This window comes from Camellia sinensis, chromosome 5, assembly GCF_055761805.1.
Source record: "Camellia sinensis isolate YWXY chromosome 5, ASM5576180v1, whole genome shotgun sequence".
NCBI classification, from domain to species: Eukaryota; Viridiplantae; Streptophyta; class Magnoliopsida; order Ericales; family Theaceae; genus Camellia; species Camellia sinensis.
Window position 1 is genome coordinate 47,343,374 of NC_138965.1, and position 72,089 is coordinate 47,415,462.

Genomic DNA, 72,089 nt, shown 5'->3' on the forward strand with positions numbered 1-72,089 from the left:
GGGGGGGCAAAATGCAAATGATATGCAAGAAGCCGAAGGTAGCCCAATGATCGTGCAAATGCAGCTAGCTGTAATGAGGCAAGTATTCGCAAATAGATGCAACAATTTTAAGCAAGAATGCAAAGTGACAACTACATTTCATGCAGTTAAGAACGCGGAGGATTATTCAATCCCCGCCACGTCTCACACGGAGAAGATACGATACCTGCGCGATTCGCCTGGTCGCACCAGCCTCAATTGAACCGTACATACAATATCGTGCCTGCAAGAGAGAGAGATTGCAACAAGCACAATATGCTAACAACATATATTCGATGTGATTTCGAAAGTTTGGCACACGCAGTGCTGGTGAGTGGATGCATCGTAATGCAAGAATGAGATATGTGTGACGACGCATGCTCAAACACAGAGGTATACAAATATCGAGAAATGTACATGACAATGCGAGTATGTCTATGAGAATGCAAGATAGTACAAAACGAGCATGAAACAGGGTGTTCATTTGTCATGAAACAACGAGTACGGAACGCGTGTTTCGGCGAAGGTAACTTAATCACGACCTCTGATTCACTTCTCTGAAAGGTTATAACCCATTCAAAAAGGATACACGTTGATTTCGATGGATGATGATGAGACACACATCAGAATTTGAAACCGAAGTCCCGACGGAGCAATTTTGCGACCGGAAGTGTACGTTTCTTGAACTTTTTCAGGTCCCGGGAACTCCGATCTTCCTCAAAATTTGCAGAGAGCTAGGTGAGCATGTGGGGAGCATGGCCGGCCATTTATCTTCCCAAGGGGGGGTGTCCAACCGTTTTCTAAAAAAGCTAATGGCTGGCCGGCCATTTCTGCAAAAAGCAGATGGCTGGCCAGCTATTTTTAGAGGCCGGCCGGCCGTGCCCTTTTCCCAGGGGCATTTTCGTCTTTTTGCCTCCTTTTTGTATGCATTTCATCCAAGGCTTGAAGCCTATAAATAGCAGCCGAACCCCATTTCATTCCTTGCCTCTTTCAACACTTTTCTCTCCAGTTTTGAGTTTTACGCGCGTTTTCCAACGCCTCGCGCAAATTGTTTTCGTAAAAACACTTAGTTTTAAACACTTTGGAGCGATTAAATTCCGGCTTCGGAGCTTCTTTTTGCATTTTCAACACTTGAGGTAAGTTCATCTTAAAATTTAGAATATTTTCCCGGGAGTTGACTTTTGTTGACTTTTTCCAATTTCTGCTCATTTTGCTCATTTTTGCTCCCCTTTTGCAGATTTCTGAAAATGGCGGGTACTTCTTCCCATGGTGGCGGTTTCTCAGGTGCTGGGGGGGATTTCGATCCCACGACTCTACCTCCGAGGACCCGACCTTTTATGCCCGAGAGGTACCGTCCAGCAGTGCACGTCCTCCCTCGTGCCGTTTTCCGTCATTTTACCAGTTTCGACGAGAGAGCACCCGCAGATTTGCTTCTTAGAGAGCCAGAGCAGCATCTCTCTCATGAGGCTCGAGAGGTATTTACCTCATCTTCTGTATTTTACATTTTGCGCCCTTGCCATGTTTAAACAATTAGCTTGTGACATAGTACTTTCCTTACATCTTTGAACATGTAGTTTCAACACTAGAAATTTTTGAACACTCGGCTCGTTAATTAATTGCGAACACACAGCCCATATTGAAACACACGGTTCAAACACTGATTTGTCGAACACACAGCCCGAATTCGAAAGTGAACACACAGCCCACATTTTAAATGGAAGTTGAACACGCAGCCCGAACTTCAAAAGTGAACACACAGCCCACACTTTAAATGAAAGTTGAACACGCAGCCCAAAATTCAAATTCTCTGAACACGCAGCCCAGGTAGATAGTGAACACGCAGCCCACAAATTAACTGAAAACTGAACACGCACCCCAAAAATTCAAATTCTCTGAACACGCAGCCCAGGTAGATAGTGAACATGCAGCCCACAATTTAACTGAAAGTTGAACACGCAGCCCAAAATTCAAATTCTCTGAACACGCAGCCCAGGTAGATAGTGAACACGCAGCCCACAATTTAACTGAAAGTTGAACACGCAGCCCAAAATTCAAATTCTCTGAACACGCGGCCCAGGTAGATAGTGAACACGCAGCCCACAAATTAACTGAAAGTTGAACACGCAGCCCAAAATTCAAATTCTCTGAACACGCAGCCCAGGTAGATAGTGAACACGCAGCCCACAAATTAACTGAAAGTTGAACACGCAGCCCAAAATTCAAATTCTCTGAACACGCAGCCCAGGTAGATAGTGAACACGCAGCCCACAAATTAACTGAAAGTTGAACACGCAGCCCAAAATTCAAATTCTCTGAACACGCGGCCCAGGTAGATAGTGAACACGCAGCCCACAAATTAACTGAAAGTTGAACACGCAGCCCAAAATTCAAATTCTCTGAACACGCAGCCCAGGTAGATAGTGAACACGCAGCCCACAAATTAACTGAAAGTTGAACACGCAGCCCAAAATTCAAATTCTCTGAACACGCAGCCCAGGTAGATAGTGAACACGCAGCCCACAAATTAACTGAAAGTTGAACACGCAGCCCAAAATTCAAATTCTCTGAACACGCAGCCCAGGTAGATAGTGAACACGCAGCCCACAATTTAACTGAAAACTGAACACGCAGCCCAAAAATTCAAATTCTCTGAACACGCAGCCCAGGTAGATAGTGAACACGCAGCTTATACATCACACCTTGAACATACAACTCACGCATTCTGCTGGCACGCAGCCTATTTGTTTTATTGGCACATAGCCCAAATTTCTGTTGGCATACAACTCATTCATTTCATTGGCACACAGCCCATTCACTTTATACTGACGTATGTATTCATTCTGAATGCAGGGTGGTTCCCGCAGTGTGCGAGGATATGGTTCTACCATGGCACGAGATTGGTATGCAGAGCTCCCGGAAGGCGTCAGGGATTTGGTAGACTTGGCAGGGTTTGGGCCTTTCTGCACCGGGTTGTCACGCTGTCCTGCCCGGAGGACCTTGATGGCAGCTTTGGTAGAGAGATGGTGGGACACCACCAATTCCTTTCATTTCTCTGCCACCGGGGACATGACCATGACCCCTTTTGATTTTGCTGTGTTGACCGGCCTTGATGTCGGAGGTTGGGCCATCCCATACGATGAGGATATGGGCGAGTGGGAGGCCGCCTGGATGTATTTGTTGGGGGCTCGCCCACCCGTTGACAGGGTCTCTGGGAGAGTCCGCTATACTTGGTTTTCCTCCCATTTCCGGCGGGCTGAGATGATGCCCGAGACTCCTGAGGAGACAGAGCAGTATACTCGTGGCTTCCTGATGTTCCTCTTCGGGACTACCCTGTTTGCCGACAGAGGGAACACCATTGGGCTATATTTGTTGAGCGCTCTGGTTGACCTATCACAGGTCAGTAGATATGATTGGGGTGGCGCTGGCCTGGCTACCCTCTACTTTTACATGAGCGCGACCTCCCGCGGGCGGGGCGATTTGCTTGGCGGCTACTGGAGAGCTTGGGAGGTACTTTCTGTCTCCTTGATTTACATTTCTGCTCTTTATTACTTGTACATTGCACATACAGCACACTTTTACAGTCTGCATTTTGCTCTCATCATTTCGTACTTACATTCTGCACCGCTTTTCTCAGCTATGGGCTTATGTATACTTTCCATCATTAGCCCCAGTGCTGGAGGTGGTGGGGATCCCTGTGACCCCATATTCATTGATATTTGAGGGCCCGCACCGGGCGAGGCCTCGAGAGACCCTGGTTCGCCTGCGACAGTACTTCGACACTGTGCGACACTCAGAGGTACTTCAGAAGTTTCAGTCCTTTTCATTTTCATCTTTGATTTGCTCTGTATATTCTTGTTCTCTGATTGGTTTATACATTTATCATCCGCAGATTACTTGGCAGCCTTGGGCACCTCTGGGTGATGATCTCTTACTTCAGTATACCGGAGCATCAGGCATCTCCCGGTATAGGGTCCTGCTTGAAGGGCCAGTCGGCAGAGTCTGGTTCCTGGGGGAGCGCTTTCTGTGCCAGGTACGGGGGTATCTTTCCCAGGATGTTCCCGCGGTACCTCCGGCTAGTATGCGGACCGCTGACAGGCTCTCTTACTCAGAGGTAGTCGGCGCCATGCTAGGCAGCGATGCTTTGTTATATGTTGCGGAGGGGGACTACGCCACCTACCGTCACATATATTTGATGCCCCCATTGACAGAAGCTCGTATTCCGATGATGAGACCTGCCGGTATGTCATCCTCGGATCAGGCTCGGGCTCGAGCTACAGACATCCCTTCTTCTAGCAGGGCTGGCACATCTAGGGGTGGGAGTAGACCGTTTCCTCCGAACCCGTCGATTCATCCTCATCTAGGATGGCCAGATATGCCTACTGAGTTGATGGCGTGGCAGTATGGGACTAGCTCTCCGATTCCAGTTCCACTAGAGCCTCGGATGCCCAGTGATCGATATGCCATTGATCCGGACTCGCCGCCGGTACGCTCCACTTTCGTCATTCATCATTTCAGATGTTTAGATACTCATTTGTTCACTGATGATTATGAACTCATTTTTGCAGCCATCGCGAGGGTACATGGAGGAGATGGTTGAGCTGGTGGCCACACTCGAGGGCATGGTCCTACGCAGGGAGGCACAGTTGTCTGTTGCGGGCATTCAGGTACCCTTCAGTTTTTCCTGGCATTTATCATACTTCTGATGACATGCTGATTTCTACTGCATTGATAGACTACTTGTATAGAGCACATCTGACACACATATCACTTGTACACTGTATTTACACGCACCCACTTCATGTAGCTTTTGCTCGTATCTGTATCCGATGTACATATTTGGATTGATGTATTTGATTTGAACTCCTTGTTTTCAGATGCCTACATGGTCCGGTCAGCCGCAGGCCAGGCCACCTGGGCCTCATTGGGGAGCTGGGCCATCCGGGCCTTATCAGGGAGCTGGGCCATCCGGGCCTTATCAGGGGGAGGGGCCATCTCGGCCTTCCCGAGGAGCCGGGCCATCTAGGCCTTATCGAGGAGCTCGAGGAGGACCGGTCCGCAGGCGCAGGGCTCATGTCGTGGAGGTGGAGCCTGATGAGGAGGAGGAGGAGGAGGAGGAGGCTACCGACCGCCAGTTCGAGACATCTGTCGAGGAGGGAGGCTCCGGTTTTGGCTCGGGGAACAGAGGCGAGGCTGAGGAGGATCCTGAGGATGACAGCTCCGACTCTGACGATGGTGTGGAGGTTGTCCCGCAAAAGAGGACTAGGCGTGCTTCTCGTTCCCGCTCCCGAGGATTTTGATGCTGCTATTTCCATGCTTTATTTTTCTTTTTACTAGTAGTTTGTAGCACTTTGCACATTGTTAGGCAGTTTTATTTTTGTAAAACCTGTACCTTTATTTGTTGTAAAGCATGATGAAATGAAATAGCTTTTGGAAAAGTGTTTGTATTTTTAGCATCGTATCGCATCAATTGTTTTGCACAAGAAATGAAATTGAATGGTAATGCGCATTGTAATCACCAAATCAGGTAGTGAACCGACGCAACAAACTAAACAACCCAACTTACTAAGATATAACAGGATCTTTAGCAAGTTTACAACTCGATAAGCAAAAGGCAACAATGCAAACAAACAAGACTTTAACAAAACTTGCTTAAACAGAGAGCAAGGACACAAAACACAAAACACGTCCGCTCGACAAACAACTCGATAAGCAGAGTACAACAACTCGATAAGCAAAACTCAACAACAAAAGGTGTACTTCTGACGATCTGGGCATCGGCACGCGTCTGAAATGAAGGCCTTCGGCTCTCCTGTTGTATGGTAATGTTTGGAGTTCTCCTTCGAAGAGCAAAACAGGGCCGAGAAGACACACTGCAATATTGCCAGCCATCCTTGGGAGCTGGCTGGCCAGAGATATGCCACGGCATGGAGGATTAGAGAGTTTCTGGCCCCTGCTTCAACCTTCAGTTGCACTTTGTCAGATGAATGTGTGGATTGGCTCAAAGAGGAGGCACAAGTTGGGCCTAGCTTGGCATCAGATGCTTCGTCCAGCTCCGGGAGGGGACACATAGATACTTGATTCAACTATGCCCCAAATTTATTGCTTATTCAGCATTTTCAAGTTTTCTTTATGACTGTACTAAAATAAGCAACCTCGATTGTAATGCAAGAGCAGGAGAACTCTATTTTGAAATCAATGAAATTGAAAGTTATGGTACTGAAAATTTTCCACTTTTGGTCCAAAAATGGTCTTAGTCGTAAAAAGATTGATTTGAACAAAGTCAACTTTTATTAAAACTTTTCAAAACTATTTTCGATGTGGATCAGAATTGGACACGCCGAAAATCTGTCACTGAAATGCACAACCCCAGATCCCTGCAACTGGAAAGTTGCCCCTAGTTTGAAGAACAATGCGGCATTCTAGAGCAACGGAAAGTTGCCCCTAGTTTGAGTAACTTTGCACCGTCATGGCAACGGAAAGTTGCCCCTAGTTTGAACAGCACTGTACCGGAGATCATGATAAATGCTGATGGATAAAGATGACTGAGATGATTAATATGGACAGAGTTGATCGGGGAAAAGTTTATGACTGAACTTCAGGGCGAAGCTGCCTACGTATCCCAAAGATGGGAATCAAGTCTTACGTAGTTCAGGCTTAGGTTCGCTCGAGTATTTTCACTCTCCTTTTGCGCTCTAACTTTTGCCAAGGCCGCCCTTTGCGGGTTTTCAACCTTGCGAGCTCTGTTTTTATATCTTCTAATTTTTTGTGCCCTGAATCTTGCCTAGGTCGCCCTTTCGGGTTTTCGGCCTAGCGAGCCTCTCAAGGATAGTATTTCTTCAACTTGTCCATATTGATCGGTTGTGAGAACTCCAAGCCATCTAGATCCATCAGAACCACAGCCCCACCTGACCAGATAGCTTTGATGATATAAGGACCAGTCCAATTGGGTTTGAACTTGCCCCTTGGGTCGTGGATGGGAGCTCGGTTGTCTTTGAGCACCAAATCTCCTTCTTTCAGATTCCTGGACTTAACCTTCTTGTTGAAAGCCCGGGCAATTCTGCGTTGATAGCCTTGGATGTGGTACAGTGCTTTCAGTCTTCTTTCATCAAAAAGCATGAGTTCTTCGAATCTGCTTTGCTGCCAATCTGCCTCGGCTATCTGGCATTCAGCCAATACTCGTAACGATGGGACCTCAATCTCAATGGGTAGAACAGCCTCCATTCCATAGACCAATGAATATGGAGTTGCTCCAGTAGAAGTTCGGATTGAAGTCCTGTAGCCCCACAGAGCAAATGGCAGCTTGTCTGGCCAATCCCGATAGGTTTCGACCATCTTCTGTAGTATATGCTTGATATTCTTGTTGGCGGCCTCAACCGCTCCGTTGGTCTGCGGCCTGTATGTAGATGACTTATGAAAAGCCACATTGTATTTCTCCAACAAATCTATCACTTCTTTCTTGAAATGGGAACCATTATCCGAAATTACCTCGTTTGGCACCCCGTAGCGACAGATGATATTGTTCCTGATGAACTTTGCGACATGCGACGCCTTCAACACTGCGTATGATTGGGCCTCGACCCACTTTGTAAAGTAATCTATCGCTACCAGGATAAACTCATGCCCGTTTGACCCCTTCGGGGTAACAGCTCCGATCACATCAATTCCCCAGACTGAAAAAGGCCACGGCGAAGTCATGTTGTATAGTTTTGACGGTGGGATGTTCATGCGATTTGCATGAATTTGACATTTGTGGCATCGCCGAACAAAACCAATGCAATCCTCCTCCATGGTTGACCAGTAGTAGCCCTGTCTGAGGATCTTTCTGGCCTGCATTACTCCATTCATGTGTGCACCGCACTCCCCCCCATGGATGGCTTCCATCAGGCGTTTTGACTCTTCAGCTTCTACACAGAGCTTATGCATTCCCAGATGGCCCCTTTTGTACAAATTTCCCCCGCAGATAATGAACTGAGCAGCCATTCTTCGGACAGCTCTCTTATCCTTGGCATTTGCCCCCGGTGGATATGCCTCCTTTTCCAAGAAGTTCCAGATGTCGTAATACCAGGGGTTGCCGTCTTGAACCTCATCTATGGCGGAAATCGACTCATATGCCGGCGCAAACTTCTGATCGATAATAACTGGACGCATCCGGACTCCGGACGGGATGTCTATCATAGAAGATAGAGTTGCTAATGAATCTGCAAACCTGTTGTTCTCTCTTACGAGGTGGGTGAAATTTAGCTTCTCGAACCGAGGAATTAACAAATCCAAGGTTTGGTGGTAGATTATCATCCTTTCCTCTTTGACCTTCCAATCTCCTTTTGCTTGAGACACAACAAGGTTCGAGTCCCCAATGACGTCCACTCGTCTTGCCCCTAGTTCCAGGGCTGCTTCCAGGCCAGCAATACATGCCTCATACTCTGCTTCATTGTTGGAAACTTTGAACCGGAGCTTGAATGCTAAAGGAATACGGGAATCATCAGGCGCTATCAGCAACACCCCTATCCCATACCCATACTGGTTTGACGCTCCGTCAAAGTACATTGTCCAGGTTTCATCTTTAACGTGCAGAATTGCTTCATCCGGGAATAGATACTCAACCGCTTCATCCCCCTCAACCGGGTGGTCGGCAAGGAACTCCGCTACCGCTCTACCTTTTACTGACTTGCGCGTTACATAATTCAAATCAAATTCGGAGAGCAACAGCAGCCATCGAGCTAGCCTACCCGTAAGTGCTGGTTTCTCGAAAAGATATTTGATGGGATCCAATCGCGAAACCAACATTACAGAGTGAGCTAACAGGTAGTGCCGCAGCTTCCTGGTTGCCCATACCAAGGCCAAACAAGCCTTTTCCAGCGGTGTATAGCGGGTTTCGTAATCTAGCATCTTTTTGCTCAGATAGTATATGGCCCTTTCCATTTTGTCTTCTGACTCCTGCGCGAGCATGCAGCCCATGGTAGTCTCAGTTACCGAAAGGTACAGTATCAACGGTCTCCCCGGCTCTGGCGGTGACAACACGGGTGGGTTCTGTAGATATTCTTTGATCTGCTCAAAAGCTGTTTGACATCGGCCGTCCCATTGGAATTTCTTTCCTTTCTTCAGGAGACCAAAAAGTGGTTCACAAGTCAAGGTTAATTTAGAGATAAACCGTCTTATGAATTGCACTTTACCCAGAAAGCCTCGCACCTCCTTTTCAGTCCTTGGTGGTGGCATTTCTAAGATGGCCTTGATTTTGGAAGGGTCGACCTCGATGCCCCTTTGTGTGATCAGAAACCCTAACATCTTCCCTGCTGTAACACCAAACGTGCATTTCTGGGGGTTCAGTCGCAGCCGAAACTCTTTGATCCTCTGAAAGAATTTTTGTAAGGCGGTGTAGTGGCCCTCTCTATATTTGGATTTGACAATCATGTCGTCCACGTACACTTCGACCTCCTTATGGATCATATCATGTAATATTGTAGTTGCTGCCCGTTGATACGTAGCTCCAGCGTTTTTCAACCCGAATGGCATCACTCGATAACAATATGTCCCCCACGGGGTAGTGAACGCAGTCTTCTCCCGGTCTTCGGGTGCCATCACTATCTGATTATAGCCTGAGAAACCATCCATAAACGAAAGCAAGGCGTGTCCTGCCGTGAAATCCACCAATTCATCGATGTGCGGCAAGGGGAAGTCGTCCTTCGGACTGGCCTTGTTCAAATCCCTGAAGTCTACACAGACCCGAATTCTGCCGTCCTTCTTTGGCACTGGAACTATGTTGGCCAACCAAGTTGGATATTCAGATACCAACAGGAACCCTGCGTCAATTTGTTTGGTGACCTCTTCCTTAATCTTGAGGGCCCAGTCCGGGCGAATCCTTCTGAGTTTCTGTTTGACAGGGCGGGCCTCTGGATCAAGAGGGATCCGGTGCTGTACAATCTCAGGATCGATTCCAGGCATGTCTTCATAGGACCACGCGAAAACATCTTTGAAATCTTTTAATAAAGCGACTAAGCGCTCGCGCTCCTGTGAAGACAACGTGGACCCGATCTGGACCAGCCGCGGGTCCTTCTCAGTACCAATATTCACAGAAGTGATTTCATCGATTAAAGGTTTAACAAATCTTTCCTGCTCTTGATCAATTAATCGTTGCAAAACTGGAGGAATTTCTTCCTCACTATTTTCATCAAAATTTTGAAAATCCTGATTTAAGCAATAAATTAAAGGCACAGAAAAATACTCGGAAACCACATCCACATCATTCTCATTAAATACTTCCAAGCCGTCAGATTCCTCTGTTACAACAGACTCAAAAGAAAATGAAAAAGACGACCTAGACAGGACTGTGGTATCCGGGTTATCACCCCCAGGAATACCGGACTCAGACTCAGTCGAGCTGGAATCTGATTCTGACGCAGAAGATTCGGTAGAATCAGATTCCGGCTCACTACCTGACCCGGAACTGCTAGATAAAAAGCCTTCTTCATACTGCCAAATGAGAGAAGGTGCGATAGATGCATCCAAGATCGGCGCTGGGAAGCCCGCGGCTATTTCATCTCCAATCACAGAAACCGAAGAGTTATCCCCCAAGCACTCTTGGCTGATCGGAGGATCTGATAGTAGACTCGCCAGTGCTACCCCCATTTCCAGCTCTGTACTCTCGGGATCCACTGCTTTACATTGCTCAACCTCGGTTGGTGGGTCTGTCTGCGCCTCGGCAACGTCATCCCCAGATAATTGTATGTCGAAGAAGATTTCAAAACCAGGCACGCGCTCCCCCTTCGCGTTTAGCCATGGCTCCGGGAAGCCGCAGAATGGAAAATCTTCCCCCTCCCGGACGAAACGTCCGTTCAGGGTACCCCAGATGGGCTTGTGCATTAAATCAAATGGCTTCCCGGCCTTCTTTGCTCTGGCCCTTCCCGCCATTTCTTTTCCTTTCCTTACCCAATCCTCCTTGGTGGGCAGATAACCCAGTCCAAAGGCATGGGGGTTGTGTGGCACTTCGGCCAATACTGAGACGCCCTTCCGGCCGCTTCTCCCTAATCCCATCCCAGGGGTATGCTTTAGCTTGTTCATGAGGTATATGGATTGTGCACTAACATACATGCCCTCATTCGCAGCCATGACATTCTGCACTACTTGAGCTTCGGCCAAAGTGAACCCCGACAAAAACACATCCTCCGTGCCGTGTTCGATCTCCAAGACGGGTGTAGACACCTCTGGCGGGGGATGGATCGATGAATTTCCAAAAACGATTGCTACCCCTTTCCCGTGAGGGTATTTCAGTATTTGATGAAGGGTGGAAGAGACTGCTTTGACCTGGTGCAACCACGGTCGCCCCAAAAGTAAGTTAAAGGTTGCGGGAACGTCCAAAATATGAAATTCGATACTGTGTTGTCCTGGACCAACCTTAGTTTGAATTTTAACAGTCCCCATCACCTCTCTGCTGGTATTGTCATATGCCCTGATCACTTGGGTGGTTGGGACGAAATCTACGGGCTTCAACCCGATTGCATATGCCGTTCTGGTCGGGCAGACGTTAATCGCAGACCCGGTATCAACAAGTACCACCGGTATCCACTTATCTCTACATTCTACAGAGATGTAGAGAGGCTTGTTATGACTTATGCCCTCAGGCGGTAGCTCCTTGTCCGAAAAAGTTAATGCCGGGGAACCTCCTCCCGGAAAAACCAGCCCAACCAGCTGTTCAGGCGTGGTGTTTATAGAAAGTTTCGACTTGTCCATGGCAGATAGGACAGCTTCCCTGTGCACTCGTGATGCCATTAGCAGTCCCCAGATGGAGATGTCTGCTTGTATTTTCTTTAATTGTTTCAACACAGCCTCGTCTTCAATTTGCTTCTCCTTCTGTCTCTCTACTTCTCTGTCTTTCCCGGATGCTTCGGGTTGGTCTAGGTGTGGGGGCTTGAAGTACCGCCCACTTCTTGTCATATGGTCCACTTCATCCAGATACCAAGTATCATCCGGTTGGTTATTCCCCCAATCCTCATCGGTGTGGGCAAGACACAAATCGTCATCTTCCCACCACATTCCACTGGCAGCCAACAGGCACCTGTCTGGCTCCGGTCCACTCGCACTTTCAGTGCTCTCTGTCCATATGCTCGCAGCATTGCTTGTCTTTGTGCGCACAGAACTTTCGGTCCCCTCAGGGCCTTTTGCCTTTCTGGCTCTCTCAGCTTCCTCAAACTTTCCCTGTTCCAATTGCGTCAGTACAGCTGTTTGTTCAATAGTTCCTACATCCGTAATGCCCATGTTCTGAGCGGAATTCTTAACACCGGCGCTCTCCGGCGGTACAACTTGATTTTCGGCCGTTCCGGCCACAACTGATATTTCTGCCCCTGCCGGGCTCTGTTTTGGTTGAGCTTCCCCCACTGCATCCGGTTGATCTTCGAGCCATCCCGTGGCCTCCTCTGATCCCTCATAATCATTCCAGTTAATGGACGCATCTTCCTGTTCCTGATCATCGAGAAATTGCAAGTTAGCAAAGTCCTCTTCTACGGTTGTCGGCTCATCTGCCCATAGCCCAGATCCACCCCCTCGGATCATGCACATTTCTCCTGTCTCGGGAAATTCTACACTTAGCCCATTTCGGCTCGTTGATAGGATGTACTTGCTCGGATCATAAGCTCCTTCAGCAAAATTCTGTCCAGTCCCAAATTTAACAGACTCAGTCTCCCCCAAAATCTGCCCTGCCCTGCCTTCGACGGTCACCACCATCGGTTCTGGTTGGGTTTTGGAGGTGTCTACCATGCACAAGAAGTCAGTGCAATCAGGGAGGAACACCTCCGGCTTGGGTAGGTGGGTGGGAGTAATGTAGATGCTAGGATCGTAAGATGCGACCCCAGTCTGGATAAAGTTAATTCTTTTGGGAGGAGGAGCTTGGTTATGTGATGGGAGAGGGTTGGTCGTAACATTGGGTTGGTCGGGAGGTGCAATCACCTGTTTGTCAATAAGATCTTGGATCTCATGACGCAGTCTGTAACAACGATCGGTGTCATGACCGTGTTGTTGGTGGTATGCGCAGTATTTTGACGAGTCATATGAGGGGGGAAGTGGATTTGGTAATGGCTTTGGTTCCAAGGGTTTCAAATGATTCTTTCTGATCAGTATTCCTAGGACTTTAGTCAGAGGCATATATAGTGGAGTAAAGGTTCTTTGGCCTCGGGGTTGGAATCGGCTGTTTTGTGAGTTGCTTCCGGACGCGCCGGAGAATGGTGTGGCAGTCGTGGGTCTTGGAGGGGGAGGGGGAGTGGTGGTGACCATACCAACTTCCGAGGCTCTCGTATTTGCAGCGCCGCTCGGGCCTGCGTTGTTGTTGCGATTGAAGGTCCTCCTCGGTTGTTCTCTGTCCTGGTCAAGCAGTCCTTGCCTCATAGCATCTTCTATTTGCACCCCCATATCATGTAAATCTGCGAAAGTAGGGAAGGGGACCACAATCATTCTTTGCATTAACTTGGGGTGGAGATTGCGCACAATCATCCGAATTTGATCTCTGTCAGTGGGCCTTAGAGTCATCGTCGACGCCTTTGCCCTCCATCGGATCACAAAGTCCGAAAAAGATTCCTTGGGCTCTTGCCTCGTCGTTTCAAGATCGCGGGTTGTGATCTCGATCTGTGTGTTATATGAATATTGTGTGACAAAGGCTTCAGCCATCTCGTCCCAATTCTTCTTCACCTCATCCGATAATCTTGCGTACCAATGGGAGGCCACACCCGACAGGGTTCGGCCGAATAATGAGAGCTTCTGTTGTCGTGTAAGGCCCATTGGCCGCAAGACATCCGCAAACAGTCGGATATGAACCATGGGGTCACCAGTCCCGTCAAAACGGTCTATTTGTGGCATTTTGAACCTATCGGGGAGTGTCACGGCCTCCTCGGTATATCCATCTCCGATATCCGGCATAGCCTTAGCCCCTTGGGATTTCTTAAAGAGTTTCTCCAATTTGCTCAATTTCAGAGCCGTAGGATCAACCTCGTCCTCGGATGGAGAGTCCGGGTGATTGGATGTATGAGCCTTGGACAGTTGTGGTGGAATTGGGGGCGGGACAGGCCCCGTTGGAAGACTTGTGTCCTCTTGCAAAATTTGGACAGCCGGTACAGTATTCGGGGTGTTGGGAGGGACGTCCTGAGTAACAGGAGCCTTCTCGGGTAATGGGGCTCCTGCTGGAGGAGGGATTTGGTGTGAAGCAGATGCCGTACTCTGTTGTTGCAGTCTAGTAATCAACTCAGCCTGTTGGGCCATGACTGTGGCCTGTTGTTTGGAGAATTCCGCTTGACGGGCGGCATCATCGTGCATCTGTTTCATGCTTTCCTGCATTTGGTGCATTAGAGCCTCTATCCCTGATGTATTCTGTTGCTCCATCTGTCTAACTGGTATGTCTATTTCTGCAGCAGTAATTGAGACCTCAGTCCTATAGTCCTCTGATGGAGTAACCCACTGCCTTGACAACCTCTGTTCCGACACACTACGCCTTTTCGGCTTCCTTCTGATAACAGGGGGTAGAGAATAGAACACTGGCTGTCCGTCTATCAGATCCTCAGATCGGTGGAGTCGACGACCTCGTGTCCAAGGTGCTTGGGGAATGCCTGTTGGTTCGGAAGCAATCGTGCTAAAACTGACCCTAGCAAAAGATAAATAAAGCGAAAAGGAAATAAATAAACAGATAAACGGGCAGCATAACAGCTTAAAACAAAAATGCAAGACACATAGTCGGGCATAATCAACACACGGTCAATAAGCTGAAATATACACTGTCCTCAAACACTGATTATCATCCCTGTATCACTGTTCCCCAAAACAGAATCTGATATCCGCAGATAAATAGTCCTCAAACACTGGCTGATGCCCACAGGCTTGATACCCGTAATACAAAACTGATGCCCGCAGGCCTGATGTCGACGATACTGAACTGATGCCCGTAGGCCTGATACTGCCAATACCTGAACCATAGCCCGCAGGCTTGATATTCAATACTCATATACTGATCTGATGCCCGCAGGCTTGATGCTGACAATTCTGAACCGATGCCCGCAGGCCTGATGCCCAAACTCATATACTGATACATGCATTCCTGTAGAGACGCACTCTAAAGCACATAACAGATAAGTGAGAGCCAAAACACCCCTATGTTGGGGTAAGGTTTCCCTGTCCTATTTTGTCAGGAGCTAGGGTTTCACTATGCACACAGCGGTTTCAAACAACTTATAAACGGGTAAGCAGCCTGTCCTAATTTGGAATGGTCACTATGGATCCGAATATGCACTAGGTCGAATGGTCACAAAGGGTGCCCCGGTAAAACCGGGGTTTGTGTTCCCATACTGGCAGAGCCCACAACCGGTCAGCCTTATGGTCATGCCTTGACAAGACAAGCCTCCGGCAAACCGTTCAGGAATAGCAGATGGCAAACACGGTATCCTAGGCGCACCAATGCAAATGCAATGCAAAGAAACACACAAGTGTAGTCAAAAACAGATATCATGAGTTCGAGTCAAGTTCTCTAAATCCCCAGCAGAGTCGCCAGAAACTGTAACAAGCCCGCGGGGGACCTCGCTACAGCTCGGACTCGATTTGTGTAGTCACGGTTCTAAGTCTGAACCAAAGAGTCCAAATCCGGCAAATCGTTTTGTGAAAAAAACTGATTTTTGAAAGAAGTGCCAAACATGGACTGCTTTGCCAGATACAGAGTCGCCACCTAAATATTTTATTTGGGAAATTTAGGAAACCCTGACTCGGTGCCAAAAGGCCATGTGTCCGTCATCACCAAAGTTGCCTCGGCTCGGGAACTTGGGTACGATTGGGGAAGGTCACTTCGTGAGCACCCCCGCTCGCCCGGTCATAGACCGGCCTCTACTAACCATGATATCAATTTTTGAAAACATTGTGTGCTCTTATTCCGGTTATTAGCCTAGGTTACTATGTGATGCGCACAGCATACAAGTATAGACCGGGTCGCCTGAATTGGAACAAAACATTTCGTGCTTGTTTTTGAAAATGGTTTGCTACCCGCAGGTAGGCTTGAAACATTTGATGTTTTACTCCAATTCAGATAACACAGCCTCCACCCACAGGCATTCAGGCAGTTAAATCATGTAAGCACGTAGCCTCATGGTAAGCATGCTATCATGGCATTCACTCACACGCATGCAAGGATGCTAAAGCATAAAACTCACCGAGTACTCCAAGCCAAAAACAGAAACTACATTAGAAATCATGCATGATCCTAAGTATACAAAAATGCTTAATGCAACACATGCAAAATGCAACTATAGTAGGCTCGGCTATTCTAAGATGGCATATGAAATGCTACAACTAACATGTATTCAACTTTGAAATTGAAAGTACAATGCAGTTAGTATGATGCGCCGAGCCCGGTGCATGCAATACAGATGAATGAATGCAAACATGCTGTCATACTGTATGCCAATTTAAATATGCCCTAATCTAACCATCGTAAGCGGATAAATAGAAGGGAGAAAGACGTGGGGTTGGAAGACATACATCACACTCACGCACACTTATTACAGTTGTGCCCTCACTCGGAGGGTCCGAATAAATAATACAGTCCAAATATTACAGTCCCCAAAATAAAAGAATATTACAGTCCAAAATATTACAAAATTCTAATTAATTAATGAATTAACTAGAAAACAAGTAAAGCTGGCGTGCAAGCCAGGGACTGTCTTGTTCCTGATGGATGATGCATGTCCGGATTGTCTTGCGCGGAAATCCACCGGAATGCCCCAATTAGCCTCTGTTTACACCTGTTCTTGAAATGCGTGCCAAGTCCTGAAAAATTGCTGATTCTTCGTCTTGCTGCAACAGAGAGCAGGAAAGGGGCATAGCAATGTATTTGCACATATATATGCATGTCTCGATCCTCGTGCCACCAATCACGCATACCGAGGCATGATGGCCGAAGAGTCGAAATGCACAACTCAATATAGGATGAATGCACATGAAGCTACAGCTAAAACCTAACTCCATCATGGATAATCCGGAGTGTTGGTGACTGGGGAATTGAGACACATTCCGTCACTCGGAGTACGAAATGTACCTCGTTTCCCGTGCCCGGGCTAACTCCTATTCCGGACACGATGCAATATGCATGATATGCATGAAATGCAACTAAGATATAATCCTAACATACACAATGCTATGGAATGACATGCCTCGAAATGCGTGTACACGGGCACGCGAATCGAGAAAATGACAGAATGCTGAAAATGAAGTGCCTCGAAGTGCGTGCACACGGGCACGTAAACCGAGGCGATGACAGATACAATGAAAATGAGATGCCTCGAAGTACGTGCACACGGGCATGCAAACCGAGGTGATGATAAATATGATGAAAATGAGATGCCTCGGAATGCGTGCACACGGGCACGCAAACCGAGGCGATGGCAGATACTATGAAAATGAGATGCCTCGAAATGCGTGCACACGGGCACGCAAACCGAGGCGATGACAGATATGATGAAAATGAGATGCCTCGAAATGCGTGCACACGGGCACGCAAACCGAGGCGATGACAGATATGATGAAAATGAGATGCCTCAAAATGCGTGCACACGGGCACGCAAACCGAGGCGATGACAGATATGATGAAAATGAGATGCCTCGAAATGCGTGCACACGGGCACGCAAACCGAGGCGATGACAGATATGATGAAAATGAGATGCCTCGAAATGCGTGCACACGGGCACGCAAACCGAGGCGATGACAGATATGATGAAAATGAGATGCCTCGAAATGCGTGCACACGGGCACGCAAACCGAGGCGATGACTGATACGATGAAAATGAGATGCCTCGGAATGCGTGCACACGGGCACGCAAACCGAGGCGATGCTAAAATGACACGGAAATGACAAATGGACTTATACCAACATGAGTGAGCCTCGGCCACACTCACATCGGATGCCGATGGCAGAAAATGAAGTGCCTCGAAATGCGTGCACACGGGCACGCAAACCGAGGCAATGCATACGCAATGCAAATGGCATGGAAAATGACAAATGGGCTTATACCAACACGAGTGAGCCTCAGCCACACTCACATCGGATGCCGATGGCAGAAAATGAAGTGCCTCGAAATGCGTGCACACGGGCACGCAAACCGAGGCGATGCTAAAATGACATGCAACATGGCAAAAATGATATGCAAGCATACTAACAGAATTTCAGCAACAAAATGTGGGGAAAAACAGTCCCGAAATGTAGCGAAATGATATCGAATGCACGAAATTGTCCCGAAATGCAACATTAAGCACCCGAAATGGCCTATAGCTATGCCAAACATGCACAATATGGACATGCAATGCAAAGACAGAAGCTAGACAGTCCCAAAAGACGCACTTTCACAGTTATAAACATGGCCAAACAGCAAGCGTAGATAAGGGAAACATAGCATGCAAGAATAGGGGCCAAAAGAGAGGTAATGAAGCAAGTGGTATAAGCAAAACTCAAACTGAAAAATTTCCTTCTATAACATTGAAGATGGACCAAAAATATGAACATTTACAGTATATGGCAGCCTCAAAATCAGTATACAAACATGCTAAAAATATGATGCAAAATAAGACTCAAAAGGTGCTAAAACATGAAGTGTATAAAATAATCACCAAACAGAAAAAAAGTGTGAATGGAACATGAAGTATAGGCCAAAATAAGACCACTTTCAGTTCGGACCAAGGTCCAAAAACAGAAGCAAAGAGGGCTATCAATTTATACAAAAAATGGGGGCCAAATAAGAGATTGAACTACAAGTGCCACATGGAAACACCAAACAATGTTGAGCCCTTCTCCAATGTTGAAGAGGGGCTCAAAATATGCCTCATATCAGTTTACAACATGCTCGAAAATAAATTGCTCATAGGTCAAAAAAAGCATACAAAATCATGACATACAACATGGTCAATGAAGCAAGTATATTATGGAGGGCTCAAACAAGGTTGAGCCCTCAATGAGAAGTGAAGATGAGCTCAAAATATGGCCCTTTTCAGTTAGGACCGAAGCTTGAAACCAAAAAGAAATGAGGCTTAGAAATAGATCAAAGGAAAGGGTCAAAAGGACCAAAGTGTAACTTACCCTTGAAGATCTAGACTTTGGTTGCTTTTTGGATGGATTTGCTGCTCCTTTGGCCTTCAAGAACCCTTCCTAGCTGCTGGAAATGAGATAGTGGTGGTAGAGCTTGGTGGTATAGAAGGAATGGAGGTTAATGGACTTAGGGTTTTTGAAGAATTGAAGAAGATGGAGATGGAATTGGCTATGGAGTTCTTAAGATCAATTTTTCTAACCCCCTAGAAGAAGGCCCTCAGCTGGTTATAAGGTCAAGAAAGGGGGTGTAAAAGGGGGGTCAAATGGAGAGGAAAACTCCCTCCCAAAATATCCCCCGGATACAGAAAATATCTGGGGGATATTGCCTCACAGCTGGAAGGGACACAGTGAGGGGAGCACGGCCGGCCGCTTACTTTTGCTGGAGGTGGCCGGCCGGCCACACCCCCTAGCCGGCCGGCTAGGGGTCAAAAGGGTCAACCATCTTTTTTGGCCGGCCAGGTATTGGGGAGGTAGGCCTTTGTGTGTACAACACAACCATGTAATTGAAATTCCAAGAAAGTGGGCCCAAGGGGTTCAACAGTGGCTCGGAAAGAGGGGTTCAAAAGGGTCAAGTGACCTTAATGGCCGGCCATGAACTTTTAGTGGCCTCTCAGGTGTGTACATCACAGATATGTGGTTGAAAGTTGGAGAAAAAGGGTCCAAGGGGTTCAACATTAGCCCGGAAGAAAGGGGTCAAAAGGGTCAGGTGACCTTAATGGCCGGCCATGAACTTTTAGGGGCCTCTCAGATGTGTAGATCACAGATATGTGGTTGAAAGTTGGCAACGCTAGCTCTAAGGTATTCAACATTAGCCCGGAAGTTGGAAAAACGGGCGCCGGGAGGCTCGGGAGGAGAGATAACTGGCTGTCGCAACAATTGCTGGCCTCCCACCCTTCAGTGACCTTCCCTGTGATAAAACAGAGGTACCTGCCAAAAATGAGCGAAAACCGTTGCAAAACGAATGTTCCGGAGCCAAAACACGTAGTTCGGGGTCCCGGAAATGGGCTGTTAAGCACCGAAAATTGTATTTGACCTCGAAGTGGGTTTCTCAGCCCCCAGTGTCCCTCAAAATGGATGAAATAGGATGTATGCCAAAAATCAGAGCAATAGGAGATGGTTAAGCGGTCCCGAACCGAGGCACACGGCCTGACGGCTTCGAAAACCGGGAACCGGACTCCGAAATGGGAAAAATGGCCTACGGCCACCAAATGTAGCCTACGAACATTGAGAGATGGTCTACGGGACCTCTCTCTCCCCTCAGGAAAAGAAACAGAGAAAACCGAGTCTGGTTCGCAAACCGAGACAAGGCACAGAAAAGGGTTCGGGAGTCCGGAGGCAGGGCTCACGGCCGCGACTCTGAAACTTCTGAACAAGCACATTATGCAACATCACCAAGCGCTCAATCGGTGACGCCTGAGTCTTAAGGTCGGTCAAAAATGGGGTGTCTACACCGGTCGGTGAGCTCCAGTTGCGGTCAGTGGGCGAGCCGAAGTGCTATGTCGGACACATATAAGAAGCCCAGTTAGAGGTATCCCGGCGAGAGGATTCAAAGCAATTAGTGATCGTGCTGCCCGGTCAGGGTATTTGCCCCAGGTAGCTCGGCTAGGCGTAACGAGCCAAGCAAGGTGATAACCATCTCACTTAGTTGGCAGTGAGTAGGGTGTTATCAGAATATGCATTATCCTTGGGAGTGTAATTCCTAGGAGGACTCCGCTAAAGAGAGTAGAGTCCTACTAGGATTGTGCAAACCATCTCACTTGGTTGGTAGTGAGTAGAGTGTTATCAGGATAGACACTCTTCATTGGGAGTGTGATTCCTAGGAGGACTCTTATAAGGAGAGTTGGAATCCTACTAGGATTGTGCCAGGCATAATTTATAAAAGCTCATAGCAGGACCTATGTACAAGTATCCCAATTCTAACTCTACAATACACAGAGCTTATTGTCTATTATTTAGTTGCTGACTTAGGCATCGGAGGGGTTTTCGGCACACACCTGCCGGTTAGCTCACGTTTATGTTTTCAGGTGGCAAAGCAACGTTGTTTGGAGGAGTGCAAACTTGATCAACAGGATTATACGAGAAGATTATTTCGCGCTCGTACAATTACCATGTCTTATTTTGTAATTCTACTTATTGATGTCTTTGTTATAGATTTATTTGCAACCTAGTCATCCAGTACCTCCAATAGCAAATAATTGGATTCATTTTCATCATCTGTGTGCTAGTGGATGAGCGAAAGCATATACTACTTGTATTCATCAATTTCGTACGCTTGTCAACCCTAATGTAGTAACTATCGAAACTATCGATATAGATAAATTGTGATAACATGTTTGATTGATGGATGCAAACAATGACAAATTTTATGGATGCTTTTATAGATGTTCGTACACTTGATTTTTTATGAATATTTTTATGGATACTTTTCATGTATGATTTTATGGATGCGTGTTTGATTTATAGATTTTTTTTAAAATTTTTTTTAGTATTATTATTAATTTTTTTTTTTTTTATGGATGCTTGAAGGAGAAAGTAAATATTTCAACGTATAGCGATAAGTGGCTAGACAAATCTATTATAGTTTGGCAACATGATACCAGAGTAATCTAATTTGTATAGCAATGTATCACCAAATAAACACTTCACAAGTGGCCTCGAATTAATTTCTTGTTATCATCTAATCGAAAGGCAACATATTGTTGGAAAAGAAGAGTTTGTCTGGTAACATGGCACTAGATTAATTCAAATTCATTAGCATTGTATTACCGAACAGACCCAACATAAATTTAAAAATCATTTTTTGGAAGAAAGTGGCTCTGTAAATGTATAGCAACAAAACGCTGAAGAAATATATTTTTTTCGGCAACACAACACCAGAGGAATGTAAATTGTTTAGTATTGTGTAACCGAACATGCACTGCGCTGTGGGCTTCACTCACTATCTTCCCTTCGCCTTTCTCTTCCCTTTGCTGTGTCTCTCTTTGTTCCCTTATTTTCCCTCCAAAAATATTGGTGTAAAGAAATGAAAGGGTTTTGAAGAGTTGTACTTTAGGATTAGTTTTGGTAATATAATAGGTGTAATGAGAATCACATTTTTTTTAGTGGTGTAATGAGATGGAAGGTGTAAAGAGGTGAAGTAGTGGTGTAAGTAGAATCACTCTTTTTAAATTATGTAAATTTCACTTTGACCCCTTTATATTTGGCTACTTTTCCACTTTGACCCTTAGAGTTTATTTTTCTCATTTTGGCCCTTCTTATGTTTTTTTCGAGTTTACTCATAAAGCTAATTTTTGTTCAATGTTGGATAGAAAATGTCGCAATAATTGTTACATAACATAAAAATATATTATTATATTGAAATTTGAGTTTGTGTTAGAGGTGTAAGTTATAGGATAAATTACAAATACATCCCTAGAGGTTTGATTAAAATACGAATCGCCCCCTATGGTTCTGGAAATTACATTCCACCTCATGAGGTTTCTAATTTCATAATAAATTGCCCTTTTTATTAATGAATCATCAAATCAATTAACAGTTTTTAAATGTTAGAAATATGTTTCAATTAATAATTTAGGTAATTTTATTATTGTATAGGAGATCAATTATGAATTTCATTTTTTAGTTAATTCTGTTAAATAAAAAATTCTAACAAGGTGGTATTTGTAATTTTTCAAATCACATGGGGCAATCTATATCTTAAGCAAACCTCAGTGATGTATTTGTAATTTACCCTATCATAAATTATTTTTATGTCACGTGACTTTCAATGTGTCATTTTGTGCCTAATTTTTAACAAAAATTAACTTTAAAAGTAATTGAAAAAAACTTGAAACATGAAAAGCCAAAGAAAGGGGGAAAAAAAAAATTAAGAGCCAAAGTGAGAAAGTGACTAAACATAAAAAGGGCAAAGTGTAATGAGCAATGATACATGTACTTAAAATCTTACTAAAAGCATTTATGTCCAAATTGTGATGCCCCAAATAACCAGGAACATCAATGACATATTAACAAATAATTACAGTTTATTTTATTTTTATATTTAAGTTATAAGCGTAGGAAATGTCACTAACGAGTCATTTGGTCAATAACCAAGTAAGATCCCAGGAAGTCGGATGAGTCAATATAGCTTCATGTTTAAGTCCAACAACCTTAGATTGCAAGTTATTTTTCTGACAGAACTTAAGAGATATTAACACAAGGTCTCATGAGTAACGCGAGATAGGTATAGGATGACAAAAATATTCATATGCATATAAGCAAATAATATTACAGAATTACAAATTTTTATTACAAAACAAGGTTATATCATTATTACAATCCCAACAGAAAATGAAAATACAAATGGACTTATAACAAAGCAAATTCTAACTTTTTTATAACAGCCATAAATCTTCAAATGTCTCTGGTTGCTCGTTGGCTACGAAAGTTTTTTCAATACCTGACATGAAATGCCATGAGTTTGGAATGCCCAGTAAACACACACATCCCATCCCCTTTTCCCAGTCCAATACACTTACAAAAATACAATTGAATAATTAAACATGATGAACAATAAGTAGGTAATTAATTAGAGTCATAAGGTTAGATGTTAGAATCTAGAAATCCCCCAAAGTGATTTCATCCTCCCAACCACATGAATTGGATTCGGATTATTTGGTATGCCCCTTCTTTTGCTGATTTGTAGACCTTACCTCGGATGCCTACAACGGTTATGTACCGCGTAGTGCAAACCTAGGACTCAAAAGAGATGGTAAAACTAAGGGCCTTGTCCATAACCTTCTCCAACCTTATCTATCATAATCACCTAGGGTCTAAATACAACCGATCCATTAAGGGTTTTGAAACAACCACTTGCGCAAGATTATCCTTCAAATTTTCGGAGCACGTCCCGCCAACCATTTCAATTCAAACACATCAGTTTCTCATAATATTATCCAAGTGATTGAAACCCGATTATCACCCCAATTAAGTTTCCCATCTATTAAGTCCATTATGTTCTCGGTTAGAGCATAGCATGGTTAAAAAAAAAAAAAATACAAATCTCAACTAAATATGCATGGTAAGACAAATCCACAATTTTTCATAGACTACATATTAAAACTTAAACATTCAGGAAACATAGCATATAAGAGTTGCAACCAAATACGAGCGCACTTAACACAAATTTCCAGATTTGAATTGGTTTGAAAATAATTATCAAAAAAATACTTTTATTGATCCTAAATACTTGGTCTCATGTGAGTTTGAAGGTAAATGAGTCTAGTTTCAAAACCAAATTAGCAAAGTAGGATAGGTATTTTAGATTTTAAGATAATTTAGAATTACCAAAATCTGTCCAGATTTGTTGGCTGTTACAAAAATTGGTGTTTCTCTCAAACCACTCACTCAATCGAGTTCAAACAAATTTTAATCGGTAATTAACTTCCAAATTAAGTTTTTGACATAAAAGCGGACTCAAGATTATTTTTAAATAATTTTCTAAAAATAGAGAAAGTTGACTATTTTTTTGGTGCTGTGAGCAACAAACTTAGAAAAATTATTTAGGTCACAAAAATACATCCTTAGGTCCTACCAGAATTATTACATACTCTAGACATACCAACTAGTGTGCCATAGAAACTGATTTTCATTTTATGGAGTTTTGACAAGAAAATAAATTCAAGAAGGGAAATGAAATGGCTGCTGAAAATTTAGGAATGAAAAAGAAGCACGCTATTTCTTGATTAATACACTTTTATATAAGAGTGTAGGCGAGTACATTATATATATATATATATAGATAATATATACTGGGAGGGGAAAAACAAGTTCTGAAAGAACTTGACAGAAGAGGTGATGTAGGTTTACCTCGCTAGCTTCCAATTTCTTTTTCTTTGACTCACTCTTCTACTTCTCTTCTTTTGTAAAAAAATTAAAAAAAAAAAAAAAAAAAAAAACTAACTTTCACTGTAAACACTCTCAAACTAGACTCAAAGTTATGTTACAATAATCAACTAGAGGGAAAGAGTGACAAAACAAAGAATGAAGGAATAAATGCATGAATGGGAGAGGAGTCCTTCATTCTGCTGATTTATAGGAGAAAAGATAAAATAAAATATGTATAGTATCATATGAAATTATTGGGGATTGTGGAGTCAAAAGTGAAAAGAGGGAAAGCAAAGATAGGAATTGGTGAGAACGTGCGTTTGTATAGAGGGATAAGGTAAATAAATAGATGAAATAACTAAATAATTAAAGAGCGATAAGGTAAATAAATAGATAAAATAACTAAATAATTAAAGGGAAAGGAGGAGTGGTTGGTAGCCTCATTGGCTTGTCGGCCATTTTTTTTTTATTATTTAAATTGAAGATATGAAAAAAGATGAGGTAAAAGTAAAATAAATAAATAAATAAAAGAATTGAAAAGATGGTGCAGTACCACAGCGGCCACGTCTTTCATGCATATATATTTTTCTTTCGGACAAATTACATATATTCCCTCAAGGTTTGGCTAAATTACAAATACCCCCCTAAGGTTTGAGAAATTACAAATTTCTCCCTGAATGCTATATTTGCATAACAAATTAGGGGGTAATTTGTTATGAAATTTAAACCTCAGGGGATAAATTGTTATGAAAATACAAACCTCAGGGGGCGGGATGTAATTTTCGAAACCTCAGGGGGGATATCTATAATTTAGCCAAACCTCAAGGGAGGTATATGTAATTTGCCATTTTCTTTTCTTTTCTTTCTCTTTTTATTTCCACCGAAAGAATGATTGGAAAGGATGAGAAATGTAAGCAATTTATTTCCAAAAGAGATGAATAGTAATGAGGTAGATATGAAGGAGATACAAACAAATAAATTAGGTTCTCCTCTAAAAATTTCACCACCATATTATTATAATAAATCCTCAATATCTCTCACTAAAATATTAATACCTCTTACAATCTATCCCCTTAAATAAATTTCATCCTCAAATTTTAAACTATATATTGTTTTCAAACAACTGCTGGTAGTTTACCCTTATCAAGTCCTCGTTCTCCTAGGTAAATTCTTCGATCCCTCGATGTCACCAAAGTACCTTTTATTAAATAGACCGTCTTACCTTTAAGGTTTTTCTGTCATTTGTCTTGAATCACTACAGGCCCTTCTTCAAAAGTAACATTCTTATCAAGACTAATTTCCTCTCAATTGATGACATGTGACGGATCCGCGAGGTACTTTCGTAGCATAGACATGTGAAAGATATCGTGTATTCCAGCCAATTGTGGGGGTAAGGCTAGTCAGTATGCAACTTCTTCAACTAGCTGTAATACTTCGAAGGGTTCGATATATCGAGGCGAGAGCTTCCCTCTTTTCCCAAAATGTATAACCCTTCGTTGAGGTTGAATATTCAAAAACACATGGTCACCGATCTCGAACATTAGAGGTCTTTTTCTTATATCCATATAACTCTTTTGGCGATCCTGACATGTCTTTATTCGTTATCGGATAAGTTTGATTTTCTTGGTAGTCTCTAGAACAAGTTCTGGTTCCACTAAATCGGCTTCATCGACTTCAGTCCAACAGATCAGTGATCGGCAAGGTCATCCATACAATGCTTCAAAAGGTGCCAAACCAATACTGGCTTGCAAGTTGTTATTGTAAGAGAATTCAATCAATGGAAGGTGTCTTTCCCAACTTCCTTGAAAATCCGTTGCACAAGCTCTTAACATGTCTTCAAGTGATTGGATGGTTCGTTCAAATTGCCTATCTTTCTGTGAATGAAAGGTAGTGTTGAAACACAACTTGGTGCCCAGGGCTTCTTGTAGACTTCTTCAAAATCAGGAGGTAAAATGTGGGTCGCGGTCTAACACAATAGTTATCGGGATTCCGTGTAATCGAATGGTCTCTTGAATATAGAGGTTGCATAAGGACTCCAAGGTGTGGGTTATCTTATAGGCTAAAAAATGCGTGATTTTTGTCAGAGGGTCCACTATAACCCAGATAGCATCACTGCCCCTTGTGTTTTGGTAACCTGGTCACAAAATCTATCGTCACATGTTTCCACTTCTATTCAGCTATTGAAAGAGGTTGCAACATTCCTCCTGGTTTCTGATGTTTCGCTTTTAATTGTTGGCATGTAGGCATCTTGCCGCAAATTAAGCCATATCCTTCTTCATACCACTCCACCAATACTGCCGCTTCAAGTCTTGGAACATTTTAGTCCCTTATAGATGTACCGTAAATGTAGAGTGATGAAATTCTAAAATAGTTTTGGTCAAAATGGGGTGTAAGGCTAGGATTAGAAGCTCAAAAATTGAAGCCTTTTGCTAAAGAACTTGAGCGGTTGTATAGCGTAGCATTTCATCATCGAGTGTTCAACCTGAGGTGCTTAAGTCTTAAGGGCAGTCAAAAATGGGGTGTCTACAGTAAGCTAAAACCCAATAGAGATACTTGAACACAACGTATGAAGCTTAACAAAGTCATAAGGTGAATGCATATACATGTCATTTGCCAAACATTATACTTTTCCATCCCAAAACCATGCAATACCAATATTATATATCAATTCATAAAATATATATATATATATATACTTTTATATTAGAAAACAAGGCAGTAGATGTAAAACACTGGAAATCTCTAGGCATATGTTTGCCAGTAGGCTATACAAGCATTACCAAAACCATTTTACCGGTACTAATTGGAAGGATCGGCACCTAACCACATGGGTTTCTAGACTTTCACCAAGGACACATAGACCAATATAATAAACCACAACCACACCCCCTCACCAGATTCACCAAGATATACATCAATTTTTCTCAAAACAATATATTTTTAATGTTTAAGTATGAACAATGCTCAATGCAAGATATATGAGTAATTAGTTTCAATTAACCAAATTCTCATGCAATTTCTACAACAATCAAAACTATCCTCCACCGATAGCCCAAAAAAGGTATCTCTACTCAACAGATAATTTTCCAACAACAGATATAATCTCATAAATTTCGAAATGAAAGTGATAATATATATGAACTCTACTCTCATCATCAACAGATACATTCATCTTATATTTTCAAATCCAATATCTTTTCTTTTCTTTTTCTTTTCTTTTTTTCATAAATCAAACATCAATGAATTTCTAATAAAACATTCTTTACTTTCAAAATCACGTTTAAGGAATGAATTCCCAACTCTTTAACATAATTCAACAATATTTACACTCCCACAACCTTTCCCAAGAATCCATTTGAAAAACCCTTTTTCTACATTTCAAAATCTCCAAATCACTAAACATTTTTAAAGGACAAATAACCAAGTTAAGAATCATACTAAATGTTGAAGAAATCCATACCTCAAGAGTAGAAGAAGAAGAGAGCAAGAGTAAAAGTTTGACGAAGCTGAAAACAAGATTTTCTCCAATTAAAACAAAGTTTTCCACGAGCTCTACCTTTTTCTCCAAGGACAAAACATCGCTCCCTTTCAGTGACAAAACATCGCTCGAGCGCACAATGAACCCCTCCTAGAAGTTCAAACCTGCAAAAGCTCGAGCGAAGATCACCCTATTCCCATAAGTTTTACAGACTTGCAAAAATACTAAGAGATCTCAAAGACCACTCGAGCGACCAAAGCATCACTTGAGCAAACAAGAAATGAAACAGACAGCAACACTTTTGAAAAGGGAACTCCCAACTTGTTTCAAACACAACCAATAAGTCTAAACAGCCAAACTCAACTAACAACAAGAGGATAAGGGTATAAACAACAATTAAAGGTACGAAATCTCGGGTCTAAGAGCATGAAAAGGGTCGGGTCTAAACCGGAACCGTTATACTATACAAATTTACTTCTATTGCACCATATTTTAGAGCATGTAGCATATTATGTTCCCATTATCCATGCTCTAGGTAACATAAGATTTGACTAAATTGGAGCGGTTTTAGTAACAATCACTACAAGAAAAGTGGCCTATAACGGCGCTTGAATAAAAGACGTTTTAAAAAATGTTGTGGTATACTGAATAGTCAACACATTTTTCAAGGCGTCATGCTCGCTGTATTTAACTCAATAGACATTAAATCCCATTCCAATTACAAAAGTAACACAAAATCTCTCTCATACACGGCTCTTCTTCATCGAACTCGATCTCTCTCTCTCTCACTCACAAATCGCAGATCCGAACTCGATCTGATCTCTCTTGCATTTTGTTAGATCTATTCTTACTCTAGCTTTTCTTCATCGAACTCAAACTCGATCTCTCTCGCAAATTGCAGATTCGAAATCGAACAAGAAAGTCTATCAATTTAATCGGTGTTTGATTTCTTTGTAGGTGGCGATGAAATGTAGAGATCAGTTACATGAACTTGTAAAGGAAGAGATTGAGAAGAGGGATTCGAGTACGGAGGAGTGGAAGATCGCGATGGAGAGAAGCTTCAATCGCATGGACAATGAGGTGATTGCAAGGAACGACAGCGTTTTGCGCACCGAGAAATATCGATCCGTTGTTGAAGGATCTGAGTGAGAAGAAGCAGAGCTTCCAGCAGAACGTGGTGTCGGCGGTGGAGCACGAGGAGGTCCGAAGCCGTCTCGCTCACAGGTGCAATCATTGGCTCTTCAAACCCTAACAAGACAGGCATGTGAATTTGTATATTTGTTTATATGTTTCTATGTATATTTGTTTGCATCTGTGTGTACTTTGGAAATAAAATAATTTCATTTCACCTTTTTGTTCTTCTCTGTAAAGTGATGTTCTTTGTGGGACCTTCTCTAATTTTGTGTATTTTTGGGTTTTTTATTATTATTTTTTTCCCTAGGCAGAGGCCAAAGCTAAGAAGATGGAGGATGAGATGTATAGAGAGGAGAGAAATGGCAGCTTCAAGCATCAGCATCTACTACTGGGAAGGTATGATTTTGCTCTGTTTTCTTTTTATGCACTTGATTGCATAGCTTTCTCTTGATTTCTCTTAATTCCATGATTTGGTTATACAATTGTACTGTCTATTGTGTCAATTTCGTTATTATAATTTTAATTGCATCAATTCAGTGTATCAATTTACACACCATATCCTTCATCGTGATGTCAAGGTTAGTTGCCTCTCTATGTGATTTGTAAAGTTTTAAGTGAAGTGTTATATCTCTGAAATCTCAATGGTTGTTCTGTACTGCTAATGTTTCACACTTGCTTCAATGTTCGAATAAATTTCTGACAAAAGATCAGGACATAAGCCTAGGTAAATGAAGTCTTACCTTATTCCTGCCATTCCCGACTGCACCTTTATAATTTTGTTAATGATAATTTTGTGTTATTTTATTAGAGGTATTAAAATATATTTGGTTGCAGGTGATTTTGGTCTTGCTCAGATGTTGACTTCCGATGATCTTGCTTCCTCTGTGAGTATCTAAAATCATTGTTTTAGCTTCATGTTTGTTCTTCTGTATAGTCTAATTGCTCTGATGCATCGGCTTCAATTGCAGGTGGTGGGAACTCCTAGCTATATGTGTCCTGAACTTCTCACTGATATACCTTATGGTTCAAAGTCAGATATCTGGTCTTTAGGTAAACTCCAAATCATTTTTGAACTTTTCAGCTCATCTGTTCTAAATGTGTTCATTTCTTTGCCGGTCATCTATTACATTCCTAATTTGTGTTATTCAGGATGCTGCATATATGAAATGGCTGCCCACAAGGCTGCTTTTAACCCTTTTGTAAGTCATGGATTTGTCATTTGAATAGTTAAGGATTGATTCATTATGTAATAGGATTCAAACTATGGTATTGAATTTTAGATATTGCCAAGGATGAATAATAAGCAAAACAAATCAAGTCCTGTTTCCTGATTTTGTTATTACTAGTGTTAGAATCAAATATATGTTTGCACTTTACTTGACAACATTTGCAATGTACTATAATTGTGTTTTGGGAAATGTGGATCATCTAAAATAGGAGACTTTTATTCTTTTTCTTTTCAACCTACGTCTGACTAAGTCACAACTTTTGGGTTTTGTCTTCTGTAGGAAGTTCCAATTTGGAATCCTGTATATCTCATGTTAGGTGCATCTTTTGGTTCAGCAGCAAAAGGAACTGGGCTCAAGGCTCTTGAGTTTGCTCTCTCCATTTATATTATATTTTCAATTCTCAGAAATTGTAGGATGGAAAAAGGAATTTAAAAATTTTTGAATCTTGAAAGTTTGATGAAAAAATTAGGGGGGAAAAAAAAAAAACAAAACAAAGCAAATTGAAATTTTGAATATTGAAAGTTTGACAATGACTTTGTTTAGGCATGCCTGATAGCCTTGATCAGCCAATAGTGCTCTAATTTATGAAAATAAAATCTAATTATGTTTACAAATTATCTTTGCATTCAAACAGGAAAAAAAAATAAAAAAAAATGACGGAGTACATTGTAATTCATATTTTGACTGATTCTTGGAACTCTCACAAAATTTACATGATCACATAGAAGTAACCTATAAGAAAATTTTCAATTATAGATTTCAATAGAAATATGCCTTCACCATTTACTTATTTTACTCTTTCTTTCATTTATAAATTTATTTATTCTATATAATTGCACTCATGTGCTTCAGAGAACATTGCATTCAACAGATAGTTGATGTCTTACCTACCATACTTTGGCGATGGTTTCTGTTTTATCTTGGATTCTTCTATAAGTATGAATCAAAGCAAAATATTTGTGAATGCTTTTGTATCTTGTATAAGTTAATGTGTGCAGTCTTTATGATAGTAATTTCTAGTAGTAGCATTTATAAACTCTGGTGGGCATTTTTATTTGTTACCATAAATTGATAGTACTATTTTTGAACATATGCAGTAACAGGACATAAATTAGCCCATGGCAACATTGTGTACAAAAGGAACTGGAGTGTTTAGGAGTAAGTTTATGGCTTCTGTATTCTTTTATGCTGAATTTTGTATCTTGCTTGAACAAATTTAACAAATTCAATGTAGTTGTGAGAATTGAAAATATAATATAATAAAATAAAAATGTTGATGACAGAAATAAAGAATGTGAACCACAACCATTATGGATACCAGATGGGAGTGGAACATTCAAATTAAAGGATTATCACAACTCTTTTAATCATTATTTGTTTCCTGCTTTAGCTCAAAGCATCCAAATTATAGTCATCCATGTGAATTGTTTTTTCCTTATTGCTGCAAGTACAAAAATGCTCTCACCATTTCACCACCTCATGAGTCCTTTGTGGTACGCATAGAATTGTATTCCTTACAATTATTCGGTTCCTACAGTAGTTTCTCATATTTATCCCTGCTTCCCCATCTCTTTTTTTTTTTTCCATGGTAATTTTTTAGTGTTTGATTATCTAAACGTTGATTGATGAAACTGACCTTAAAGATCTTACTATACATGTTCTTATTATGAAGGGGATTTATGTATTAGCTTTTTATCTCTTTATGATTTTGATGGTATTTATTGCTTTGTTCTAGATTTTCTCCAAAAATATTATAATTTGCAACTGTTATTTATTTATGTGTAGGTCAAAAGGATAATTTTGCGGAGGGAAAGATCTGATTCTAGATGTAAGGAATTTAACAGGGCCAAAATTGAAATCTTGCTGAAATTTTTTTTATTTTTTATTTTTTGTAAGAGCATTTAAATATCCGAGTGTGCTGAGTGGTGAATTTCAGATTTTTTTGTTTTTTGTGATTTTTTTAAAGATTGGGTGAATCTTGTAACTTAAATATGCTTTTATGAACATGTACAGGTTAATTGTTCTTTGATATTGAATTTGATGGTTTTATCCACTTTTATTTTTATTTTTTTGTTAGGATGTGTTTTGTGAATGGAATGTAAATAATCAGCTCAGAGCATATTTTATATTAATTAAATTATGAAATAAAGTAAAAAGGTGGCATTTTTGTTCAAAACGTCACTATATCCTGTGACGTCATCAGTTATATTTGGCAGAATTATTTAAGCAGATTTAATAATATACCGGCGTTTATGAAAACGTCACTATAAATATCAGCGACGTTTATTAAACGCCTCATACCTATAGCGATGGCCGTCTCCTCGACGTAATGTAAAAACGCCGGTATAGTCCTTTGGTGGCGCTTCTACCACTTATAGCGGCGTTTTTGAAACGCCAGTAAAAACAGTTTTTCCTGCAGTGAATAGGTCTACTGCTGCATGTGCTCTTTCTTTTTTCTTTTCCTGTAATGCTAGTTTGTGACGCATTTCAAAAGTGATTAATGCAAGACAATTTTGCAATGTCAATCATTTGGACTAATTATCAGCTTTATTTTGCTTTGGTACATCCTTGCATGCTCTAGGTTGTCTTGCTTGTGGAGAGTGTATGCTGACTGTCACTTTGCACGATTGATAGTTTGAAGAAGCCAAGGATCTGAACCAAGTTTTATCTAACTCCAATTTGGGAAGCTTCTGCAACAAATGAAACTTTATTATCTAATCTTCTAAGTAGCAAGATAATAAAGCGCAATCGTAGTGGTAGGAAACTCAAACCAAAAATGACCCCAATGGTGGGTGCAAAGGAGGGATTTCTAAATACAGTCACTCTAAATACTCATGATGTCTCTTTTCTGGATGATTATAACAATGCTAAATTGTACTCAATAATGGAGACTGACGCACCAGAATGGCAGCAAGGAGAGGCAGCAAACAGGTTTACAAAAATTAGTTGTAGTCGATGTGACAATGGTAGATAGTGTGAACTCATTTCCTGAAAAGAATATTGTTGTTTCAGCTAATCTGTCCAAGAATGGTAGGAGCAAAATGACTAAATCGTCAAGGGGCCTTGCTGCTTCAAGTATAAAGCCAAGTAGTAATACAAGAATGGAGACTGAAGCACCACAGAACCGCAACAATGAGAGCAGGCAGCCCACAGGTTACCAAAAATTAGTAGTCAATGTGACAATGGTAGATAGCTAAGAAACACGGACACGGACACGGACACGGACACGGACACGGGACATGACACAGACATGTGGACACGTAAATTTTCAAAAAATGTAGGATACGACACGTTGGGGACATGTTCAAAACATATATTTTTATATTTTTAGTATATGTATATTTTTAAATATTTAATATATATTTTATTTAATTTTATCAAATTTATCAACTTTAGATATGCTATTTTAGTATAAAAAAAAATTAAAAATTAAATTTTTTTTTTTTTGAAAAAAATAGTACTCAATCCCTAGCATGTCCTCAACATGTCCCTCGTGTGTCCTCAACATGTCCTGTGCGTGTCCTTAGCGTGTCCCAACGTGTCCAAAGTGTTCTAGTGTGTCTAGCTCTTTCTAGCGTGTCCATGTCCATATGCGACACGTGTCAGACACCTATATGCGACCACCGGAGAGGTGTCTGTGCTTCATAGGTAGATAGTAAGTATGAACTTATTTCCTGAAATGAACATTGTTGTTTCAGCTAATCTGATAAAAAATGCTAGGAGCAAAATGACTAAGTTGTCAAGGGGCCTTGCTGCTTCAAGTATAAAGCCAAGTAATGATAAAGAAGTAGTGCATGGTGGGAGGACACACCAAAAGGATCCAAAATTACCTAAGTCGTCAAGGGGCTTTGTTGCTTCAAGTATAAAGGCAAATGGTAAAACAAAACTGGTGTAGGGTGGGAGGAAGACACATCAAAAGGATCCAAAATCACCTCTTCAAGATCCTCTATACAAAGAGCAAGAATTAAAAGTTGCACTTGCGGTAACTTGTTGATATGGAACTAATGTCCATGTATATAATGTAGATTTGACAACACTGGTCAAGTAAGCACAAGATTCAATTTCCCTTCATGAGATATATTTGAACCATGCTTACTGCATTTTTACTTAATTATTAATGAATGATTTGATCCCCTCATAGGTGATTAGGAAAGTTATGAAAATGGATGCAGCTCGGCCCTTCAATCTTCCAGTGGAACCAATCGCACTGGGAATACCTATAAGTATTTTCCTTTCTTCATAGGTGTATTCATCTAGGAGCGGTCTGCTTAACTTTATGTTCATGGCTATTGAAATACTAAGTATTTGAATGCAAATGTTTGGGAGGAGAGAAATTTTCTAATTTTAGGTTTCTAGGGTCGATGATTCTTGTAAAGAGCTCTTAGGGTAGGTAAGTTGTTAAAAAGAGTTGGAGTTTATTGCTTGGAAGAACAATTCATGTATTGTTTATATATAACTAGAAGTCTAGTTTCCCTTCTTTTCATTTTGTAATGCTCCAAATTTTATAACACGGATACATTACGAAAAGCCTTTTTTAAGTCCAAGTACATAGCACCAATATGAAAATAATAAGTGCAAAAGGGTGACTAGAAAGTGTTATCTCCTGAATAAAGAAACATTCCAATATCGTAAGTGCAACAAATGCCCTAAGGCCATCTCCAATCCTTCATCTTTTGTTTCATCAAATTTAAATTTGATGAAAAATCATACAAAACTGGTGCTCCAATGCTTCATCTTTTGTCTCATCAAATTGAGGATGCTAGAACCTTTCACCAAATTACTATAGAGAGCCGTTAGCTCTTAAGCACCAGACAACCGGCCGGATGTTCCTCCGGTTGTCCCCCCGGTCGACCACTTCCTCGCAAATTTTTTGAAAAATTTACACTGGCCGAGCAACCAGCCGGTTGCTTCCCCAATCATCTGTTGGTTTGATGAAATCCCAACTTACTTTGTTGGAACGCGCGATAACATATCAAGATTTTTTTTTATCAAATTTAAATGAAATTTGATGAAATTTTGAGTAAAGCATTGGAGATGCTCTAAGGCTTACATTGAAAACTTCCACAATTTTAAATAATTACATTAAAAAAAAAAATCAATACATTATTAGCATTCCATCAATAAGAAGCAAAGCTTAAATCAACAACGGTCTAACTTCTTGAACTCTCTAATGAGGTAATAACTCCACACCCGAAAAATGGTTCAACAATTAGGATGAACACAAGATCCAGTAGGGATGTAGCACTTCATACGTGTGTAGAATTGAGAGATAAATATTGGAAATAAACTATTGAGATGTCATTGTTACGTCACGATTCTTGTGAATTTTTTATACTAACATTCTGGATATTTAGGGATATACATAACAAAAAGAACAGTTGTTGTAACTTGCCAGGGCTGTCCCTGTGTTAAATTAGTCAACATTTGCACTTAAAAACCACAATATATGGATGTTGATTGTCTCTTTTATTTGTTTGTCTTATTTTCTTTTGCAGGTTTCGCCAAAAAGAATTGATGCTGCGGTTAATTCCTCTTCTTATTTGTGAACGTGACATTTGTCAAATGCATTATCATGCGAGTACTGATCTTTGGTGCCTTTCTTAGATGTATAAAATTCCATTTCACTATGGTTAATTGCTATTGAAAAAATATAAATTCTGGTCTTTTTTTTGTTCCAATTTAAATTTCTGGTTGTGGACGCCAGCTGTGAACATAAGACAGTATGCATTAACTTCTTTTACCTATGAATTTGATTGTTGTTTGACTGTCTTGGAATTTTGTCCCTTTGATTCATCGCTTTTTTTTTTCAAGCAAGGGAAAGAAAAGAAAAATAAAAATGATTTTCTTTTTATGTACATTTGTTCAGTATTTGCAAAAATATATTACACTATAACCAATGGCAGAGCCAAGAAATTAAAACAGAGGGGGCACTTATTAATTACAATATTAAATTTTTTTATAAAAATATTTAACATAAATTTTTACCATTAACTTCAAGAAAGATTAAAAAAAAAATTAATAAGTGTGTTTGGTTTTAGTTTTCTGAATTTAGTTTTTTATTTTTATTTTTCGTATTTTTTTGGTTTTAGTGAATATTTTTTAAATTTTAAACATTTTTTTTTTTTTACTTTTTTAGATGCACATTACTTAGATATGTATCGAAATAATAAAATATTTGTGAAAAAATATTTTAAAAAATTAATAAATACACAAAAATGTATTGAATTTTTATATTATTTATATATTTTTTGGTATTTAGTGTATTTTTTAAAGATTCTTTTTCACAAATATTATACTTTTTAGGTATATTTATGTTAGGTGTGTCTAAAAATTAAAAAAAAAATTGCTTAAAATGTTAAAAAAAATTATTGAAAACATTAAAATACGAAAAATAAAAATATAAAATTTTTTGAAAAGTGTTTTCTGAAAACTAAAACCAAATAAGCTAAATATTATTTGTAATTAGTGTATCATGGACAATATTAAAAAAAGTCATGGATATAAAGTTTTAAAATAAATTATATAATGATAAAGTAATTTTTTTATACAAAATATGCGTAAAAATTCAATATAATAGTTATAATACCACGTTATCATTAACATGTGATATCACCAACCAATAATAAAGAAGCGCATAGAGAATGAACGCTACATGTCAAATGTAACTAATAATTCAATAAATTCTATATTTTCATTCAGATTAATTATGTTTGCATTACATTGAAATTTTCATAGATAATAATATCGTAATCACTTTATTTTCAATCAAAATAACTATTATTATTTTTATTATTTTAAAAATGTCATTGACATTTAAAATAATATTTTTATAAATTTTTTTATTTAAAATATTTTTTTATGTTTGCTTTAAAAAAAAAAAAAAAAAATTGCAAAACCCGGGCGGGGGCGGGGGATGTGACCCCCTGCCCCTTGATAGCTCCGCCCCTGACTATAACTATTTTCTTAAAGAAAAATGTTTGAGGGCCACAAAAAGTGTGGCTCAAATAGCTCAAAACTGTCAAAACGACGTCGTTTTGCGTCGTTTTACGCCCAAAACGACGTCGTTTTGACAGTTTTGAACCATTTGAGCCACATTTTTTGTGGCCCTCTACCATTGCTCTTTCTTAAAAGAAACTCTTTCAATCATATCATTTTTTTTTTATTTATAGCAAGTACATGATTGTGTTGCAGAAAAGCTTAAATTATTTTTTTGGACAAATATTTCTTGTATACAGAACAATTAATGGCAAAATAAATTATTATTATTATTAGGAAGCTTTTTTGATAAATCTATTTTTTAAGAGCTTTATTCCATCTAACCTATATTCTTTTTGACTATTTCATTAGGTCCTATTTGAGATAAGAAGACCAAAATACCCTTTTCATTTTCATTTAGTTTATATTATTTTCTTATGTTTTAATAAGTCCTATAAAACACTTCTAAATGGGATTTATCAATAAAAATCCCTTATTATTATTATTATTTTCTTTCCTTCCTTAAGAATTCATTTTTTTCCCGAAATTTTTATATTCTTGACAACTGAACCTACTTAAAGCATATAACTTTTGACATAGATTTTTAAGCTAGATCAATACATAATGCCTCTGATTATAAATGCATGTATATATATATATATACATATGAACATATTCGTACTTATGGCGCAAATTTGTCTTTCTTCTATAATGGTGTAGTAAGAAACTCCATTGTCTCTAAATTTTAATCTTCAAGGCACTCTCTATCAACTTTCAAGGGCATTTTCAATTTAACTCAAATCTATGTATTAAAAGTTAAATTTGCATAAAAATTACTCCAAGCACTCTCTTTTCTATACTTAAATTTGAGTTTGTCTAGTGACGAGAGTGATTTTCAGATCAAATAAAGCTTTTACTGTAATTTTTTACAGAAATTTTGAGTCAAAATTTTGAGAAAGGGCAGCAAGGTCCTCTCTTCTTCAATTGTAAGGGTTTTACAAAATGTTAAACAATGAATGCTTTTTTGCTCTCTACATTTGCTAATAAAGTGGTGATTGAGACCCCTACCCTCACAAAACTCTTACAAATTTGGATCACTTATGATATGGACTCTATACATGCATGATTGGACCCTATATATACATGGAGAGTCATGATCACCGCATTCACCCTCTATTGGTGTGAGTCTGTACGGGTGTAAAAAAAAATTGATGGAATCGGTAAACGATCCATTTGAGTTTCAGTAAATCGATGGAACCGGTAAATTGATCCATTTGAGTTTTAGTCCAAATCATTATTCAATTCTTAGTTCTTGTTCTGAAATTGGTAGAACTATTAAAATCGGTCTAATTCTCAATTTCAATACTTTGGGTATGATTCTGAACCAAACGAGATCATGACATATTTATTTATTTATTTTTATATGTAAAAATTAAAATATAAAAAATTTCTTATAAAATTTGAACAATAGCCTTTATTATGAAATTAATAAACTCTAATCAATTTAACCAAATTAATTATTATTACTAAATTAATTATTGTTAGTTTGTTTTTACTACATATAAAGGTGTGCGTTAAAGGTGTGCGTCTAAGTGTCGGTGTAGTATTTTGTAGAAAGGATAATTTTGGTACAAAGCCGGGGTCCTAAAAATTTTCTCAATTTTAAATTAGATAAATTACATTTTTCCCCATTTATATTTGGTTACTTTTCCATTTTGATCTTTAAATTTTATTTCTCTCATTTTGGCCTTTTATGCTTCAAGTTTTTCTTAATTTTCTCATAAAACTAATTTTTGATTAATATTAGACAAAAAAATGTCACGAAGTGTCACATAACATAAAAATCTATCATTATTTTAAAATTTAAGTTTGTGTCGGAGGTGTGAGTTATATATAATATATTATTTTTACATCATGTGACTTTCAATGTGTCATTTTGTGCCTAATTTTTAATAAAAATTAACTTTAAAAGTAAATTAAAAAAAACTTGAAACATGAAAAGCCGAAGTAAAAAAAATAAAATAATGAGTCGTCAAAGTGAAAAAGTGACTAAACATAAAAAGATAGAGTGTAATGATCAATGATACATCTTAAAATCTTACTAAAAAAAAATCAATGTCCAAATATCATTGAAGAATTTGTATTTTTAGTAAAAAAATTTATAAAATTGTTAGTAGTATATGTAGAATTATAGTGTATTTTACCCTTTTAATTTTGTATGTGAGAATTGAAAGAAATGGAAAGTCTCAATTAATAAAGGCTATTTAGTCCACACAATTCTCTCCCAATCACCATTAACTGAATAACACTTTAAAGTTGGCATTTTTTTTTCTTCTAATTTAATTATTTAGCATATCAATTTGAAAAATATAATTATAAATATCATACATTTAAGGGCAGTCAATCCATAAGTCAAATTTTAGATTTCTTCGATCTAAAAACCTACGTGCTAAATTACTATGTCCATAAGAACATGCTTCTGCGAAAAGACTAAACTACTCATATTTTTCATTTTTTTATCTAAGAGAGACACCTACGTATTTCTAGAATCTAGAAATCGTTCTCTCTACCTATTCAACTTCTCTTTCACCTCTTTCTTCTCTCTCAACCACCACAACTCTCCTCTTCTCCATTCTTTCTCCTCTTTAAAATTTGCCGTCAATAACGGTGCCATTGCCTTGACGACTCTTCTTCTCTCAACCACCACAACTCTCCTCTTCTTCGTCCTGTTTCCTTCAATGGCCTCTCTCTAAAATCCACCATCAATGGTAGCACCACCGCTTTACCAATTGGAACGATAACAACACCACCCCCTATCACTGGATTGGAATCTCCTGCACTAACATCTCCAGCGATTCTCGAGTCGTCGGGATTACCATCACCGACCTCAATTTCTACTTCCGGGGTTACATTCCGACAAAGAGCTCGAATCTAGAAAGCGAACGAGCACCAGAACCACCCCTTGAGCCACCGCGATCAACACGCTCTTGTCGTCTTCCTGAAGAAGCCCTAGCATCGAATCCATTGAAGAGTTTTTCAACTTCGTCGTCCCAATCTACAACAAAGTAATCAAATTCCTCGCCTCTACTCTCAAACACTCCCTCTTTGAGCTCGAGACAATGACGGCAGAAACAACAGCGACAGCGTGCAAGATGTCACTCTTGATGACAACGTCAACGTCTGAGATGAGGCGAGCAAAGATGGAGTCAACGTTACTTTGGGTCTTGAGCTTGTCATAAGGAAGAGAGGGATTTTGGCAAGTGGAAGAGAGAGAGAGAGAGAGAGAGAGAGAGAGAGAGAGAGGCGAAGAGGGTGGAAGAGGCAAAGAAGAGGAGGTTAAGAGAGAAAAAGAAGAAAGAGAGGTCCGAGAGTTGGGATTTGAGATTGACGAGTTTGGTTCTAATGAAAGATAGACATATAGAGAGTAAAGAGACGTGCGTTCGTAAGAGAGACACAAATTTAAAGAGAGAAAGACAAAGTTGTTTCAACAGATAAAACAAAACAATGAAATTGTTTCAACAAATCATACCTTGTTTCAACAAATAAAAGAATAAAAAACAGACTTCAACAAATACGGAAAATATGCCCAGTCAATTCGGCAAATAGATTAAAATATTAAAATAATTTGAACAAATAACAAAAATTAAGACATATTTCAACGGATGGATTTTTTAACAGATAAGTTATATATTAAAAAAAAAAATTAACAGATAGGTGTTAATTTGGACAAATAAGAAAACTTTTAAGACATTTCAACAAATAGGTTGAAAAAATTAAATAGACAAAAAATATTTGAACAGAAAGGTTAAAATAAAGGGCTCCAAAACAATAAAATGTATTTCGCACCACAATATGTCACAAAACATATACTTCTCACCAAAAGAAAAAAATTACCCATTAAACCTACCACCACAAACAATGCTCAAATTGAATTTATCACCAATTTTCTCTACATTTAATTAATTTATGAACGAATTTTGAAAGAAAACAAAATAACAAATTTTTTGTTTCAAAATCTATTTTGTATTTTTAACCCGCCCAACTAGATGGTTTAAAACTGCAAAAATGATCACAGATTTCAAGGATGAGTGGGTTGGCAAAACGTTGAAAAAACCCCTATATAACAAAGTAATTTGGTAGATAAATTCCCCCAGCAAAACCATCCCAAACTAACCACAGTTCAGAACACTAAGGGTCTGTTTGGTAACGTTTACGTTTTCAATTTATATTTACAAAAATTTTATAAACTGGTTTTTGTTTATTTTTTGTTTATTTTTAGAAAAACATAAACTACAAACGCGTTTGGTAATTGACAAAATGTTTAAAAAAATTTAAAAATATAAAAAAGAATGAGAAATGACAAGTAGCAGCAAGTAGCGGCGGAAGACGGTGGTGGAAAGTGGTGACGGTGGGTGGTGGGTAGCGGAAGGTGGTGGTGGGTGGGTGGGTGGGTGGGTGGGTGACGGTAGCGGGTGGTGGGTGGTAGCGAGTGGGTGGTGGCGGTGGCGGCGGCGGGTGGTGGGTAGTGGTGACAGGTGGGTAGCGGATGACGAGTGGTGGTGGGTAGGTGGCGGGTGGTAGTGGTGGGTGGGTGGGTGACGGTGGCAGGTGGTAGCGAGTGGGTGGTGGTGGCAGGTGGGTGGTCGTGGTGGCAGGTGGGTGGCGGTGGTGGCAGGTGGGTGGCGGATGACGGGTGGTGGTGGGTAGGTGGTGGGTAGGTGGTGGTGGGTGGGTGGGTGACAGTGGTGGGTGGTGGGTGGTAGCGAGTGGGTGGTGGTGGTGGTGGTGGTGGCAGGTGGGTGGCGGATGACGGGTGGTGGTGGGTAGGTGGCGGGTGGTGGTGGTGGTGGTGGTGGTGAGTGGGTGGGTGACGGTGGCGGGTGGTGGGTGGTAGCGAGTGAGTGGTGGATGACGGGTGGCAGGTGGGTGGCGGATGACGGGTGGTGGCGGGTGGATGGTGGTGGCGGGTAGGTGGCGGGTGGCGGGTGGTGATGGTGATGGTGATGGTGGGTGGGTGGGTGACGGTGACGGTGGCGGGTGGTGGGTGGTAGCGAGTGGGCAGTGGCGGGGGGTGGTGGGTGGCGGATAGTGAGTGGTGGTGGCAGGCGGATGGCGGGTAGGTGGCGGGTGGTGGTAGTGGTGGGTGGGTGGTTGACCATGGCGGATGGTGGCAGGTGGATGGCGGGTGGGTAGTGGGTGGTGGTGGTGGTGGTGGCGGCGGTAGCGGGTGGTAGCGAGTGGGTGGTGGTGGGTGGTGGTGGTGGCGGTGGTGGCGGGTAGTGGGTGGTGGTGGCAGATGGGTGGCGGATGGCGGGTAGGTGGCGGGTGGTGGTAGTGGTGGGTGGGTGGGTGACCATGGCAGGTGGTGGGTGGTGGCAGGTGGATGGCAGGTGGGTAGTGGGTGGTGGTGGCGGGTGGGTGGCAAGTGGCTGGTGGTGACAAGTGGCTGGTGGTGGCGAGTGGTGGATGGTGGTGGCAAGTGAGTGGTGAGTGGTGGTGGCAAGTAGGTGGTGAGTGGTGGTGGTGGCGGGCAGTGGATGGTAGTGGCGGGTGGTGGGTGGATGACAGGTGGGTGGTGGTGGTGGTGGCGGCGGCGGCGAGGGGTGGGTGGTGGTGGTGGCAGGTGGTGGTAGGGGGTGGGTGATGGGTGGTGGTGGCGGAAGACAGTGGTGGAAAATGGTGGCGGGTGATGGCTAATGTTGGGTGGTAAAGAAAAAAAAACTCAAAACTCAAAACAGAAACACATTTTTTGTGTTTTCATTTTTTAGCCAAATTTATAAACTGAGACCACTGATTTATAAATCCAAAATTTTACCAAACAAGTTTTTATTTGAGTTTTTAAAATTTTTGTAAATATAAACAGAAAACTGAAAACGTAAGTGTTACCAAACGGCACCTAACTACTTCCTACCATTTCAATGCAGGCAAAGAAACTCTTTTCAGCACGGCAGTTTGTATTGGCCATGAATGAGCTGGCCTAGGTTCTTTCACATTATGAAAAACCAAATCAGTATTGACAACCCAAATTAAAAATAAAAAAAGGTGAGTCGGCCAATGTCTCAAACATAACAACAGGTCATGGAGAAATTAAATTGAAGGGCAACAAGAAAATTAACTGACTGCTGCAATTACCTGACCAAATCATCTCAAACCCCATTAAATCATCAAAAGAAACTAAAATTGAACTCCTATATAATAAACTAACTTAAATGAAAAGAACAAAAAAGCCTGAGCGAAAAAGATACGGCAAGCCCTAGTGTGGCAAGCCCTAGTGTCTCTAAAATGCCTTTGAATCGGGGATAGAAGGTGTGGAGTTCTCTCTTGGATTCATAACAGCACCACCACCCTTCAGTGGGTGAGAATTGAGGGAGAGATTTTTGGTGAGATTGACGAGCGACGATGTTGAATCAGAAGAATTATTTGACCTCGCTGCTGCTGCTTCTTCAGTTGTCGTTTCTCCTGTTTTCAAATGCATCTGCTCAAAAACATGGAAAAACAAGGTATCAGGAAAATCCAGCTAAACATTACAATAATAAACCGAATTGAATTAGAGCAACCACAGTGATAACTTGTATATAATCGTGCCACCCTATAACATGATTTTGTTTTTGATAACTAAAAACAAAAATCGCTTGTTGGGTACACAATTGTTTTCTAAACAGTCAGAGGTGGAGTGGATGGATGCAATCGCTGGCAGCCAGAGGTGCTAGATGTCAGTGATGACCAATGGTCAGTGGTGGCCAGACCCTGTGGGTACCAATGGTCAGTGGTGGCCAGACCCTGTGGGTGAGGGAGGGACTAAAACTTGTTCTGAAAACAAATGAAACGGGAATGAAAACTTGTTTTGAAAACAAGGAGAACCTTCTTTTTTTTCTAAAATTTGGTAAAATTTGAAACCCATTGCCACTTTTTTTAAATGATAAGAAGCACCAAACATGTTCTTGTTCTTTTTCAATTTTTTTTTATCACAAAAAAGAGAACAAGAAACAAAAGCATGTGAGGGCCCGTTTGATAACATTTATCTTTACAAAAAAAAAAATTAAAATTGCAAAGAAAAATTCATTTGTCTATTTTCGTTTTTAAAAAATTGTAAACAATATACAAAATTTACTAAATTCTTGTATTAAAAAAAAGGTTGTTTCATTTGTCTAAAATTCTCCCCCTTTCCCTCTATCCACCATCATCGGCAACCTCTGGCAATCTCCGGCGGCAAAATCCACCCCTTGTCTCTAGCAACCACTGCTGGCATCCACCTTCGACCACCACCTCTAGCAGCCATATTCTGTTGGAAACCACATTCAGCCACCACCTCCAGCCGAAAACCACTTCCAACAGCCAGCCACCACCTCCGGCCAACAAATTTTTTTAACACTTGACGTAATTAAAAATTAAAAAATCAATATAAGCATGTAAAATGTTTTTTATAAACTGTAAACGGTAGTTACCAAACAGCACCCTAGGGTCAACTCTTAAGACCAAAAAAGGAGATATATAAACTCACAGGAAAATCATGAGTCATGTGTACTTCGGTTTGAGATGAAGCTTGCTTGCTGCTCCTTTTAGCTTTAAGCGATTGCTCCCGGATTTCATAGAAATTGAAATCATCCAATACGGATGTCTTCTCTGAGTAACTCTTAAAAATGTTTAGCATCTCTATTCCTTGCTTAAATCCAATCTGAAACAATGAAAATGGTTGCAAGAACTTTTAGACAATATTTATAAAACCCCCAACTTCAACCAATGTGATATATACCAACAATGGTAGCAAAAAAGAATACTGCAAACTACAATAAGCTGCAACACTAATATCAGTTCCACAGAATGTAATATCGTTCTTTCTCAATTAAAAGCAACCGTGGCCCCATACAATAAGCACAAGTTTCCCATTAAAAAGGTTTCATAAAGATTACAAAAATTAAGCTTAAATTCCACTTATATTGATGTTGTCAAAAAAACATTTAGTTTAAAGTTGAAATATTGTGTGTTAAGCTAAGCATAGACATTTCTAAGCATAAACATCATGCAACCAACACCATGTCAGACACCAACTTGATACAACACTCATCAAACACTACCAGATATTGGACACGCATGAAACATATTACAAGTTTGATTAAAATAACCTGGAATCCGATGATAAAACAAAAATAATGTAAATTTATACTTCATACCTATTCTCCTCCTTTAGACTATAAAAAATAGGGTATATTACAAATACACTCATTGAGATTTGCTTAAAATACAGATTGCCCCGTGGTTTGGAGAATTACAAATACCCCACTTGTTAGAATTTTTTATTTAACAAAATTAACTGAAAAAATAAAATTCCTAACTGCTCTCTATACAACGATAAAATTACATGAATTATTAGTTGAAATAAAATTTTGACATCATTAAAAACTGTTAATTGACTAGATAATTTATTAATAAAAGGAGTCATTTGTTATGAAATTATAAACTTCAAGAGGCGTGATGTAATTTCCATAACCATAGGGAGCAAATCATATTTTAAGCAAACCTTAGGGGTGTATTTGTAATTTACCCTAAAAATTACTATTTTTGACTTAAATATTCATATATATATGATACATAATAATTATTTATCCTTATCTATGAGATATAAGAAATAAATAAAAAAACTATATATTTTTCATGTGTCCCCCCCACTGTCATGTCCTACATGGTGTGTCCATCTAGTGTCATGTGTGTCTGCTTCTTAGGTGTCAAGTTTCAATGATTTCACTCAAAAAGAGAAAAAAGACTATCCTATTAATTGAATGCTGTAAAAAGGAAACAAAAGAACTACCTCCTGAGTATCCCTGCTGTAAGTTACAGATCTGTTATCGTTGTTTTCAAGGATGATGTGCCGCAGCTGTGTATTAGGGGTATCCTTAATTATGTGCCACTTTACTGGGAAAAACCCATTCCACTTGTCAAGTTGCCAAAAATCCATGTCCTTGTTGAAGTCCACCGGCCCAATCATCTCAGCTACACCTATAAATTGTCCACTTCCATTCACCTGAAATTCCCCAAAGATAAAATTCAAACAATGGTTACCTTACTATAAACACTTAAGTGGCAAAAAGTAATCTGCTTTTACAATGCTAATAAGCAATCTGTATCAAAGTTAGAACCTGTGGTTGATTAAACAAAAGCCAAGATTAGACTTACTGAAAAAAAGAGGAAGATTGGACATTTTGTGCCCGTCTCGCAGGCTTTTGCCTCCGCGTCATGGAAAGCAGCATCCAATTTCTTATTGCCATTTGGAGTACTGGACCAGACATCATATTTAATACACTTATGGATATCATCTTCGCTGTACGACTTGATGACATAAAACTTTGCGTTGTCATACACAGTTTGAAACTCTTTTACGTTATATTGATCCCTTCGAACCATGGGTCCCAGCTGTTCTACTTCTGATGGGTTTGAAGGATTGCTCCCATTCTGGGCCCTAGGACCACATGTTAGCTCAGATGAAGCATCAAACCCTACATTTCTGTCTCTCAACCTATTGAATTTGTTGTTCCCATTCCATACTCTACTGTTCGATCTGTAGTTCATTGAACTATTATGGTTTTGATTGATAAATGATGAGAAATTACCAACAGGGTGATATCCTTTCATAAGGTTCGCTGATTGGTAACCAGAACCTAGCTGCATGCATAAAACCAGAAAATATTAATAATTATTAAAACATCTAACCCTGGTGCAGATTTTATAATTATTAAAATAACTAATTTGAGTGTATGAACAATCTCCCTCATCAATTTACTAGAAATATTACAAAACAAAATGCAGACGCAGATTTTGTGAAAACATTTTTTTAAACATATCACAAAATTAGAAAGAGAAAAAGAGAAAGAAAAAAAAACCATATAAGAGACGATACCCATTATTTGACTTGAAGAAAACTGAGTCCTGAACACGTGCACAGTGGATATTTATTGATGCACTCAAGACTGTCACAAAAAATGGAAAGTGACAAAAATACATAGAATTGGGTGCAAACAATCATTTCCCTTTTTCAACAATTTCCTTTTCTTTTTTTGTTTAAATCCAAAGTAGTTACAAACGTACAGTATAATGCGCATATCAAAGATATATGACAAATAAGCTCACAATAATAACAATAAACATTGCATGATAAAATGTGAACTGGATTCCCATCCAAGCTAGAGAAATCAGAGTAATGGAAGTCCTATTTTAATTTAAAATTGACCATTGACCAGTAAAAGACCCTCAAGAGTTTATTTTTGAGGCCAATCCAACATTTGAAATTTTCATCTCATGACAAGAACCAAGACACATGGGTAGACTACTTTTATAAAATAAAATAAAAAATATTACAATCCTTTCACGCTTCCGGTAGCAATCGTAAAATTTGGAGTGATGACACTTGATATAAAAGATTCTGGCAACTAAGCTCTTAAGATTTAGGCCAGCATAAAACTAAAAAAGATTATTAAGAAAGCTAAAAACTTTGAAATAGGAACAGACAACCATCTAAATCAAGGAGCATTCAACCATGAGATCACACAAACACTTTCTAGTCAAACATCTCCAAGACCCATATTAATAAAAAGTCAAGTTGACTACAAAATTATTTGATCTTGACTAAAGTTTCCTCCACTCCAATACATCATCACCCCCCTCCATACTATCACCTTCAACCTTGTAATTGTCACATCCATACAATATGATAAAAATGTAACGAAGCATAAATAACACAAAAAAAAAAAGCGGTCGTAGGACAAAGACACTCCTCGGACATGGCTGGATACATGTACGACTTGCCATATTGTGTGACCAAATTTTTTATTCATTTTTTTGGTACAAACCTATGTTACCTGCAACGTAGATCATTTTGGTACGTGGAACGGGAATAAGAATGGAAACGTTATACGCCACATGCTCTAAAATGTAGTACAACAGGAATAGACTTGTAGATACTACATTTAAGAATTTAAGGTACTTCTAGAGTAATTTTTTTTTTCAATTATTAGGCATCCAACAATATATGTATATATATATTTCATTTTTGAAGTTTTTGTCTTGTCAAAACTTAAGTTACCTTAGATTATAATTTGTTATATTAGATTTTTTTCCTCCTAAGGTAACATTTAAGGATATATATTAGAAAAAACTTTAGATATCGCTTCGGATCATTAAATTTACCATTTTGGAACAAAAGGGTACCATGTTTCGGAATGTGCGTACCAATACGCAATTCGCTCAGGTATTAGCGCTTTCTGATAACATAGGTACAGACACTTAGGACACGCATCTCTTAAGCAACACACCGAAGACATGTCTTGCAGATGCTACAGCCACCAGCAAGCTCCACAGAAGGTAGTACCTTCACCGTGAGGTAACAAATGGCAAACAAAGGTGACGCAAGACGTCCATCAACAAAGATCTAAAAAATCTATTTTTTCTTCCAAAAAAAAAAAAGCAAATTTAAGGCAGGCTTCTGTCTTGATGTCGTAGGCTACAGTCGAACAAATTGTATTTACCAGCACATTTAATGTAATTTTGAGTGACAGCACTAAATTTCAACTGGAAAAAACAAATATTAAAATCAATATAACCTAAAGATGAATGCTTCATCACATGCACATATACCTTGCCCAAAGTTCTGAGAGGTTGACTTTCAATGATAGATTTAGAGATATTGGATGAGGCAGCAGATTTTCGTGACCTAGAATCCAAGGGCAACGTTGAAAATTTGCTAGCAAGAGCGGCACCTGATTTTACAGAGTTATAACTATTTGACTTCATTGAAGCATTAGAGCCAAAAGCAGATTTTGACTTCCCAGGAAAACCGGTCGTCCCATTTGCTACGTCTCCAACATACGCAGAATCCCATGAGTAACATGGCATGGCCTCTGATCCATATGAAACAGGCTGCTGAAGATATCCTGGTGAAGAATAGTATGGCTGCTGCCCATCCATACCCATAAAAGACCCAGTAGCATAAGGATCATAACCAGGCAGATAATAGAGAAGTGAACCATTATCCGTTTGAAAACCCTGGAGAGATCAAAAAAATGAAAAGTGAAAAGGTCACCCAGCTTCAATTGATAAGACAACTCTAGCAGTAACTTGTGAAAAATATAAATAGGATGCCAAAATAGGCAAATTAACTGTAGGATACAGGGCAGAGAACATACTGTATAAGAACCACCTCCAGCATTAAAATAATTATGGTCATCCAATTGGGTAAAGGTCCCATTATAGCCTGCAAAATAAGCATTGCAATATCAAAATGCTCAATTTCCCACTTAGTATTAAAGCTCCACGTAACTTTAAAACTCAATCGCCTCCAAGCATGCCTTAATTTTGTAAATGACAAATTTTTAAAAGCAAAAGTACAATCGTAAAATTGGTCAAGATTTTTCACATATGGTACTTTGGGGCTCAAAGTCTTATATTTTACCTTCTACGGAAGTAATTTAACAAACTAACCTAAATAACCAATACAACAATCACCGTTAACAAACAAATCCATTACTAAGTCAAAAAGAGCTGGCTGTTAGTATTAACATTAATTTAAAATATCCCAAATATTTGAGTAATAATTTCATACTTTGGTTCAATTTGCATTACAGAAATTTGTCTTTTAAGTCAAAAATGTTGACAAAATGAAAACTCTTACATTATCTCCATTGAGATGTCACTCAATTACATGTTTGTCATAACAAAAAAATATACGACCCGTTTAGTCCACATTGGATGGAGGTCTAGGAGGTGTAGATTGGATACAAATCCCTTTGGCATAATTTGCACTAAGTGGCTGCCTTAGGCTAAAACCCACAACCTCAAGGTTAATAAGCACAGTTTTAAGGGGGACTTCCGTGTAGTTGTGGACTTATTGTCCAATAAGTTCTATGATAATTAATGGCAATTTCTTAAAAACACTCTTAAAAAACATCACTAATTGTTAATTTTCAGCGACAGTTAGAAATTTTTGTCACAAAAAATGTTACTAATTAAAAGTTTTAACGACAATTTAAAAAAAAATAAGTCACTAATTTTCAAATTTCAACGACAGTTTGAAAAATTCGTTACAGAAAAACGTCACTAATTGTAAATTTTAGCGCCAATTTATAAAAAGTATGGAAAAAAAATCATTAATTGTTAATTTTTAACGACATGCAAAAAATTGTCACAAAAAATTATTTTTAGCAACAATTTTACTAAGACTTGGGCCTTGTTTGGGAATAGGTTTTTTTAGTAACTTCTTGGTTTTTTAGCTAAAATATGATGTAAAAAAAACTAGTATGGTTGGAATGATTTTTTGATTTTTTACGAAAAGATGTGCCAAAAATAGAGAGAAAATAGAATCTTTGACTTTTTGGTATAAGTTCTTGGTTTTTTAATTTTTTTAGTGACTTTTTGACTTTTAGGCTAAAAAGTAATATTGCCAAACGAGGCCTTATTTTTAATAGAACTTAATGAGAATTAAGTCCAACTATTAGGACCTATTGGTAATTTACCCAAGTTTTTTAACCACCAAACACACTACTTAAATTCTCCTTCAAACTTACGGCAGCAAACTCTAATACAAATACATGATAATTAGAAACACTCGGAGCTAACAGGTTCACATATCAATTTTCTTCAACTGCGGCATTTTGTTTTTCATCTTTCAGTTGCAACTGAATCTATATGTTTCTATCAAGTGAGGTTTGACAACTTTAATGGAGATCATGTTTCAAAAATAGAACCAATCAATCTAACCTGGGTAATAATAATTGTCATAGCTAGTAGGTGGATAGTAAACACCTTGCTCTGCAACTGACTCTTGACCAGTCTCACCTTTCATGCTGGAGATAGCATCTCCTGAGGAGGATATAGAAGAGGACAAAACAGTTGGTGTTCCACCTTTTCCAGAAGCCTGAGAGAAAACATTAAAACAATACCAAGTAAGACAACAAAGAACAACTGAAGGGACAATGGTAACAAGGTAAATCAGAAACTAATCCCAGAGGCAGTTAGTATTAATAAACAGGTATTATAGACCAAGTCGGATAAAGTTGTGCTTAACAAGCATGAGAGCATTAGTAATAAATTAAGGCCCCGTTTGTTTTGGGCTATGGGGAGGGTATAGGGACTAGTAATACCAAGGTATTACTAAAACCCCTGTTTGTTTGCAGAGAAAGCCTTGGGACTATTAATCCCTTGGTATTGCTAATACCCTTGGAAGGGGGATTGGTAAGGAGGAGGTAGAGATGGTATTAGAAAATAGTGAGGGGATTAGAAATTTTTTTATTTTTTATATATTGGGAATTTTTTTTAAAATATAATGTTTAATTTTTTATATTTTTTTATTTGTTTTATTATTTTATATAAAAATAATTTAACAATTCCTCATTATTAATCCCCTCACTATCAATCCCCTCACTATTAATCCCCTCACTAACAATCCCCTCACTATTAATCCCCTCATTATCAATCCCCTCCATTCTATCTCCCAAAACAAACGGGGCCTAAGAAGAAAGAATAGAATATCCTTATAGAAGTGAGTGTTTATAAATATTTACTGCTACAATACATGTACAGAATAACTGGGGGTTTGTTTTTAGTAGACATTCCAAACAAGTTATAGAGTAAATTACCCCAAGACCATATCTACCATTTTGTACCAAACAACCAATGTTGCCCAGACGCAGGTTAAACCAATAACACAGGAATATGATACCAACTGACTCCAGTTGAGGTATATAAAAGATCTAGTTGCATTGTGATGCGGCAATTCTCATTGCAAAAGTGGTTTTCTTTTTCTTCTCTTTAGATGAAAATATATGTATTCAATTATGCCAAGCTCTAGATTCATTATGGTCATGTTTTATTTTTCTTCTCTTTAGATGAAAATACTTCAATTGTAAAATAAGAATAAATATTTGGACTTTCTACAATCATTGTTTTCTAACAAAACCTATGGTACTAGCATTTCTAGAAACTACAACAACTACAGCGTACAAACCACAGGCATAGTAAAAATACCTGAATAACAATCATGCATGAACTACAGGCATAGTAAAAATACCTGAATAACAATCATGCATGAACTACAGTAGCAGACTGACAAAAAAATTACAACCAAAAAAGATCTGAGTTTCAGGAAAATGCCAGGGCTGAAGTTCAAAAATCATTAAAGAACTACAGATACGCAGGAAGGAAGGAAGCAAAAACCCTAAAATGACAGAAAGTGAAGAATTGTCACTGTTGGCATACCACATCTTGCCCAGCCACTTTAGTAGAGGGATCTGACTTCAATACTGCAGCAACTGGCTCGGCTGAATTATAGAGTTAAGTAACTGTGCTACATAATGTTTCCTACTCAAATTATAGAGAAGGTCATTATGGCTTACGAAAGTGAACAGCATTCCATGTACATTAAACAGTATAAAGAAACATATATATATATATATATCAACTTCTATAATCAGATCCCAAAAGAAAAACAACTTTTATTTGTGATAATGAATATGCTGCTAACCCATAAAATTAATTAATCAGCGCAGATTGCGTTCAAGTTTTTGCATATAACACAACTCAAATTTATTAATTTATTCAGTCGTCAAAAGCAAAAAAGTACAGGCAATTTCTAATCCACCACTCAACAGTCTTAATCAACACCATATTTTCTGGATTAAACAGTTCACCCCAAAATAAATAAATAAATAAATAAAAGGCATATTTGTTTATATAGAAGTGTGTACATCTACGTAGGTATATAAGACCTTAAGAAGTTTAATAAAAACTGAAAAATCCAAAACTTACAAAAACTCAAAAACATAGAAATTCAACAAACCGGCAATTCATATTTATGTATACATGTGGGTATGTGTAGTGCGTGAATGGGTTTGTACTATACTATCCAATAATTTCAACAAAAAAATTCAAGGCATGCTGGACTCAATAGCCCAATAAACAAAGGATACACTTATCAATTTTCTTCTCGCCAGCCATTATCAATCTTCAAAACCCAACTCTGCCCTAGGACCAAATAAAAAAAGTTAAGAAAATTATTAGCCTCGAGAAAGCTAAGTCTGTGTATTTAGAAAGAGAAGGTATGATGCAATATTAATAACAAATTTAAGCACTAAAACATCTTTAAAAATGACATTTTGAGAGGCAAAAACACAAATTCAGGTGAATGACATGCACCTGGCTCATAATAGGACAACCCATCAAAGAAAAAAATTATACTATTCCCTCTGGATAGAAAGAACAAGATTCTCCTGATCTTTTTTCTCCATTACCAATGAAGATATAATTCGAGCATTATTATATTAATGTTTGTACAGCATATTTGCAACCACAAACACATATTGACAAAGAAAACCGAATTTTCCAACACCAAGAAAAAAAAAACAATAGCATAGATAAATCGTGATTTTACTAAAAAGCTGAAAAATTGGAAATTGGGTTTCATTTTTAATTTAATGCCCAAATTAAAAAATAAATAAATTATTAAGAAAAATGCTTCAACCCTAATCAGTCATGAAGTGCCCATTTTTGCCGTCTGTTTTTTTTTTTTTTTTTTTCCGAGCAACCAAACACGAGGAAGGAAAGAAAAAGGAAAAGGAAAGTGACAGACGGGGAAAGAAAATTCCAAACAAAGAATGAAAACAACAGTTATAGCGACTGACAACTTGCATCAAAAAAAGGAAATTATTTCGCCTAATTTAGAAAAATAAATAAACCATAAAATAAAATAAAATTCAACTAAAAAAAGTCATCAATGATTGAGAAAAGGACCGAACTTGTTGGAGATGAAGATATACACGAAAAATTCATAAGCTTTCACTAAAAATCAACTGATTAAGAACTTAGAGAGGCTTTACTGAGAAAAAGCATGAGAAGTGTATACAAAACTAAGAGAAAAACAAAATTAAAGTGAAAGAATATAGAAAATGATTGAGATCTGTGTACCAAAAGACTCAATCCAGTTTCTCTCTCTAATCAAACGAAGAATACAAAGAAAGAAAACAAACCCTAAAAACGAAAGAACCCAAAGCCGCCGATTCCGATCTGGTTTTTTTCAAAACCCTAGCGCCGGAAATCCTCTCTCTAGATGGCCGGAAAACCGCTTTTGTGCCCAGAAATGCGAAGCGGCTTTCCGGAGAGAGAGAGAGAGAGAGAGAGAGAGAGCGTGAAGCAGTGAATATAAGAAGAAAAGAGGAGAGAGAGAGAGAGGGAAGCGTTTGGGAGCGTGCGAAGGGCGGGGAAAACCCTTTAATTTAGATCGGACGGAGGGTATTGTTTGCTGTTCTTGGTGACAAGGAATGTCAAGCGTTGGATTGGAAAGGTCAAAAAGGGCAGGACACGCCGAATGCGGCACCGTTTAGTGCTGATAACAAAATCAATTTGGTTTCATGATTAGGATTCACATTTTAAAAAATTAAAAAAAAAAATTTATTACGCTTGGTTACCAGTTTTCAAAAATACTTTTCAAAAATTTTTATTCTCTTATTTTTTATATTTTTTTGTTTTTATTTAATGTTTTTAATATTTTGAGCAATTTTTTTAATTTTTAGACATATCTAACATAAATATACTTAAAAAGTAAAAAAAAATTGAAAAAAACCTTTTAAATATTCACTAAATACCAAAAATACAAAAAAATACGAGAATTCAGTACATTTTTTATATTTTTATGTATTTATTAATTTTTAAAAATATTTTTTCACAAATTTTTTACTTTTTAGATACATCTAAGTGAAGTGCATTTAAAAAAATATAAAAAATGTTTAAAATTTTAAAAATCTTCACTAAAAACAAAAAAAACAAAAAATCAAAAAATTCAATTTTCAAAAAATTTAACTCAAAAAACTCAAACCAAGCACGGTGATTGAATTTTAAATTTTTTTTAACTATTTTTAAAAATTTTTAAATATACCTAATATAGATATACTTAAAAAGTATAATATTTGTAAACAAAAATTATAAAAAATTCACTGAATACTAAAACTATAAAAAAATATATATAAAAATTCAATATATTTTCGTATTTTTATATATTTATTAATTTTTTTAAATATTTTTTACAAATATTTTATTTTTTAAATATATCTAAGTAAGGTGTATCTAAAAAAGTAAAAAAAAAATATCTTAAAATTTTAAAAATATTCACTAAAAATAAAAAAAAACTCAATTTTTAAAAAATTGAAACCAAACACAGTCTATAAATTTTTTTAAAAAAAGTATTGAATACACATACAACAATTAGGCTTTGTTTGGCTATGCAGTTGAGATTAAAAAGGTATAAAAGATAAAATAAGTTAAATTTATATAATAAAGTAAGAGAGTTTTTGAGATTAATTTTTAAATTATTTAAAGGCCAAGATTTCTTTAATTTTCATTCACATACCTTCTTTCCCTCTTTTTTCTCACTCATGCAATCTCTCTCTCTACTGCCCATCTTCCTTTTTCTTTTCTTTTTATATTTTTCCCTTTTTTATTTTCCTTCCTATTTCTTTTTTTTTTCTCCTTTTTGCACGGGCATGTACTAATAAGTTAATAAGATAAAATGTCACATTTAAATTATAATCATTTTATTTTTTCTTTTACAAAAGTTAAAAAATCAAAAAAAAAAAAAAAACTTTATCAAATGAACTTTTTAATCCCAAGTTAAAAAAATCAACTCTAAAAAGCCAACTTAAAAAAGTTTTTGCTAGACAATAACAGTGTTTGAATAAACAACAATGATAGAAATCACTAATTTTGGAGCTCTAAAAAGACCACTAATGACATGGCACTCAATAAAAAAGAAAAAAAATACAACACCAAGGCCAAAACATCAAATCATTCATGGTGGGGCCCATTGCCACATCATTAGTGATAATACTAATTAGTGCTCTCACTCATTTTCCTTTGAATAAAATACTCAGCAAACTTTATTGCTATTGTGAATATTACCAAATACTTGTAATCACCAAAATTAATAAATCTTTGAATAACATAATTCTATAATCATAATCATCATTCTATAAAAGTTCCAACGCATGGAATTCACTATTCTATCTCCATCCAAGAAAATTATACAATAGTCGTGGAGTACCATAGGATCATACTTATTTACCAATCACCATTTATTATATTCTTTCATATTCTTCAATCACCCAACATAAATAGTTGGTACTTCACATTCTCTACCAATTATACGTGCAAGAATCCCCAAATAACCCTATCCCCTGTCCCAACTCACTGTCATTGGATCATACAAAAACCCCAAGATATAAAAATCTCAAGACATATCCAACAATTATGAGTGAATTAGGACAGAAGGACCGGAGATACTTGCACCAATTATACTACTGTAGAGCAGTACGTTGTCGTACTCTCAGACGACCAAATAATGTCCAAATACTGCTTAATGCTGATCTATTACTCTTCAAAATATCAATCCTGTGTTTTTGTAACCAATGTGAAACAAAGTAAGCACACACCACATTATTTTCGAATGGTGGTACGGCACGCGCTACAAGCCACAGCGTCAATGCGTTAAAATTTGTCTTTTCTCTACGTATTTTGTATGCGCTGGCTTTCAATCTAGCAATGTGCTCATGCGCGTAACTAAAATGCTACCTTTGGTGCTCTATTCGAGAGGGAGAAAATGGTTTTCTACTTCAGCTTTTGTAAAGGAATTTCCACACGTGATATAAATTGAAAGCGATGGTATTTGTTCTCTTCTTCATATCGACCAACGCCCCTAAACACCGCTTAATGCTAATCTATTATACATGCCCTTTGTCTTTACAATTGCTATCATCTGCACCAAATAGAACAACCTGATATGCTCGTTCTCTCTTCCTTGAATTCCATGTGTCATTTTATTTTGATGTTATTTATAGGTGGTTTTCTTTTCTCACTACAAGAAAAAACACTTTCCGTGACGAACATGTCTGGTCGCAAAAAAGTACCATATTTGGTCGCTAAAACCTTTTCGCGACCAAAATACATTGGTCGCGAGTTGGTCGCTAAAGTCTCGTGACAGATAGTTTTCTGCGACCAAAAAAGCCTTTGATCGTTAAAAGTGACCATTCGCGACTTTTTTGGTCACGGAAAGTCCAATTCATATTAGCCAAAAGGGAACTTTTAGCAACCAAAAAAAGTGACCATTGGCGACCAACTTTTTTAGTCGTGAAAAGTCCAATTCATATTAGCCAATAAGGAACTTTTAACGACCAAAGATAAGTTGGTCGCCAAAAGTCAGCGCCTTGACCCAAAAAAAATTAATTCTTTTGCGCTGCCTAAGACTTGAACTCCTGACCAAGGAGTCACCATGCACCCAATCCACTCTACCAATAACATGCTTCTTGTTCATATTTGGTAGAGAAAATATATAACCCATAAAACTTGGGTTATATATTATTTTATAAAACTTTTAATGCCTAAACAGAAAAATAACATGTAATTACAGTAGTATCCATTTTTTTAAAAAATTATCCCGCCATAACTTTCTGCTACCAACTTTTTTTTTTTGGTCGCCAAAGGGTAATCTTCCGCGACCAAAAAAGCCTTTGGTCGCCAATAGTATACTTTCCGCGACCAACTTTTTTCTTTGGTCACCAAAGGGTAATCTTCCGCGACCAAAAAAGCCCTTGGTCGCCAATAGGTATATTTTCCGCGACCAACTTTTTTTTTTGTCACCAAAGGGTATACTTTCCGTGACCAACATTTTTTTGGTCACCAAAAGATATACTTTCCGCGACCAAAAAAGCCTTTGGTCGCCAAAGGGTATACTTTCCACGACCAACATTTTTTTGGTCGCCAAAAGGTGATCTTCCGCGACCAAAAAAGCCTTTGGTCGCCAACAGGTATACTTTCCGCGACTAACTTTTTTTTTGGTTGCCAAAAGGTGATTTTTCGTGACCAAAAAATTGTGGTCGCCAAAAGTTAGATTTTAGTCGCAGAAAGCGGACTATTTGCGACCAAAAAAAATAGGTGATCGCCAAAAGTGTTTTTTCATGTAGTGTCCTCATGCTTTGCTTGCACTTCACATGCTCTTTGTTCTACTACTTTGCTACTTCAACTTAATGTTTTGTTCACTCTAAGGGTGGTTGTTGCTCTAACCTTTAACGCCACCTCTACATTTTGCCCACCATGTGCTCAACAAATATGCACAAACGAGAAATCCTCAAGAGCGACCACATCTCATTTTGTGCTACTTATGAAGAGGACAAAAAATTTAAAAAAATTTATTGAATAAACTATGCGAAGTTTCCTAGAAATATATGTATACACATCTCCATGAAATATTTATGAAATAATCACATTGCTACTAACTTGAACCTCAGTATGCCTCATTATTATTTGTAACAAGAAATAGTATTAAGCTTATATCCTATGTGTTTAACTATTAACATGCAAGGTTGTTAAACTGATTGCCCATTAATTAGTTAAATTTGAAACCATGCCACAATACGTTTATTTTTTTATTTTTTTATAACCAACATGAGAGAAAGAAGGAAATAGTCAAGTCCAGATCCTCTCCAGTATCTCTCACCAGTGCTTTCTACGGGGGACGACCCAGATTGGGCCACGTACCACACTTAACAATGGGCAGCTCAAATCTATTTCAACAGGAAAAAAAAATCCAAAATTTAGAGTCGTTCTTTTCTCTCTTTCTCACGTACTCAAACTCCACGAAGAAAGAGAGAAGTAACAAAGGAAGACGGAAGTAACAAAGAATTGGAAGATGACTACCACCACCACGTACATCGGCGACGGTGATACCTAAATCCTTGAGACCCGAATACGAAATTATAAGTTCTCCAAATCATTTCTCTCTCTATCTCTCTCTCAGAATCATTTCTCTCTCTCTCTCTCTCTCACTCATTGTAGACACCCTATTTTGACCGGCTTTAAGACTTGGGCGCTTTTTTTCGAACAGTTGATGATGAAAATTAGAATGTGCTATTTTATGAATTTCTCAATAGAAAAGGCAGGTTTAAGCTTTAATTCCAACCTTACACTTGTTTTGACCAAATTATTTTAGACCTATTCGAAAACATTTTTTCTGATTTTTTTTTTCTTATTTGGGAAATTTAGCAGTTTTGGAAAATTCGGCTCCAATACTACATGGCAAGTCACATGGTTTTGAGATATCACATGGCACGCCACATGTTTTTAGAAATACCACATGGCTAGCCATGTGTTTTAGGTGTTTTGGAATTCTATAAATATCCTCGCATTTTTTTATTTAGAAAAGAAGAGGAAATTTTGGAAAAAGAAAATTTTGTTTCAAAAATCTTGAGGAAATAAAATTTTGTTTGAAAAAAATTTGTTTTCTAGGCCTTATATACTTGTGGCGAGTTTTGGTTTCAAAAGAAGGATTTTTGTTTTCAAAAAACGCTTGAGAGAGACGAATTAATTTTCAAAAAGTCTTGAGTTCTTCCAAAACGAAGGTAATTCGAGTTTAGAAGACCAAACTCTTTTAAGGGGGGAAGACTGTAACAACCCCGGCCTGCGATTAGCTTATAACCTTTGATTAAGAATGCCTAATAAGTGATTAAGAGGAAATTCCACATTAGTTGCATGTGTATTGTGTTATATGTGCTTATATTTGTTTGATGTAGAAATATCTATCTGTGTTTCTGTTCTGTTTTGCGAATTGAAAACCTTATCAACATCTGATCATGAAATTGACTTGGTTTGTGTGTTATTTGGAAATTTCAGGAAATTATGATAGATTCAATTGAATTTCGATTCGGAACCCAGATAATTAGGATAAACTAATCGTACTTAATTAAACTTGATCAAGAATTAATTAGTTAACCTATATAAGGCCACTAAGACTCCTAAAACATTATATACTTCATTATCTTCATCCATTTTGAAGACCAAACGTGAAGAGAGAGTGAGAAAGGTGAGATCCAAGTTCAACAACTAGAGGAAGGGGAATTAAGAGGAATTAGCTTGGATTCTAGCTAGAAATTGAGAATTTGGGAGGAATCACTCAAGAATTCAAGAGTTGAGGCTTTTAGGTAAAGAATTCAGCATTTAAATTAAAAGAACTATGTTATCATCTAGAGAATAAGTTGAGTAATACATAATTTGAGCTTAGATAGATGGATTTAGGAGTGAATCATCCATGCATGCATAATGCTCATGATTTTGAAGTTGAATTCAAAGAATTTCCCACATGCATGTTCACATTTTGACCTTAGTTCAAGAAATCAACAAGTTTTTGTACTAGACATTTCATTTGATCGTGATTTGGAAACTTATAACTGAAATTATTTCATGCATGTTATTTAGACATACAATTTAATTTTGTTTTTAGATAATTCACTTATCTTTAGGCTTTGATTTTGTAAAATGATCTTCAATTCCTAATGTTTTACAAGTTTAAACATGCTTCTCAAGTTTTTGGGCCCAAAGAATGTGTTTTGAAGCTTTGAACTTGAGTTTTGAACTTGAGAAGCAAATATGGAAATTCTAGAAATTTCACTTCTCGCTCGAGCTGTAAAGTCTGTGCTCAAGCAAAGAATTTGAGCTCCCAGTATTTGTGCAGAGTTTGGGGGTTAGCTCGAGCGGCAGAACCTGCGCTCGAGCGACCACCCATATATTTTTACCTCCACTCGAGCGAAGAAGTCTAAGCTCGAGCGAAGAAGTCTAAGCTCAAGCGTAAAATTCATGCTCTCAAAAGTTTTACAAAGTTCTGTAGATCGCTCGAGTGACCGAAGTTACGCTCAAGAGAAGACCCTATTTACTCAGTCTTTGGATCGAGCGACCATCGAGCATCCATCGAGCAAAAAAATCTTGCAACCAGTACTTTTGCAGACTTTGCAGACCGTTCGAGCGACCGATGTTGCACTCAAGCGGATTGCCCTGTTTTTGAAAATTTGACTAAGTGTTCCAACGCACATTTTTGCATCATCATTGCATCCTAGGCATTCTTAGGCTGTAATTAAGACATAATATTGAGGATAAGAGCTAGGAACACACATCATAAAAGAGGAATATATGTGATACGTGTGTTCAATGTGTATTCGTTCTGTGTTTGTATAGGTCATACGCCATAGGCTATCTGGTTACTTGCTATGTTTGTTTGCTTTATATGTTCTGTCTGTCTGCTATTGGAGCCAACTGTGAGTAATAACTTTGTAAAGCTATATTCAATTATAAGTACTTTTTAAATGAGATAAAATGATCTTTTTTCTGAAATATTATTTTCTGTATGAATGAATGGTTATCCAATGTTTCTGAAATGTATTCGTGGCATCATTAGTTTCAGATGACATCTGTTATCTGTTATGTTATGTCCCAATTATGGGCCAACTTTACGTCTCATGAGCCAACTGTTATGGATCCTTCTGTAACGTCCCATTTATGGGCCAACTGTATGTCCCATGAGCTAACTATACCGGTTACGATGTTATTTCCAACCCTATTTCTTTTATTTGATGTTATAATAATTCCCACCCTACGTCTTTTATTCGATTTTGTAATTATTCAGTATTGTAATAATTCCCAACTCCCTTTTTTTTTTCTTTCTATCTCATTCTATGTATGTCTTCTAATAGCTCCTTCTATGTATGTCTTCTAATCCCATTTCTTTCTATCCATTTTATTTATTCGCTTTCCTTATTTGTAAATATCATCATATTTTCTTTTTATTATATTTATGCTTTGCATCCATATTTTATGCATTTAGATTCAGCTCATTTGAATATGTGGATTTAATAAATTATTATGTGATTATGTGCGTTACCTCATGCCTTTAAAATGATTCACATCTCATAGTAGTTGAAATCTTTAGTCACATTCTTGTGTATGTATTGCATTAGGATTTTATATATAAGATCATGCATATTTTTCTAACTTTCTTTTGTAGTCTTCTGCAGGATGTCAAAAAATACGTGTTTATACTTTTTCACCCCCTGTGTGTGTTTTACTTATTATGTCTAAGTATCCTACCATATGGCTACTTGCTTAAGGGATACATCTCTGTGAATACCAGTGGATGAAGGTTATGTTGTTCAATTTGGAATAATATTGATTTTCATGTTTGTGAACTCAATTTCTTATGAGTTGTGCATTATTCAAAACTCTTTAAAAAATACATGAAATCAAAATGTTCCAAAATGAATGACATAGTCTATACTTAATTGCTTCACGTAGTAAAATTTAGCAATTGTCAAATAATTGGAATACGGATATATAAAGCTAATAAAATTCATATCATGGTTTAGTAGAGACTGATGAGATCTTTGGTTTATGAACAGTGGCCTTGGCACGAGGTACAAGTTTCCTAGTTTGTCCAAAAGATTAGGCGGCAACTCTGAGATCTAGTGATGTGGTTTATTTCTAGCAAAGAATTTTACAATAAAATGGTTTTTTTATAAAAAAAAATTTGTTGGATCTATACACTCATTTATGTTTTATATTGCACTTATGAGACTAGATCAAAGAAATCGAGGGTCTAAACTATTTAGCACGCTTGAGTACCCCCCGGGCATGTGATCCTCGCACACACATTGTAACACCCTGAAATAATTACAATAATCCATCCATAAAGTCCATTATATAACAACAACAACGATAGGAGTATCTTCCATTAAATCCAATATGATATACAAAAGAGAAACATATGCATCATACATTCATAAAGCCTAACAATAAATCTACAACATATGTTGCAAGTTAAACGACAGAAAAGAAGATAAACAAATAAAAATGCCCTAAGGGATTACATATTTCCAAAACGAGGTTTGGTTACAACAAAAGTGGACTTTAAGTCTAATACATTTAAAGCCCTTAGCTATACAAAACAAATACAACAAAAGAAGCTCTTGCTCCAGATCCTCTAAGTTAGTGCCTTGGCGGAGGCATATCATCAGCACTTGAAATGTTTTTCCCACATAGGGTGAGTCAAAGCCTAGCAGAGATAATCTAACACAATATATGAATCTTAACAAAGATATAAGGGTGAAATGCATATGCAATGCTCATGACAAAACGGTTTACATTTCTTTCTCAAATTCATGCCATGCTCAATTTATATCACGATTCTCAATTCATATTCTTTACAATAGAAAACAAGAGGAATTCTCAACTGACACAACCTTTCTACAGATATTTTGTCCACGGGAAACCATCAAACGACACCCATGTAAACGTAGCCTATACAAGCACTGCTATTGCCATTTTACAGATATTTCATCCACGATAACCGACACCTATGTATATGCGCGTTTTTCAGGACTTTCATCCAGGACATACAGGCCAACTTAATTTAGTGATACACACATTTTTTTCCATATTCACCCATTTTTATTGAAACCATATATATTTGCAATGTAATAAGTGATCAACAATGTCCAATGCACATGGATGAGAATTTAGTTTTAATTCACCAAATTCTCATGCAATTTCTACAACAATCATAGCTATCCTTCACCGATAGCCTAAAACAGATATTTCTAAACAGATTTAAAATCTCCAATATATATATAAACTTTTCCAATTTCAAGGTGAGTGATAATATATATCTAACTCCACCATCCATATCAATATCTATCCGATTCTACATTTTTAACATTAATTCCATTTATTTATACAAAATAAATGTTAGAAACATTTAGGGCAAAACCCCTTTTTATTCCAAAATCCAACCCAAGGGTCAAAATCAACAATTTGTTTACAACTCAACCTCATTTCCACTCCCTCAACCATTTTCCATACAGCCATTTGAAAATCCATTTTTTGATTTCAAACCCAAACCCTAGGTTTGTTCAAAATCCTTCGAAATCACTATGTAGTTTATGAAAAATAAATAACTAAGTTAAAAATCATAAAAGAGTGTAGAAAATCCCAACCTCGAAGTTAGAAGACCAAGGAAAGAGAGAAGAAACCTCAAGGAAGCCGAAATCCAACTATATTCAGATAAAAACAAAGCTTTAGGTGAGCTCTACCATTTTAACAAAGGGAGTAGGGTGGAGAGATGGATAGATCCAAGTGTTTTTGTAGAGAGAAGGTAGGTTTAAGAGAGAGGCTCTAGATTTAGGGTTTTGAAATGTTTTAGAGGAAAAGAGTGATGAAAAAATGATGTAAAAAGTGGCTATTATGAACTGATATACACACAGTCTGCTCGAGCATAAAAAGTGACGTTCGAGCGCCATATATAATAAGTTGTTCCACTTGAGCGCAGAATGCGTACTCTCAATAGTTTTACAGACAGAAGGCCAACGCTCAAGCGCAAGAAGGACCGCTCGAGCCGAGACCGTTCGAGCACAGAATACAATCTCCCAGTAGTTTTACAAGCCTAAAAATGTATTGAGAGTTCACAAATCCCGCTCGAGCGCAGGAAGTGATGCTCCTGGGCAACAAAAGTTTGAAAACCAAACTACTAACTTGTTCCAAACGTAACCAATACAACCCAGTAGCCAAACTCAAGGAGGGAAAAGAGGAATAAGACAAGAACAACAATACAGAACCATGAAACTTGAGTCCAGAATATCAAATGAGTTGGGTCTAAAGCCAGAATCGTTATAACCTCCCCTCTTAAGGAATTTCATCCTCAAAATTTCAAATCAAGTTTTAAAGCTATGATTAAACCAATTACAATAATGATAATTAATCAATTCCATTACCATGACCCATTCTCTGATCATCCATTCTCCTCAACTCGATACACAAGTTTCAACATTGAAAGTACAATTTACATTTTCCAAAACATATACTATGTTTACATTAAACTCGTGTTTCCAAAACATATACAACATAAACAATGTTTTCAAATTTCATTAAAATAACATAATCTCAATACATGCTCAAACATCAACAAATAAGTCCGGATACTTCTCACGGACATCCAACTCACGTTTCTAAGTTGCTTCCTCAATTCCGTGATGTTTTCATAACACTTTAACTAAGGGAATTATCTTGCTTCACAAGACTTGGTCTCGAGTATCCAAGACTTTCACTGGTCTCTCCTCATATGAGACATCCTCATTTGCCTCTAAGTCGGTCCAATCCGACATGTACAATGGATCCAGCTCATACTTCCAAAGCATACAAATATAAAACACATCATGAACCCCAAAAAAGTGGGGCAGTAAGGCCAGGTGATAAGTTACCTCTCCAATTCGTTCAAGGATCTCAAAAGGTCCAATGAATCTAGGGGACAACTTCCCACTCTTTCCAAATCTCATCAAACCTTCCTTAGGTGATATTTATAATCACCTACCTCAAAAGACAAAGACCTCCTCTTACGGTCGACATAACCTTTCGAGTGATTTTGGGCTGTAACCAACCTCTTACAGATAAGTGCAACTTTCTCCGTCATTTCCAGACTAATTTTGGGCCCAACATTGGTGTATCACCCACCTCGGCCCAACACATAGGGGATCTACATGGTCGGCCATACAAGGCCTCAAATGGTGCCATGATAATACTCCACTAGAAGCTATTGTTATAGGCAAAATCCATTAAGGGCAAGTGTCTCTCCCACGACCTCTTAAAGTCAAGAACACAACCCCGAACCATATCTTAAAGGATCTGAATGATACGCTCAGACAGCCCATCAGTCTAAGAATGATACGTCGTGCTAAAAGTCAATCTCGTGCCCAAGGCACTCTGCAGGCTCTGCCATAACCAAGCTGTGAAACGCAGATCTCTATCCGAAACAGTCATTACACGGACCCCATACAACCTCACTATGTCCTTAATATAAAGGTCGGCAAGATAATCTATCGAGTCACTCACGTGCTTAGAAATAAAGTGCACCGACTTGGTCAACCAGTCAACTACTACCCAAATTGCATCATTACCCTGTTGAGTCTTCGAGAGACCTACAACAAAATCCATCGTGACGCTCCCACTTTCACTCGGTTATAGGCAACGGATGCAACAAACCTGCTGACATCTGATGTTTGGCCTTCACTTGATGACAAGTAATGCACCTTGATACAAACATGGCCACCTCTTTCTTCATTCCCCTCTACCGAAACTGGCGACTAAGGTCGTGATACATCTTTGTGCCTCTCGGATGCACCGCAAGGCGTGTGTCATGACCCAAGCCCGTCCCTATAGGCTTAACGTCGTAATTGGACAGTAATCCTTGGATTACCAAAGGCCTTTGAACAGTTTATCACATATTAAGGGGCTGCAGAAGCAAATATATAAAACATGCATAGTCCATTAAGCTGTGCTGACATACATGGGACAGAATTTTCAAAAACTTGTATGTGTACATGTGACATCATAGATATGGTAGTCTTATGTCACCCATTTACACAAATAAAGTCAAAAGGGAACTTAGCCCAAAGTACAGATAAATAGAAAACTTGTTCATATACCAAAAGAAAACAAGTCTTATACATTCACAAACCATGACTATATGACTTTTAGAACCTCCTCGGAAGGCATAAAGGGTTGGCCGACAAAACAAGCTCCAAGCAATCATCATTGAGCCTGGTCATGCGCCTGATCACCTATATACATAATATAAATAGTGAGCGGAAGCCCACAGAGTAAAGGGTTTTAATTGAATGATGTCCCATATCAGATTCGAAAATCAGAGTTTATATCAGAAACACATTCATAGTCATATATAGAAATCAGAGTTCGTGCTTAATCATACGTGGTATATCCATCAGCATTAACAGAATATATACAAACAGATTCAAACAGATACAAAATCTGGATCTGGATAACAAATAACAGATATGCTGAGCTCCATAATTAAGCCTCCAGTACAGGTAACAAATAATAGACATATTAAATTCCATGATGGAACCTCCAATACCAGGTAACAGCTAACATATATCATATGATGCTAAAGATGCTATGAATACATTGTCAAAATTTGACAATCATTCATTGCCTAGAACTTATCATTTTTGAAAACAGATCTTAATTCAACATACAGAAAATAAATAAAGTTGAACATAATTTTACTAAGTTATTACTCAAAGATGGCTTCAAAAGCAGACAGACAGAGCAGACAAATCAAATAGCTTACAGTGCGTAACCTACACAAACATAACAGATACATAGATCAAAACATACACTCGGATAGTACTTAACTTATTGCGTCTCGTTCTTAGTGTGTTTCTACGTCTTATCCACATTATTATATCTTATTTGTGGCCTAGGAATGACTAGGATGCAATGGGGGTGCCAAAATGAGTTTCAAAACACTTAGTCATTTTTGCTGAAAATAGAGTCCTTGCTCGAGCGTAACTTCTTTTGCTCGAGCAGAGGGTCAAAAATAAAGGTGGTCGCTTGAGTGCAACTTCCTTCGCTTGAGCGATCTGTAAATTTTGTAAAAGTACTGGTTGTGTGATTTTTCTACTCGACGCACGCTCGACGGTCGCTCGAGTGTGAGATTGGGGTCTTTGCTCGAGCGTAACTCTTGTTGCTCGAGCGGTCTACAAAATGTGTAAACTTATAGGAGCATGCATTTTACGCTCGGGCCAACTTTTGGTCACTTGAGCAAAAGTGCCAAATCAGGAGTGGTCGCTCGAGCGTAGGTTCTGTCGCTCGAGCGGAGAGGTAGAATTCTGGAATTTCCAAATTGATGTTCTAAGTCCAAAACTCAAATTCAAAGCTGCAAAACACAACCTTTGGGCCCCAAAACTTGAGAAATCACCTGTAAACTTATGAAGCATCATGAATTAAGGGTCATTACACAAAATCAAGGCACAAAAGCAAGTGTATTCTTCAAAATCAAACTTAAACTAGATGTATAAATAACATGCATGTGTTGTCAAGAACTTTAACCGTCAAAAACATGTACAAATGGAGTGTTAAAGTGCAAAACCACAATGAGCTCCCATAATTGAACAAAAATAGGTCCTTGCATATGAGAATTTGTTGAAATCAAAACTCAAAATCCATGAAATGCCCATGCATGTATGAAATGTTCATCTTTTCTACTTTACTAGTTTGTTTCTTGCATAATTCAACTTAATCCCCTAGAATTCATGTTTTAGATTTCATAATTATATAATCTAACTGTTGAATCCTTACCTCAACTTCTCAATTAAGCTCTAGTTGATGAATTCACTAAGGCCCCAAACTAACTCCTTTGAATTTTCTAGCAATTTCTTCCAAGCTCAAGTTTTGATCTCAACCCTCTTGATCTCTTCTCTCTCTCTCTCTCTCTCTCTCTCTCTCTCTCTCTCTCTCTCTCTCACGTTTTGTTTCTTGTAGGCTTAAAGATGATGAAGAAAATATGACTCAAGTGGTGTGTATAGGCCTTACATCGGCTTGCTTAGGGAATTAAGTAAATTTAACTTAAGCTAAGCAAATTGACATTAATTATTCTAATTTAATTCATTCCGAATCGAATTTTAATCAACCCTACCATAAAATTCTAAAAATTCCAAATAATACATAAATTAAGTCAATTTCTTGATCGGACGTTGATAAGGTCTTCAACTGGCAGAACAAAACAGAAACACAAATAAATATTCTTACAGTAGACAGATATAAACACAAATAATGTCATACGTATGCAATTAATTTAAAATTTCATCTTAATTGCTCATTAGGCATAATTAATCATGGTTTATTGGCTAATCATAGGTTGGGGTTGTTAGAGTCTTCCCTCCTTAAAAAGTTTGGTCCTCCAAACTCGAATTACCTTCATTTCTGAAGAAGATCGGGTACAAAGGAAACAAATCAGAGTATCTCCTCATCATATCTTCCTCTATCTTCCAAGTTGTATAGGTTCCTCCGTGGTTTTGCCAGTCAACTTTTACCAACGGTATTTCTTTGTTCCTCAGTCTTTTGATTTGGTGGTTCACAATCTATATTGGCCTTTCTTCATATGTGTAATCATCCTTCAAAAGCACATGAGTTGGCTAAATAGCATGATACGGATCCCTTAAATACTTCCAAAGCATTGAGACATGAAAAATATTGTTCATATGTTCCATAACCAGTGGTAAGGCTATCCGATATGTCACCGGATTGATCTTTTCAAGGATTTCAAATGGCCCAATATTTCTGGGTGCCAATTTGCCTTTCACTCCAAACTGCGTTTGCCCTTTCATAGAAGTCACTTTGATAAACACATGATACTCAACTTCATATTCTCAATCTCTTTTTCGGACATCTGCCCAACTCTTTTGGCGGCTCTGTGCGGTTTTCAATCTCTGGTGAATCAATTTCACATTTTCATTTGTTTCTTGCACTAGTTCCGATCCCAACAAAGGTCTATCACCAACCTCGTCCCAACATATCGGAGAATGACATTTTCTCCCATACAAAGCTTCATAAGAAGCCATACCGATACTCGAATGGTAGTTATTGTTATATACAAACTCAGCCAGTGGTAAATAGGCCTCCTAGTTGCTTTGGAAATCTAGAGCACACATTCTGAGCATATCTTCCAAAGTCTGTATTGTTCTTTCTGATTGGGCGTCGGTTTGTGGATGATATGCACTGCTTAATCTTAACTTAGTTCCTAAAGCTTGTTGTAAGCTCCGCTAGAATCTTGAAGTGAACTTAGGATCTCTGTCAGACACAATAGATACTGGCATATCATACAATCTTTCAATCTCATTCACATACATGTTAGCCAACTTATCCTCATTATAGAAAGTTTTGATAGGTAAGAAATGTACAGATTTAGTCAAACGATCTACAATTTTGCAGATAAAGTCTATACCTCAAGAAGAGCGAGGCAATCCCACGATGAAGACATGGTAATATGCTCCTATTTCCATTCCGGTATTGGAAGCGGCTGGAGCAATCTAGTGGGTCATTGATGTTCGGCTCTAACTTGTTGGCAATGCAAACTTTCGGCCACAAAGTCAGCAATACTTTTCTTCATCCCAGGCCACTAGAAGTTTTGTTTCAAATCATTGTACATCTTTGTATTTCCCGGATGCATAGCAAATTTTGAACTGTGAGCCTCGACCATGACTCGTTTTCTTAAATCCAGATGGTCCGGCACACAAAGTCGACTCTGAAATTTCAATACCTTGTTCTATAACACAAATCCTGGTTTTGGTTTTGATTTAATCTCATCAAAAATTTTCTTTAGGAACTCATCTTCAAGTTGTTTCTCTTTAATCTCTTCAATAATTGCAGGTTGAGCAGAAATGACGGCTAAGATCCCGTCCTGTTCACGCAACACAATTTCAATTTCATTTCTTTCTAGGTCGCATATCAAATCCTTTTGACTTGACAAATTCCCAATAGATTTTTGGCTCAAATCATCTACAACAATATTGGCTTTCCCTAGATGGTACAAAATTTGTAAGTCATAGTCCTTTATCAATTCCAGCCATCTTCTCTGTCTCATGTTCAGCTTTTTTTGGGTAAAGAAATATTTCAAGCTTTTATGATTAGTATATACCTCACAGGTCACTCCATACAGATAATGGTGCCAAATCTTTAATGCAAAAACCACAGTTGCTAATTCAAGGTCATGAGTTAGGTAATTCTTTTTATGTGGGCGGAGTTGACGAGAAGCATAGGCAATTACCTTCCCATTTTGCATTAATACACATTCCAAGCCTTTGTAGGAAGCATCACTAAAAATCTGAAACCTATCAGTTCCGTTGGGCAATGTTAGAATTGGTGCATTTATTAATCTAGTCTTTAACTCTTGGAAGGTTGATTCCCGCTGATCAGTTCAATCAAATGGCATGTTTTTCTATGTCAACTGTGCTAATGGCATGACAAGTTTTGAAAAGTCTTTCACAAATCTACGATAGTAACCTGCAAGTTCCAAAAAGCTTCAGATTTCTAACACTTTGGTTGGTCTTGGCCAGTCTATAATGGCCTCAATTTTCTGTGGGTCCACTGATACGCCATCTTTGTTGGTTATATGTCCCAAAAATGCTACGCTGTCAAGCCAAAATTCACATTTGGAAAATTTCGCATAACTTCTTTTCTCTCAAAATCTGTAAAGCAGTTCTCAGATGATTTTCATGTTCTTCCCAGCCTTTGGAGTAAATCAGAATATTATCAATAAATACAACGATAAATTCATTAAGAAATTGTTTAAACACCCCATTCATTAAGTCCATAAATGCTGCAGGTGCATTAATTACCCCAAACGACATTATCAGAAACTCGTAGCGTCCTTATCTAGTTCGAAAAGCAGTTTTCTCAATGTCTTCTGCTTTAACTTTCAATTGATGATAGCCCGATCTAAGGTCAATTTTAGAAAAATCTTGGGCTCCTTGGAGTTGGTCAAACAAATCAACTATTTGGGGTAATGTGTATTTGTTCTTCACGATTACTTTGTTCAACTCCCGATAGTTAATACACAACCTCAAAGATCTATCTTTCTTTTTGACAAATAAAACTGGAGCACCC

At 38.3% G+C, this 72,089-nt stretch overlaps 3 protein-coding genes and 2 long non-coding RNA genes across 10 annotated transcripts; 2 read left to right on the forward strand and 3 right to left on the reverse strand.

Moving 5' to 3' along the window:
* Positions 1–4,346: 4,346 nt before the first annotated feature.
* Positions 4,347–5,453, forward strand: LOC145790103 (uncharacterized). Its single transcript, XM_082867941.1, has 2 exons — positions 4,347–4,682; positions 4,893–5,453. The coding sequence occupies exons 1-2, from the start codon at positions 4,560–4,562 to the stop codon at positions 5,313–5,315; spliced, it is 546 nt and encodes a 181-aa protein (XP_082724067.1). The 5' UTR covers positions 4,347–4,559; the 3' UTR covers positions 5,316–5,453.
* A 17,909-nt stretch (positions 5,454–23,362) lies between these two features.
* On the reverse strand, positions 23,363–25,181 carry LOC114280973 (uncharacterized). Its single transcript, XR_003635758.2, has 2 exons — positions 24,957–25,181; positions 23,363–23,547 (listed from the first exon to the last, which is right to left on the reverse strand). It is a non-coding gene; the product is annotated as an uncharacterized LOC114280973 (long non-coding RNA).
* A 3,973-nt stretch (positions 25,182–29,154) lies between these two features.
* Positions 29,155–33,117, forward strand: LOC145789320 (serine/threonine-protein kinase Nek4-like). Of its 5 annotated transcripts, none has more exons than XM_082868811.1 (7): positions 29,155–29,676; positions 29,894–29,982; positions 30,421–30,470; positions 30,555–30,636; positions 30,736–30,785; positions 31,095–31,973; positions 32,601–33,117. In XM_082868811.1, exons 2-6 carry the CDS (start codon positions 29,922–29,924, stop codon positions 31,245–31,247), a joined length of 396 nt encoding a protein of 131 aa, XP_082724937.1. In that variant the 5' UTR covers positions 29,155–29,676; positions 29,894–29,921; the 3' UTR covers positions 31,248–31,973; positions 32,601–33,117. The 5 variants fall into 5 exon arrangements, with proteins under 5 accessions (XP_082724937.1, XP_082724938.1, XP_082724935.1 ...); XM_082868812.1 differs by having other exon boundaries at positions 29,898–29,982; XM_082868810.1 differs by having other exon boundaries at positions 29,185–29,286; positions 29,410–29,676; positions 29,898–30,470.
* A 10,624-nt stretch (positions 33,118–43,741) lies between these two features.
* On the reverse strand, positions 43,742–55,127 carry LOC114280983 (uncharacterized). 2 transcript variants are annotated; one of them, XM_028223407.2, is made up of 10 exons: positions 54,797–55,127; positions 53,741–53,795; positions 53,031–53,092; positions 51,612–51,690; positions 49,964–50,031; positions 49,416–49,823; positions 46,962–47,447; positions 46,597–46,809; positions 45,292–45,465; positions 43,742–44,265 (listed from the first exon to the last, which is right to left on the reverse strand). In XM_028223407.2, exons 2-10 carry the CDS (start codon positions 53,766–53,768, stop codon positions 44,068–44,070), a joined length of 1,716 nt encoding a protein of 571 aa, XP_028079208.2. In that variant the 5' UTR covers positions 53,769–53,795; positions 54,797–55,127; the 3' UTR covers positions 43,742–44,067. The 2 variants fall into 2 exon arrangements, with proteins under 2 accessions (XP_028079208.2, XP_028079207.2); XM_028223406.2 differs by having other exon boundaries at positions 51,534–51,690; positions 54,797–55,082.
* Positions 52,640–52,964, reverse strand: LOC145790613 (uncharacterized). The gene is made up of 2 exons (XR_014329474.1): positions 52,843–52,964; positions 52,640–52,799 (listed from the first exon to the last, which is right to left on the reverse strand). It is a non-coding gene; the product is annotated as an uncharacterized LOC145790613 (long non-coding RNA).
* Positions 55,128–72,089: the final 16,962 nt, after the last annotated feature.

Bases quoted from the DNA above. Each gene is read 5' to 3' on its own strand.
- LOC145789320 (XM_082868809.1), top strand. From the start codon at position 30,315: ATGAAGTCTTACCTTATTCCTGCCATTCCCGACTGCACCTTTATAATT. The intron at 30,471-30,554 runs GTGAGTATCTAA...CTTCAATTGCAG, and splicing joins CCGATGATCTTGCTTCCTCT to GTGGTGGGAACTCCTAGCTA. The intron at 30,786-31,094 runs GTAAGTCATGGA...TGTCTTCTGTAG, and splicing joins AGGCTGCTTTTAACCCTTTT to GAAGTTCCAATTTGGAATCC.
- LOC114280983 (XM_028223406.2), bottom strand. From the start codon at position 53,768: ATGGCTGGCGAGAAGAAAATTGATAAGT. The intron at 49,824-49,963 runs GTATGTTCTCTG...TGATCTCTCCAG, and splicing joins CTGGAGGTGGTTCTTATACA to GGTTTTCAAACGGATAATGG. The intron at 45,466-46,596 runs GTAGTTCTTTTG...TCATTGTTTCAG, and splicing joins ACAGCAGGGATACTCAGGAG to ATTGGATTTAAGCAAGGAAT.
- LOC145790103 (XM_082867941.1), top strand. From the start codon at position 4,560: ATGATTATGAACTCATTTTTGCAGCCATCGCGAGGGTACATGGAGGAG. The intron at 4,683-4,892 runs GTACCCTTCAGT...CCTTGTTTTCAG, and splicing joins TGTCTGTTGCGGGCATTCAG to ATGCCTACATGGTCCGGTCA.